This window comes from Coregonus lavaretus (genome assembly GCF_964263955.1).
Source record: "Coregonus lavaretus genome assembly, chromosome: 9".
Taxonomy (NCBI): domain Eukaryota; kingdom Metazoa; phylum Chordata; class Actinopteri; order Salmoniformes; family Salmonidae; genus Coregonus; species Coregonus lavaretus.
This window is the reverse complement of record NC_139996.1, coordinates 37,856,766-37,928,854: the sequence shown is the minus strand read 5'-3', so window position 1 is coordinate 37,928,854 and position 72,089 is coordinate 37,856,766. Positions and strand designations below refer to the sequence as shown.

At 42.7% G+C, this 72,089-nt stretch overlaps 3 protein-coding genes across 6 annotated transcripts in view; 1 reads left to right on the top strand and 2 right to left on the bottom strand.

Moving 5' to 3' along the window:
- Positions 1 to 10,622, bottom strand: part of LOC311134487 (DET1 homolog) — a 15,610-nt gene extending 4,988 nt beyond the window's left edge. Inside the window, exons 1-3 of one of the 2 annotated variants that reach the window (XM_084168178.1) lie at positions 10,336 to 10,622; positions 6,803 to 7,580; positions 6,315 to 6,668 (exon numbers count right to left, since the gene is read on the bottom strand). In XM_084168178.1, coding sequence (XP_084024304.1) covers positions 6,315 to 6,668; positions 6,803 to 7,531 — 1,083 coding nt within the window. In that variant the 5' untranslated portion in view covers positions 7,532 to 7,580; positions 10,336 to 10,622. The remainder of the gene's footprint in view (positions 1 to 6,314; positions 6,669 to 6,802; positions 7,581 to 10,335) is intronic. The other variant, XM_084168179.1, reaches the window with a different exon arrangement.
- Positions 10,623 to 34,183: 23,561 nt separating this feature from the next.
- On the top strand, positions 34,184 to 41,049 carry LOC311135502 (microtubule-associated protein 1 light chain 3 beta-like). Of its 2 annotated transcripts, XR_014613773.1 has the most exons (5): positions 34,218 to 34,445; positions 37,404 to 37,459; positions 37,950 to 38,056; positions 38,272 to 40,074; positions 40,540 to 41,049. XR_014613773.1 is itself a non-coding variant. In XM_084169499.1 (4 exons), exons 1-4 carry the CDS (start codon positions 34,406 to 34,408, stop codon positions 38,444 to 38,446), a joined length of 378 nt encoding a protein of 125 aa, XP_084025625.1. In that variant the 5' UTR covers positions 34,184 to 34,405; the 3' UTR covers positions 38,447 to 41,049. The 2 variants fall into 2 exon arrangements, 1 of the variants encoding a protein (XP_084025625.1); XM_084169499.1 differs by having other exon boundaries at positions 34,184 to 34,445; positions 38,272 to 41,049.
- A 3,008-nt stretch (positions 41,050 to 44,057) lies between these two features.
- LOC311135449 (zinc finger CCHC domain-containing protein 14-like) lies at positions 44,058 to 71,483 on the bottom strand. Of its 2 annotated transcripts, none has more exons than XM_084169410.1 (13): positions 70,029 to 71,483; positions 67,403 to 67,547; positions 57,604 to 57,674; positions 57,408 to 57,479; positions 57,118 to 57,203; positions 56,554 to 56,651; positions 55,924 to 55,960; positions 54,235 to 54,523; positions 53,675 to 53,763; positions 51,033 to 51,157; positions 47,224 to 47,379; positions 45,975 to 47,123; positions 44,058 to 45,838 (listed from the first exon to the last, which is right to left on the bottom strand). In XM_084169410.1, the coding sequence occupies exons 1-13, from the start codon at positions 70,668 to 70,670 to the stop codon at positions 45,783 to 45,785; spliced, it is 3,015 nt and encodes a 1,004-aa protein (XP_084025536.1). In that variant the 5' UTR covers positions 70,671 to 71,483; the 3' UTR covers positions 44,058 to 45,782. The 2 variants fall into 2 exon arrangements, with proteins under 2 accessions (XP_084025536.1, XP_084025537.1); XM_084169411.1 differs by having other exon boundaries at positions 51,033 to 51,154.
- Between the last annotated feature and the right edge of the window lie 606 nt (positions 71,484 to 72,089).

Sequence of the window (72,089 nt, the reverse complement as noted above, 5' to 3'; positions counted from 1 at the left end):
GTCGGGGCATTTTGGAGGCCAGGTCATCTGATGCAGCACTCCATCACTCTCCTTCTTGGTAAAATAGCCCTTACACAGCCTGGAGGTGTGTTAGGTCATTGTCCTGTTGAAAAACAAATGATAGTCCCCCTAAGCCCAAACCAGATGGGATGGCGTATCGCTGCAGAATGCTGTGCTAGCCATGATGGTTAAGTGTGCCTTGAATTCTAAATAAATCACAGACAGTGTCACCAGCAAATCACCCCTACACCATAACACCTCCTCCATGCTTTATGGTGGGAACTACAGATGCGGAGATCATCCGTTCACCCACACCACGTCTCACAAAGACACAGCGGTTTGAACCAAAAATCTCCAATTTGGTCTCCAGACTCCAGACACTCACTAACAAAGTTCTTGAAATTTTACGGATTGACTGACATTCATGTCTTAAAGTAATGATGGACTGTCATTTCTCTTTGCTTATTTGAGCTGTTCTTGCCATAATATGGACTTGGTCTTTTACCAAATAGGGCTATCTTCTGTATACCAACCCTACCTTGTCACAACACAACTGATTGGCTCAAATGCATTAAGGAAAGAAATTCCACAAATGAACAAGGCACACCTTTTAATTGAAATGCATTCCAGGTGACTACCTCATGAAGCTGGTTGAGAGAATGCCAAGAGTGTGCAATGCTGTCATCAAGGCAAAGGGTGGCTACTTTGAAGAATCTCAAATATAAAATATATTTTGATTTGTTTAACACTTTTTTGGTTTCATAGTTTTGATGTCTTCACTATTATTCTACAATGTGGAAAATAGTAAAAATTAAGAAAAACCCTGGAATGAGTAGGTGTGTCCAAACTTTTGACTGGTACTGTATATTTTCCCCACTCTACACTTGATAAGCAGTTCCCTTATTCCACAACTTGGTACTGTGCGTAAATTTACACACACTCAAGCCAACGTTCATATTGAAAAATCTCACACTTTGCGTGGAAATGATCCCACAAATAGTTTCCGCACAGATTTGTGCCTACGCATGATTGATAAATGAGGCGCCCTGGACTTCGACGGGCCGGCCCCAGGTGGTGAGGGTAGGCAACAACACCTCTGCCACGTCAACACGGGGCCGCGTCAGGGGTGTGTGCTTAGTCATCAAGTTTGCTGACGACATGACTGTGGTAGGACTGGTCACCGAAGGCGAGGAGTCAGCCTACAGGGAGGAGGTCAGAGACTTAGCAGTGTAATGCCAGGACAACAACCTCTCCCTCAACGTGAGTAAGACCAAGTAGCTGATCGTGGACTATAGGAGAAAGTATCCCCCTTCCACATTGACGGGGCTGTTGTGGAGCGGGTCAAGAGTGTCAAGCAATGTTCCCTCCATTTTTTCGGCCCTGATCAAATTTAATGTCTGCAAAACTTGAGCATTTTGAAGATTCACGTTTACTGTGAATACTGAGGCTGTACCCGCTTTAAGTTACAGTTTTATAAGTGGCCAAGTAGGGTACTGTGGCTATTTGATCATAATGTAGGCCTACCAGAGTGGTCTACCATCAAAAACAATAGAGAAAATGCATCCCAAAACATTTTAACATGGAAATACCTGTTCTATCATTGAGTAGGACTCCATTCCATGAGACTTTTGAAAAAAACATGCAGGGCTTTACATTAACCTGTAGGCCTCCTGTAGCTCAGTTGGTAGAGTATGGCGCTTGCAACGCCAGGGTTGTGGGTTCAATTCCCACGGGGGGCCAGTATGAAAAATGTATGCACTCACTAACTGTAAGTCGCTCTGGATAAGAGCGTCTGCTAAATGACTAAAATGTCAAATGTATCCACTTGTCCTTCAGACAAGGAGGTGACTGAAAATGGTGTTGTGTTGTTTGATGCAAGAAACCACTTTACAAAATAAAATTCGTTATTATTCGCATACCATTATTACAGAGAATCAGACAAATTATGCTACCCTCTGCCTATTGGCTACTTAGCTTATTCAAGCCCGTCTCAAAATACAACACTGCCCCTTTAACACGGAAAAAAAGCTCTTTACCTGACTCACTTTTCCAAGATGTCTAGAAATGTACACGTTTTGTGCTCTTGTAGGAAGCAATCACTCACCTATTGCTGACTACAAATGATCTATAACTGGGCTAATAACTCACTAACTAGCAGAGGACATTAACAAAATGTGCACATATGGCTACATGCAGCTCTCGCTTTGATCTCAAAACAAGCATATCTTCTCACGACCACAGCCGTAAAGAGAGTCCAGATCAAAGTAAATGGCACAGATCCATATATGGCAATGGTCTATTTGCATATAGACCTACTGCAGCTCTGATTGGTTATGCCGCACCGGTCTGTGTAGAGTAGTGCGTGTCAATGCAATAGAATCCTACTACGATGTGTTCTGCCTACAACAAAATCTCTTGCATAGTTTGTTTTGTTTCAGTATGTTGCATTGAAAGTGACTAATATTGCGTCGATTCGATCACAATTGCCACAGTAAAGGGAACCGCTGATAGTGTTACCTAAGAGGGAAAATTCTAGAAAGTTGTGTGAAGTTCAATCTCATTCTTCTCTCCGTGGGATGATACAGTATTTCTTCTGTGCGGCAGTCCCAGGGGAACTGCGCGGCAGTCTCAGGGCTACTGCGCGCACGCGCGTAGCTTAGATGGAACATTAGCGTCAAGTTCCTTGGCGTCCACATCACTTAGGACTTAACATGGTCCACACACACCCACACTGTCGTGAAGAGGGCACGGCAGCGCCTCTTCCCCCTAAGGAGGCTGAAAAGATTGGTCATGGGCCCTCGGATCCTCAAAAAGTTCTACAACTGCACCATTGAGAGCATATTGACTGGCTGCATCACCGCTTGGTATGGCAAATGTACCACCCTTAACCGCAAAGCGCTACAGAGGATGGTGCGGACAGCCCAGTACATCACTGGGGCCAAGCTCCCTGCCATCCAGAACCTCTATATCAAAAATTGCCAAAGACTCCAGCCACCCAAGCCATAGACTGTTCACTCTGCTGCCGTCCGGCAAACGGTACTGGAGCATCGGCTCTCGGACCAACAGGCTCCGAGACAGTTTCTACCCCCAAAACATAAGACTGCTAAATCGTCAATTAATGGTCCCCAAACTATCTGCACTGACCCTACGCACACTCACTAGACTATATATATATATATATATATATACACACACACACACACATCATACACACACACTCACTCACACACTACATTGACACTCCCACACACATTCCCTACATACGCACATACACACACATAACACAAATGCATACCGACAACACACATACACATTACACACACACTTTTACACTCATATTTTGCTGCTGCTACGCTGTTCTTTATTTTACTCTTATTATTATCTATCCTGATGCCTAGTCACTTTACCCTGCCTTCATGTACATATCTACCTCAAATACGTTGTACCTCGTACTGCACATTGATCCGGTACTGGTACTTCCTGTATATAAACAGAAGATGGCGGCCTCGCGACTGGCTCGCGACTAGCTCTTAGGAAACTTTACGTTATTTTGTTTTTTTATGTATTATTTTTTACATTATTAGCTCAGGAAATATTTTGTGTCATTACATACAGCCAGGAAGAACTACTGGATATCAGTGCGGCGGTAACTCACTAGAACTACCAGCATTACGACCAGGAATACGACTTCCCTGAAGCAGATCCTTTGTTTGCGCTCCCCAGAGCAATTGAATTGATTCCAGAGGCCGACCCAAAACGTCGCCGGTGGAGGAGAGGCACTCGAGGCAGCCTGCTGGTTCGACTTAGGAGGCGCACACACCACCCACCGCTTCAGAGTATATTACTCGCTAATGTTCAGTCTTTGGATAACAAAGTTGATGAGCTCAGAGCAAGGATTTATTTCCAGAGAGACATCAGGGCTTGTAACATACTTTGTTTCACGGAAACATGGCTCTGTCGGAATCGGTCCAGCCAGAGGGATTCTCAGTTCATCGCGCAGATAGGAATAAATATCTCTCCGGGAAGCAGAAGGGCGGAGGTGTATGTTTCATGATTAACAACTTATGGTGTAATTGTAGTAGCATACAGGAACTCAAGTCCTTTTGTTCACCCGACCTAGAATACCTCACAATCAAATGCAGACCGTATTATCTCCCAAGAGAATTTTCCTCCGTTATAGCCATGGCCGATACCACAACGGCCCTCAAAGAACTTCACTGGACCTTATGCAAACTAGAAACCACATATCCTGAGGCTGCATTTATTGTAGCTGGGGATTTTAACAATGCAAATTTGAGGACTAGGCTGCCAAAGTTCTATCAACAGATCGACTGTAGTACTCGCGCTGCTAAAACACTGGACCACTGTTATTCAAACTTCCGCGATGCTTACAAGGCCCTCCCCCGCCCTCCTTTCGGCAAATCTGACCACGACTGCATTTTGCTTCTCCCTTCCTATATGCAGAAACCCAAACAAGAAGTACCCGTGCTAAGGACTATTCAACGCTGGTCTGACCAATCGGAATCCACGCTTCAGGATTGTTTTGATCACGCGGACTGGGATATGTTCCGGGTAGCTTGCGAAAATAATTTAGACGAATACACCGATACGGTAATTGAGTATATCAGGAAGTGTATAGGAGATGTCGTACCCACTGTGACTATTAAAACCTACCCTAACCAGAAACCGTGGATAGATGGCAGCATTCGCGCGAAACTGAAAGCGCCAACCACCGCATTTAACCATGGCAAGGTGACTGGGAATATGGCCGAATACAAACAGTGTAGTTATTCACTCCGCAAGGCAATCAAACAAGCAAAACGTCAGTATAGAGACAAAGTGGAGTCGCAATTCAACGGCTCAGACACGAGACGTATGTGGCAGGGTCTACAGACAATCACGGACTACAAAAGGAAAACCAGCCACGTCGCCAAGACCAACATCTTGCTTCCGGACAAGCTAAACACCTTCTTCGCCCGCTTTGAGGATAACACAGTGCCACCGACACGGCCGTCTACCAAGGACTGTGGGCTCTCCATCTCCGTGGCAGACATGAGTAAAACATTTAAACGTGTTAACCCTCGCAAGGCTGCCGCCCAGACGGCACCCTAGCCGCGTCCTCAGAGCATGCACAGACCAGCTGGCTGGTGTGTTCATGGATATATTCAATCTCTCCCTATCCCAGTCTGCTGTCCCCATATGATTCAAGATGGCCACCATTGTTCCTGTACCCAAGAAAGCAAAGGTACCTGAACTAAACGACTATCGCCCTGTAGCACTCACCTCTGTCATAATGAAGTGCTTTGAGAGACTAGTCAAGGATCATATCACCTCTACCTTACCTGCCACCCTAGACCCACTTCAATTTGCTTACCGCCCCAATAGATCCACAGACGATGCAATCGCCATCACTCTGCCCTATCCCATCTGGACAAGAATACCTATGTAAGAATGCTGCTCATTGAGTATAGCTCAGCATTCAACACCATAGTACCCTCCAAGCTCATCATTAAGCTTGAGGCCCTGGGTCTGAACCCCGCCCTGTGCAACTGGGTCCTGTACTTCCTGACGGGCCGCCCCCAGGTGGTGAAGGTAGGAAACAACACCTCCACTTCGCTGATCCTCAACACTGGGGCCCCACAAGGGTGCATGCTCAGCCCACTCCTGTACTCCCTGTTCACCCATGACTGTGTTGCCAAGCACGCCTCCAACTCAATCATCAAGTTTGCAGACGACACAACAGTAGTAGGCTTGATTCCCAACAATGAAGAGACTGCTTACAGGGAGGAGGTGAGGGCTCTGGGAGTGTGGTGCCAGGAAAATAACCTCTCACTCAACATCAACAAAACAAAGGAGATGATCGTGGACTTCAGGAAACAGCAGAGGGTGCACTTCCCAACACCAGCAATAACATCTGCTAAACACGTGTATGTGACAAATAAAATTTGATTTGATTTATATAGCTCCATTCTTGTGTTTTTATTTTATTCTTCGTGTTACCATTTTTTAAAAACTCTTAATCGTTGGGAAGGTTGTAAGCAAGCATTTCACAGTTAAGTCTACACCAGTTGTATTCGGCGCATGTGACAAATACAATTTGATTTGATTTTGTTACTAATCCACAGTCCCCTAATGTAGGATATAGAATAACTAATTCAAACAATCGCAGACAGTGGATTTCCAGATAGTGCTTTCCACCGTTTCACCTACCATTATACAGGTGGGACAGGCCCCCCCCCCCGCATAGCTCTGTTCTCCCCTGCCTAAAATAATTTGGTTGCAAATTACCACTAGAGATCCTTAATTAGGTGTACCTGGGAGGGGTCAGTGACTCGCAGGGTGACCACATCCTCGCTGGTGTATTTAATGAAGAGGTGGTGCTCATCCAGCAGCTGCATCTTCCACATCCTCAGCTGTCTCAGCTGGTCAAAGAACTGGAAGAAGCGTCGCTTGGCGGTGGCGCTGCCGTCCTGCTCAGCCCGTCTCCACAGGTAGACTAGTAGTCTGTGCTTCAGGGAGTTGATGGTCTTCTCCTTGTAGAGGCGGGAGAAGCCTGGCTGGCCCTCAGCCTGGGCCTCAGTATACACCGCAGACAGAGTCAGGAGGTCGTCCTCGTAGCAGAACCGACCGATGGTCCGCACGTCCAGAAACAACCCCTCTGATGTCACCTACAGGATGACATTAGCACTATAAAAACATTCATTTAATTTCATAAAAACATTCAATCAGGATGGTTTAATGTTATAATCTCACTACCAGGTAAGCATAGGGTACAGATGATGTGGCAGGCTGAGATATACACCTGAAAGACATGGATTGTCTGCTGCTGAACAGAAAGAACAGCCAGTATGTTTCGGTAGAGGTAAAGTCCCTGGTTGTGCGAGAGGATGATCTTGTCACACTTGAAGGACCTGGTGTCACAAAGCCGCCCAGTGTGCAGGTCAATGATGTGCAGTGAGTAGTCCTCCAGAGGAGAGCGGGGGTTGGGAGTCACAGACTCATTGTTGCGGTACACCTCAAAGAAGTGTGGAGAGGGCTCCTCAGGCACGTAGACTGCTGAGCCCACGATCACATAGCGACAGTCATCAGTAAACAGGCTGCACTCTCGGTTCAGGTGCTCTCCATTGGAGGCCACATTAGTGACGTGCAGGAGGGAAAAGAAGCGCTCAAAGAGGCGGCCACGGATGTTGAGGGAGCGCTGGTCATTGCCGTTGGCCAGGGTTTCCCCATCCTGCCCAAGCAGCAGATCCTCAGCTGCCTGACAGCCCTGGTACTCATAGATCTCCAGGGAGGTCTGGTCAGAGGAGAAGGCTATGAAGCAGCGTCCATCTGGGGAGAACTTGCGGAGGAAGCAGGGAGGCTTCTCTACATTTACCACAGTGAAGTTGGGGAAAAGGTTCTGGTGGAAGCAGCGCACACGGTACCAGTGGGCTGCAGCCCGGCCAGAGAAGATCCGTCGCCGCTCCAGTCGATGGACCACATTCTGGTTCTGGATGCGCCTGGGTTTCAGAGTCGGGGAATCATCTTCCATAGCTTGATTGTTGCCAACTCCCACCAACTGGTAGCTACATCACAAATCTCTATGTATGGCAAATAGTAAAAGAGGTAATACAAAACGATTAAATCAATATAAAATTAATTTGAAAGTGCAACAGCTTATCAGCATTGTAATATCATACAGGTAATTTCTAACTCAAATTAGTTACATCAGGGGTGTATTCACTAGGATCCAATCGGAACCATTGGAAGCAAACAGAAGAAAAGGAAACGAAAAATGGAAGAACCTACCCCAATTTGTCCAATAGAATAGGTTTCCATTGCAAATAGTTTTGTTGTGGTGCAAAACGTTTTGCAAGTGTCCGACTAATGAATACACTAACCCTAATACTAATGAATACACCCCTGGGCTGCCCTCAGTTCGATTTAACGCTACGTTGTGTGACAGTTTGTGGTCCTTTGTAGCTCAATTGGTAGAGCATGGCGCTTGTAACGCCAGCGTAGTGGGTTCGATCCCCGGGACCACCCATACGTAAAAATTTATGCACGCATGACTGTAAGTCGCTTTGGATAAAAGCATCTGCTAAATGGCATATTATTATTTATTATTATAGTACTGAATGACACATTTCCCCAAAATGGTGCGCACCGTTCTTCAACGGCCTTTGAGGTACATTTGCTCCCATTTGGTGGGTGTGGCGAGGTGTGGCCATTTGAAATTGCTAAACTCCTGGTCGTTCAGTATAGTATTGTTTCTGTTGAATTAAACTTTGAACACCATTCTGTCATACTGAACGCACCCCAGGTGTAATGTTTTTCACTAGCTACAGATTGTATGGCAGATAATGTGATATAACCAGATTTTGGTGTCCATTACTGGCCGTTACAGGAAAGCCCCATACAAACCACCGACATAGGTTTTTCCTGTTCTTGGCGATACTTTCTTCATTCTCTAACAAAATTATAAACGCAACATGTAAAGTGTTGGTCCCATGTTTCATGAGCTGGAATAAAAGATCCCAGAAATTTCTCTCAAATGTTCTGCCTAAATGTGTTTACATCCCTGTTAGTGAGCATTTCTGCTTTGCCAAGATAATCCATCCACCTGACAGGTCTGGCATATCAAGATGCTGATTAAACAACATGATCATTACACAGGTGCACCTTGTGCTGGGGACAATAAAAGCCCACTCTAAAATGTGCAGTTTTGTCACACAACACAATGCCACACAATGCCTCAGGTTTTGAGGGAGCGTGCAAATCGCATGCTGACTGCAGGAATGTCCACCAGAACGGTTGCCAGAGAATTGAATGTTCATTTCTGTACCATAAGCCACCTCCAACATCATTTTAGAGAATTTGTCAGTACGTCCAACCGGACTAAAAACTGCAGACCACATATAACAACGCCAGCCCAGGACCTCCACATCCGGCTTCTTTACCTAAGGGATCATCTGAGACCAGCCACCCAGACAACTGATGAAACTGAGAAGTATTTCTGTCTGTAATAAAGCCCTTTTGTGGGGGAAAAACTAATTCTGATTGGCTGGGCTTGTCTCCCCAGTGGGTGGGCCTGGGAGGGCATGGGCCTGGGAGGGCATAGGCCCACCCACTGGGGAGACAAGCCCAGCCAATCAGAATGTGCCCCTGCCCAATCATGTGAAATCCATAGATTAGGGCCTAATGAATTTATTTAAATTGACTGATTTTCTTATATGAATTGTAACTCAGTAAAATCTTGAAATTGTTGCATTTATATTTTGGTTCAGAAAACTTTTAGGCCTACTGATGAAGGCATCTTCTTCCTGGGGGACTTTTGCTTGAGCTAAATGTTAACAAATGCGGTACGGTTTAGGAAACATAAGGAACGTATCTTTCATATTTGCGAGAAATAATTTTCAAAAAACAAAAGGTTAAATTACTACAAACCTTTAATACAGCGTTTGTTTACGGAAGACAGAGGTTATTTAATTATTAATGTTTTTTGTTTTTTTCGGAAGACAGAGGTAACCGCCTGTGCTAATTAGCCATCTAGCGTGCTATATTGGCACACTCCACCTACCAAGACCATTGCCAAATAAGGCGCGTCGTCGCCTGATTTTATAGTAAGCCTTGAGCTGGTACCATCCAGCACATGTATGCCGCGTTCAAAACAACTGGGAACTCGGAAAAATACGAGGTCAAAACATGAAGTCAGTGATCTTCAGGTCGGAAAGTCGATTTGGAATTCCGAGTTGGATGACGGTTCACAACGATTTTTCCCATTCGGAGTTCGTTTTTTTTCCCGAGTTCTCAGTAGTTTTGAACGCGGCAGTAGAAGGTGTGTATTTCATACCGAACCCCTCCCTTGAGATGACGTAGGCACCTTTTCGTGCCTCTACATCACGATTTCAATGGTAGAGTTGAACAGCTAGGGGTAAAAAGAGCTAGATGTACTACTAAAATATGTAACTTTTCCAAAACGAACTGTCAAAATAATGACCAGAATTGGCGTGTTTTATTATAACCAAGCCTAAAACATCTCGCTTTCGATTAAAACGCATAGTTATGAATTTAACTGACGAATAGTTGATTTGAATGGGTAATCGCGTTCTATTTCTATGCATTTAATCCTATCCGATAGGCGAAACCAAGATAGATACAGCAACTTTTTAAAAACTGGGCCCTTTTCTCCGTACAGTAACGTTACATACAAACTAACGTTAACTAGTCAGAACTAGCTCGCTTGTTGCCCATATTTTATGCCACGGCACAAGCTTCCCGAAACGTAACTAGCTAAATCATAGACAGTTACAAAGCCAGCATAATTCACTATCTAGCAACAATAACGTTACTCACCTGTTGCTTGCTGTGAATTGTCAAGTCAGTAACGTTATGCTAGCTAGCTACAAGTGCACTGCAGTCACAAAAACAATCAGATGAACAAATGCGGGAATAACGTTTGTTAGCTTACAGTCTTGGGGCAGGCAATAAAATACGATTGTGTGGCAAGCTTGGAACATTTCTTCTGAACATGTCGTGTTTTCTCAACACTGTTTCATGTTGTTAGCATTAGATCGCTAGCTAGAAAACAAGCTAAGAGAGATCAGAGAGCCGTAAGCAGCAAGAGATGCATCCTCTACTGTGGAACTGTTCATCAATCCTCACAGCGCCAAACGAAAACTCAGGTTGAAAAGAGTATCGCATCATGTAGACGCCAAACTTGACCAAAGGGGGGACTCTAAGGACGTTGCTGACCTGCACAACGACTAATCAAAATCCAAACCGTACGTTAACCTTAACCCTGACCCTAACCCTAACCTAATTTTAACAAATTTTGAAATTAAATATTGGTTTGCAGGTCAGGAGTGTCTGTATTAAAAATACGAACTGGTAGTAAGCCTGTAGCTATTTAATGAAACAACCTCACTCACATATTCCTGATTAATTCTGTTCAGGAGTTTTCCTTGCCATGTGACCTGATCCATGACCTGATCATTGTTTTTCTTGGTCTTGGTACACTCCTGTCCCTACTAGTAGGTTAAATAAACTGAAACCATTATAAAGTAGTGTATTTAGGGAAAATGGGCTTAATTATTAAATTGTCTATACAGCCCAAAAATGCATCTTGTTCTTAAGACTCCAATATTGCACAGAAAAAGCAGAAGTAAGAACAACAGAAGAAAGCCTTCATGCTTGGCCTTGAGAGCATGATAATGGCCCTATGTGCAATTATCCCTAACCCATGTGTCTCGTAGATTACAACTCGTTAATTTCCAGTAAGTGCGTGCAGTGAACACGGAAAGGTAGTGCTAAAAACAGTGGCAAGAAAAATGGAACAGTCACTTTTCGAAGTACTGCCATTTTTACAGTGTAATGCAATGAAGGCCTTATGTGGGTTTTTTTTTATAGCCAATAATAATAGCTGGTGCTCTACTACTCAGAGGGGATGTGTGTAGCCCATCAATAACTTCTTCAGGGAGAGTATCCTCTCCCACACTTTTTCTTTTAAGTTTTTGTTTATCATTCATTTCTAATATCCCATACCCCTTTCACCTCAGTTTTTAGCAGCTGTTTGCAAAGTATGCTTTGGATTGAGAAAAGGACATGGCAGAAGGGGTATTCAAACGCTCTTGGGCTACTCTGGAAGAATAGAGGGATAGAGCATACAGATGATCTTAATTTGAGCCAGTTTGCTACAGCAGGAAAATAACCCTGCAACAAAAGGAAATGTGAATTATAATGAGCATTATAATTAATGGCCATTTTTGTAGGGTTTGATACGTTTTTCGTTAGGGCAAATCAAGTCTGAAATTTCAAAGTGGAAATTACAAACTTTATAAGCCTTTTTAAAAGTAAAATACACAACAAGTTTGCATTTCCTGCTGTGCATGAAAATTCCTATCAACAAAAGAGTGATCAAATTAAGATCCTACATCTGTAGATCCATACACTTCACAGACACATGGAGGCTGTAATTCTGTGAGCGGACTGGGATAAGGACGAGAGACCTCAAGGGACCATTTCAGAGTCTTATGTTTACCAGCTAATGGAAAATAATCATATATAAAATAAATGTAGACCTGTAGAAGCATATAGTAGGCTAGTACTTTTGAAGGAAAATTACATGGATAGATAGTTAATAATTGTACATTTCTTGTGTCAATTATTCCCTCTAAATAACATATTTGTGACATTTCTCTTGAAGCTGAAATAGCAGTTTGAAAAGGTTGCTCTTAGTACAAAGAACAGGCAGTAATGCATTGTTTTACAGTTTTTGTATGTCTATGTCACTAAAGGGTTTTATTTGACATTTTGGAAAAGCTTTTAACTTTACAAGGCACACTAAATGCACCTGCATAATAGAATGCTTTCTGCTTAACTCTACCCACCTGAACTTTTCAAGTCTTTGTGAATTTCTGCTTTTCAGAGAAGTTACGGCGTCCTCATATGTTCATTGCAATGCATCAACTATCAATAGTTTAACATTCAAAGAAATGAAGTAAAAGAGAATGTTCCAAACTGCAGGATGGCTGTCACTACTGGAAGAACATTAATCATTTGGAATGGGATGGAAAGCCTGCAGAATTTGGTTATGGAACAGTTTGGTGTCAGGATAGTTGATAGTATTAATTGTTACATTCTATTATCTATTTACAGTAGTTACAGTATTTGATTATTTGGAATACAGTTATAAAATACTTATAGTTAAATGGAATTCCAAATGTAATTTGTATGTGGTCACATGTCCATGACATTTTAATATTCCTGAATTTAATTTCCTTACAATAACCTACTTACAAAAGTACTTTCAGAACCTGCAGCTTCGATTTAACATTTTATGTTTGATTGATTCTTGAATGAAACTGCATCACATGACATATTTATATTTCTGAATGTTTTTCAGAACCCCATTTCCTGGCTAAACATAGTGTTTAGCCCCTCAAGCTCCATCCCTGTTCTCGTATAATGGGGAACCCTACCGCTCAACATTCCACATTTTCAATTTTCTTCAAGTATGGCATGATTTTAAAGGCTGGTTTAGCACCGAAATCTCTCAATGCTAAATTAATAATGTATTCAAAGTAAAGAGGAATAAAAGGACCACAGCCATCTAGGATGTAGTCATGCCTTACTTGTTGGCCCATTTATATGTGTGTTTGTGAGTAGTATCATGTGTGTGCTCATATGATTCATGCTATAATTAAGCAATAAGGCCTGAGGGGGTGTGGTATATGGCCAATATACCACGGCTAAGGGCTGTTTTTAAGCATGACGCAACACGGAGTGCCTGGATACAGCCCTTAGCCGTGGTATATTGGCCATATACCACAAACCCGAGGTGCCCTATTGCTATTATAAACTGGTTACCAATGTAATTAGAAGAGTAAAAATAAATGTTTTGTCATACCCGTGGTATATGGTCTGATATACCACGACTTTCAGCCAATCAGCATTCCGTTTTTAATCTCAAACATGAAACTCTTCAGAGTGCTATTATATCCAGTTAGAAGACTTTCCTGTTTTTCTTTATAGTAATATTTCTATCATTGATTTTCCCTTTTACATCTTCCTATTGTTAAGCTTTTAAGAAGCACATAAGGACTGTGTGCAGTGAAGAAAACAACAGAACAATGACAATACTTTTCTAGGAGCACCTTTTTCTAGCAAGCCTTGGAGTTCAGGTCAGTGGGGATGGATGAGAAGTTGGGGAAATAAATGATTTAGCCATTTTTGAAAAAGCCTTAAAAGGAGGCAGTGAGAGGTTAAGCACTAGTGCCTGGCTCTGGCTGAACTACCCTCTTACCAGTCCCTCACTAACCGTTGCGCATGTCTGTGCCGCAACTTCTCAGTCGATGTAGAGGGTGGCAATTTCTGCCCTTTCTGAATACGGCTGAGAGAAGAGTGGTGGGCACTTTTCTGTTACTACTTATCTGCCAAGTTATGGCTAGAAGATGCATTAGTGCAACTGGAACTTGTCCATCTATTGCACACTCCCACTCTGACCCCAGCTAGAGTTTGATGTGACTATCCTGTTTGTTTGCACGCTTTCCCTTTTCTTTAAAAGTCCCCCTGTCTAAAGGTCTAGCAGTAGGCCCTTAGAAACCCTGCTTTGCCAGGCAAATTATCCATTTTTTGTAAGTATTAACCCGGGTAGAGGTCATTGTCTGATGAGTGCAGTTACCTGGAAAAGAGACACCTTGTGTCAGGTGTTCAGGGCTTCTTGGTGGGTCAAGGGTATGGATGAACAGATGCTCCGTCTCACTGAACACAATGAATTACTTATAGGCCGCTTAGGCAAAGAAGGAATTGCTCTGCGCAGGTTTGCATAACACTGATATGGACATCTGCTAGTGCATCTTTTGAACTTGGCTGCTCTTTAGCGATAGGTAACCGAACTCTTATCAGTTGTGCTGTAGTGCTGTACAGCTGATTAAAACCATTAGATGAAGACTAATCCCCTTTGAATAAAGACAACATCCCAACAAGCCCAAATTGACCCCCATGGCTTACTAAATCTTGTTAAATGGATATTATCCCTGCCATGTGAAGACATTTCTATATTAAAACCATATTGTCAAACATGTTGCATCCTCATAACAGTAGCCCTGAAACCACACAGCACTCTGTTCCTGGGGTATTGGTTGTTATATTTCATTATGTAAGAGGCATACACATTCCAATCAGAATGATATGACCTCTGGCAAGCGGTACCGGAGCGCCAAGTCTAGGTCCAAAAGGCTTCTCAACAGCTTCTACCCCCAAGCCATAAGACTCCAGAACAGCTAATCATTGCTATCTGGACTATTTGCTATCTAGAACCTTAAAGGGCTCTTTGGCGGCCATAGGAAAACCCTTTGAAGAACACTTTTTGGTTCCAGGTAGAACAGTTCTTGGTTCCATGTAGAACCCTTTCCACAGAGGGTTCTTCATGGAACCCAAAAGGGATCTACCTGGAACCAATGGAGAAAACAATTTTAGAACCCTTTTTTTCTTAGCGTGTACAGACACTCACAGACAAAGGTATTTCTCCAGTATCCCTATATACAGCTAACTGCCCTGAGACTTAAAGATGTAATTGTTCGGTAGCTCTGTAAAATGGCCCAGCCTTGTGAATCACACACAATAGAGCCATTGTGAGGTTTCAGTGGTCCCTCAAATACATGTCAGAGTCTTTACTTGCATTTCTAAGGAAACATTTGTCAAGATACACTAGTATAGGCACACACACTACCATGAGTAAACACCATCACATGCACACACACGTGCATGTGCACACACACACACACACACATGGAGACACACACAGAGACACAAATAAAATGAATCAAGCATTTCAAGCATTTTTCAGTCTGGGAAGAGAGCACAATAGTTCTCAGCACAATGGGGTAGCACATTTGTGTCTGAGAATACACCAAAATCATGGACAGGTACAATGGCGGATTGTGCTTGTTGCAGCTGTCATCTGCTAAGTTGGTCAAATCCACGTAAAGTAAAATCTAACATCATTTTTAAATTTCTTTGTTGAGCATAGACAGCAATATAGTCCCACTTATTATTGCAGTGAATGAGGTGGTGATGACTGGGAGAGGCTCTTTTTATGAAGGATTCTTATTCAAAAAGAGACATATCAAATGTATTGAGGGAATGGGGGGGGTTGTTGGTGGTGGTCAAAATACAAGGCATTCAAATAGCAAATGACATGTTAAACAACTAGGTTATAGCATTGTTAAAAGTGTATAGTTGTTTTTGTTTCTTTCCGGTAGCTTTTGGTATTGAATGTACAGACAGTGGCTATGTTGTATTTTCTGCTAATTGAATCACTGAGAAGAACAGCATCTGGTGTCATGGAAATCAGAATAGTAATGAGTATTGAGATTCATGGTAGAAACCGCAAATACAATAGATAATGCATACAAATCCGTGTATATCCAATTTCCATCTGTTGCAATAACAGGGGCTAGATTTTCTCTGTCTGTTCTTTAGATCTGTTTATAGTACATGTAGAAACCATTTCCTAACAGAATGTGACAGCATATGCTTATTTGGTTTCTTTAGTTTACTCTTTTCACTTGTAGGTTATTTTTTGCAGGATGTAGTTGTCAAATGTATTTGAAGCCTACCTATCATCTCATTCTGAAATATATCCTCTATAGGACTTTTGTTATGAAAGGGGGATTTTTATGTCTTTCCTCCAGACGGTGACGTCACGCTCATGAAATTGACAGGCCACCTGGGGAAGAGTCGGGATTTAAAGAGATACGTCCGTCGCATAAACTGGAGGTTGTGTTACCGCACATGGCACAAAGATGCACTGTCAATACGTTCGGTTCCAGTTCCAGTTCCAGCGGCAGCGCGGACAACATCTGCAAGGTATATCTTAGGTTTACCTCTGATCGACTCTTGTTGTTTTATGTTGGTTGAATTATAAAATAATGAATGAGTTATGGATGTAAAGAAACAAAAGTATATAAGGAGGGTAGTGTCTTCTCTTGCCTATATATCATGTTTTGCTAACAACAAGCGGGCGTCGCTTTTGATTGACAAAGACAAAATTAAGCAAAAAAATAAGCTTGGTTCTCGAGAAGGCTTTTCTTCTATCTAATGAAGTTGAGACTTGCGAGCGTGAGCTGAAATGCATAGAAAGGAGATTCAGTGCATGCCTATATGTTACTCACTGTAGGCTATCGTGGGCTAATGTGCCTCTGTTGAGTTGCTCATTTGATTATTTCAGAAATTTGACTTTTCATATTGATTCCTTTTTTCATACTCTACCACACTTTCAGATATTACGGGGGACGAGTGGTGAGACCGCAAGAGATCAAGCTGGATGGGATGGTGATCACATCAACAGGTAGAACTCAGCGAGCACAACTTGTTGAAATTATTTCTAAAGGTGGCTATAGCATAAACTGTAGTTTTATATTTTCGTATGAGAAATGGGCAATGTGAATAATAACCTATTGTAAGATTATTAGTAGACTAGCCTACGATATCCGTTTAACACTCCATAAAAATATGATTATTTATATTTTTAAAAGAAATGCAGAGAATATCTTCATTTTGTTTCTGTTTTACAATGTGAGATTGTTCTGGTTTCTCTCTGACAGTTAGAAGGAGAAAACTAAAGGCTTGGGAATAGGTTCTATTGATTATAGGAAAGCCCCCGCAAAGAAAGATAATTTCCCTGTCGTGTTTACATAATGGCTATAATTAGTTTTGAAGAGCTCTTTATTACAGTTATCCCTGACAAATCCAATATCATCCAGTTGGCTACATCTTCATATTTTTTTGTGATGGATAATCATGTCCCAGGTTGCCTTTTATTCAGGGAAGCATACAATACTTTTGTTTTAGGGTGACTGGAGAATTGGCTGGGTGAAGTGAGACAATTTCTCTTTCTATTTTCTATCTTATAGGCCTACTATAGACTAAGATACTGAATGAACATATGTTCCCGTGCAGCCTCAACCATTAAACTATAGCCACTTCAGTTTGATGGTTTGAATAATGATTAATTCTAATTCCTTAATTTTATCAGCATTTTAGTATAATGTCATGTCACAGGGAAGTTGTGAACTCGTTTTGCAGCCTTGTAATCGCAATGACCATAGCCAAGTAAGCTACGCATTGATGATCTCTGGAAGCTTACAGAAGTAAGTTATTTTTGAAAGGCCATAACAAGTAAATTACTTTATAATGGTCAACCTTGGAAATCAAGCAAATATTATGAACATTTACTCACATTTCTAGAAAATATAGGCCTATTACACAGAAAGCACGTGCTTGTCTATTTAGCTTGAAGCAACTTGTTAAAAACATGTTCGCTAACCATTTCAGCACCACCTGGGTGGACAGCTCCAATCCCGTGTAGGATGTAGAGCAGGAAACGTTCTGCTCGAGGCTAATTATCTTCAGCACTGAGGTTTAGTCCAAATACTCAGGGCCATTTTAGACGAATAGAATATATATTTTGAACAGTCTTTTTTTTTTGCCTAAGCACAATAAAATGTTTCCATTCAGTTGTTAGGCATGCATGTTTTAGGCTACTAATTAGGTTACAGTGTAGGTCGTCCTAATTGCAACTTCCTGAATTTATTAGATGAGGATGTTGTTTAAAATTACTTCATATTTAGAGATTATCCTTATATCTTACTACTCTCTACAATTTGAGCATTGCATAGCCTTATTTCAACTCTCATGGACTTCTGCACTGTGCCTATGTTGAGCACATTTGCTGGCAGGTTGTCTGTGAAGCATCATGATTACACATTTACGTGGCCAAACACTCCCATAACGGTGCCACAAATGGTGCGCTACATATGCAGTCTGTACACAGGAAATAAAATAATTTACAGCAGGTGTTCAAACAAGACAGTTTGTGCATTGATCCAATTAATGCAATTAGATGCAGCTTGGTTACGACTTAATAATGTCCAACGAGTGCATGCAGGGATAAAGGAGAAGTATGCTGTTGCTATCTCTAGGGGAAAACACCTGTCTGAATTCACTGATGTGTGAACCCCACACATGCCTTAAATAAAACCAAACCTCCACACCTATAAACACATCCAGTCATTATCTGTTTCAACAGATTGTTTGAGACTGTAGGCTTATGTCTTTACAGCAAACAAATGTATTTAATATCAAATAAATCAAATTGTATTGTACAATAGCAACCATCTTCTGTTTGCTAAAGATACCCAGGGGGGTAAGTATTTACCCAATCCCCTTCTGTTAGCACACATAGATAGCTCGCTGCCTTCTCTGTAGCACATTTTACTTATAATGGCTTCCCTTTGTGGAATGATTGGCAATCATGTCCATTGTTTTGGATTATAAATACTTTAAATGAATAAGAAATAATGTTCTCAATGAATATGTGTGGAACCAGTAGTATTGAAACCTTCAGACAGGAGCTCACCATGCAGTGGCATGTTATCTCAAAGGGGGTAGTCTGCTGTTTTTAAGGAGTACCTCCACACGAAACCTCCCCTCCACCTTCCATTTTTGCAGCTTTTGAGTTAAAATAAATAATGAATAGCACCATAGGGACATTTTAGAGTGACATCAAAACACGGCAGAATCTGTATAAAGCGGGAGCCATTTGTCGCTGTGTTTGAAGTGCAATCACAATCAGCCCGCATGGCAGTGACAGTGTTGTTCTCCCCTCAGCATCGATGCCCCATGGAGCAGCAGGGAAGACTGAGACCACTGTTTGATCTGGCCTTTTCACTGGGGTCTGAAGAATGAACGCTCTCCTCCGCACAACACAGAATGAACTGGGGGACCAGGTGCCCCCAAGCAGCATAGCGAGAGAGAGCGAGAGAGGAGAGAGAGAGAGAGAGAGAGAGAGAGAGAGAGAGAGAGAGAGAGAGAGAGAGAGAGAGAGAGAGAGAGAGAGAGAGAGAGAGAGAGAGAGAGAGAGAGAGAATAACCAGGCTGAACATGCTATTATCAGAGTGGCTACATTCACATAGGGTCTTTTCCAGAGTTCTTACAAACAGATGGCATTGAGACTGGTCAGTTTGTGTCTTAGGTAGGTTCACGTGATAATAAGATATCAAGTAATGTCAACAGTTAGGTTGAGCTACTCTGTTGATAAAGACATTACATGAATCATTCAATGCTTCAAAGCAAGCATGTTTGTCTAACACGTTTTGCATGTAAATGATTTATCCTGACACAAAGTGACATTTAAAGTGCCATGCTTACGCCCCATGTAAATGTGTGTAATGGGTTAACATTGCCTTTGTTTCTTTCTGAAGACAATTCTCAGAGACAGATCTCAAGGGTTCTGGATGACAGGGTCTGTTTTTCTCCAACAGAGTGAGTGTTCATGGAAATGTAAAATTTAATTATGGATCTGGAAGTGAGTCAGAGAAACATTTTCTTTGCAGAAAGACACAGATTGTAATATTTGAATGTTGCATACGTGTGGATTCAGCTTAGTCTCAGAAATAAGTTGTTCTTGAGGCTCCAAGATGTTAATGTGATATATTGTTAGAATTGCAATAGAATTACAAACAAGAATGTCAGTTCTGGATCTGTTACTTAATTGTATTACATTACAAAAAATGTATAATATTTTCTAAATGTGAATCGATTGAACAATTAAATTCCCGCTTATTTTTCAAGGTCTCGGTTGTGTGTGTGAAGTGACATGCCGAGCATTGCCTTCTTCTCCACTGGTGCATTGTAAGTAAATTCATCTATATATCTGTATGTGGCAATGCCTTTTTTCTATTACCTCTATTTGTGTCAGAGAGTTTCTGTGGATGATTAGCGTGTCTCTGCATGAAGCTTGTAAACCCAGCCCATTCACTGGAACTCTATTCAACCTCCGTTTAGCTTTGATTGCTTTGGTTACCGCCACTTTCAACAAGTGTTCCTAAAGATATGACAGGTGTTATCCTACAGATGCTTTCTCCTTCTCTGGTTGCCATGAATCTTTGTTCTGAGTGGTACACAGGTGCACAACCCGGTTGAGTCCTGGTGTATGAGCTACACATCAAACCAAAAGGCATGCGTAGTGCAGTCAGAGGGAGATTGGGGGATGGGGGACGAGGTAGGGGATGATGAAAGATGGGTAATCAGACAAGGGCAGAAACTCAACATCAGAGACAGACCCAGCGAGTGGCCTTAAGTCACAAAGCCCATCAGGCACACACCTCTCCCCCACAGCTTGACCACCTCTCCCCCACCACTCCCACAGTCAGAGCTCCCCCATTGCTAGACCACCTCTCCCCCACCACTCCCACAGCCAGAGCTCCCCCATTGCTAGACCACCTGTCCCCCACCGCTAGCCGCGTCTCCAGCATGCATCCACAGGAAAGCGCCATAGCATGAGGTCATTGAACTCTCCCTATGCAATCCTTTTACACATGAGTGGTGATCACAGCCATGATCACATGCTGCTGACCCGTTGGCTCTGACAGAACACAATAGTGTTCAGTGTTCTATCAGTCTATCCATTCTAGCTCTCCGCTTCCTTTGTCATTTTTAGAGTAGCAATCATTTTGTGAAACTTCCACGAAAATAGGCTACAACTGCGCTGATGATAGCAGTGCATCTAGGGAGGAGAAGCACAGAGCTGTTGTAACCTGCTCGTCCAGGTTGGCTAAATTTTCTTGATGTCATTTTAAAGCCATGATTGACGTGTCCAGTTTACATGTACTGCTTTTCTATTGTATTGAATTGTACCCATGGTGGGAATGCTGATTCGATTTCAGAGTAGTTGGCATGAGAACTTGTACATGGCATCTTACAGTGTAGAGAAAATTGGATGAATTGATTTGGCACCAGCAAGAGGTTTTGCCTGGGTGCCTGTGTTTTTCTCCTTTAGCCACTTCTTTGTTGCTGCCTTGGTTAGAAAGCAATATTGTCATTTGATATTGACTTGAAACCACCTTTGACATGAAAATACAGAGTACATATTGTGGGTAAACCCACAATGCAGTTTTCCTTTATCTGTGATTGATTGAATTGGGTCCTTAGCTTTCTACGTTGCTCATGAGGATGCCATACTCAAGGCAGGTAGAGTGCACCTGTACAGCATCTAAAAGGCAAATGGCCTGTCATCATATGAAATACGGTGCACTAGGCTTCTATAAAGACACATGCTTACTGTACTTGAGAATGTTTTTTGTCACTTTGACAGATGCAGAGGGGAGCAGAACACATTTCCCACCCCCACATCCTTTCAATTTCAGCAATGAAAAATGAAAGCCCATTTCCCACAGGGCTCCTAGGAAAGAGCATGCACAGGTAATTAAGTCGAGCTACGCTCAGCCCCTTGTCAAGGCAATTACCACAAATCATATGCTCTTACTGGCTCTAATTACAGTGGATCTGTCTGTCCGCCTTTCCTGGCAGCCTTACTCTCCTCATAGCATTTTTACAACAATAGCAATTATGCCATGTACCATTTACATGTGTAACGTCTATAGTCAAAATAGATGTTGCTTGTTGGGGCTTACCGCAAGTCAATTGTCCTACAAGAGAAGGGGGGAATACATGTATTCATTCTAAATAAATATTGAATTAATTTAAAACCAAGATGTACCATCTAGTATTTGAATATTATTTTGAATGATCTGTGTCAGCTGTTGCACTGTGACAGTATTTATTTATTTAATACTCTATTTTTCCCTGGTTGATTCCACTTGTATGCTGATGCACACAATTCAAGCGAATTAAAGTCAATTGCAGGCCATGGATTATGTGCATCACAAGCCTCTGTCTGCAGTGCCGTGCATGACAGTTAATATGATAGTCTTAACCCGTGACGAATGGCCCAGGAGATGTCCGTGCTGTGCAGTAGCCCCATCCGGCCCTGCTCACATCCCCCAATGACCATCCCAGTTAGCCCTGCTAAGACAGAATCAAAGAGGGCAGGGCTGGATAGAACGGGAGGAAGTCACCCCTGTGCCTCTAAGTAGCACACTTAACTCTGTTCAGTCAGTGCCTTGGGAGAGATGTTCAACTAATGAATTTAAGGGGTGAATGAACAGCCTTTTAAGGTGCATGCACCATGCTCTCTGAAAGGACATAGTCATTTGATGAGAAAATAATTGAATTAGAAATTGAGGGCATGGAAGGTGTGAGCTACCTTCAGGTTTATGGATAGGCTCCCAGGAGAGTTATCGAGTTACATGGATCATCATTTGTTCGCACAGTGTAGAACAGGAATATGAGTGTTTACACTTTATTTTTATTTATTTTTGCGTTACAGTACCCCCAACTTTTTTTCTAACCATGTTGCTTACTGAAATGTACTGGAAGGGTGAGTGTACAACATTCAAGCTGCATGTTAGTCTTACAAACTCTATTCCCATTACACTCTATTCCCATTACACTCTATTCCCATTACACTCTATTCCCATTACACTCTATTCCCATTACACTCTATTCCCATTACACTCTATTCCCATTACACTCTATTCCCATTACACTCTATTCCCATTACACTCTATTCCCATTACACTCTATTCCCATTACACTCTATTCCCATTACACTCTATTCCCATTACACTCTATTCATAGTTTTTTCCTCTACTCATTTTTTTCCATGACTCAGACTTTGCAGTAAATGTTTACCTGTTTATCTTCAGTTATATTAAACCTGTAGCAGGCTTGTCAAACCAGCAAGCGTTTTAATGCCAAAGGTACATCTTTATTTTGAGACTTGTCGTAATGCTCTGTCTATGTGTTTGCCACTTGGTCTCCAGAGAAAAGCCCTTTACATCCATTGCTTTTCCCTCTGCTGAGACAGAGGAACATGGTATCAGATTAGCCGAGTGAGAAGCCAATTAAATGAATGATCTGTGTTCCGCTGCCCAGCATGGTTTGCTACTGTACGTCTGCGCTCACAGTTATAGAGACAGAAAGATGTATTTGCGCAATGGAGGAAGCAAAATCTACATCTAACTGTAGCTGTAGAATCCCAATCAGATCTTTATCCCCCCAAAAATTGAATGAGCCCATGATGTAATTATTGTACGGTATTATAATAAATTTTACATTTGGGCATTTGTCCAATATTGGGAATTCTAGTCTGTTAAAATGTATTTTTTTTCACTTAATTATATTTAGGAGACTGGCAGGGGCACCATAATTGAACATTGGTCCTAATTCAACTGGCACAGGAGCAGAATGTAATGCTGTTCCACTCCCATTGGCTGGCCATAGAGCTCCATTCTGCACGCTGTGTCTCATCATTCTAATTGTAAAGAAGGAAAGGCGTCCATCCTCAACTATAGAGCATAATTGATCTAGCTTTAATAATACATTACTATTCAATACCAAGCCTATTATTTTCAGTGGAGTGGAGAACTGCATTTTCACCTCCCATTTTTCCCGGGAATCTTGAGTAAATGTATAAGTGCATGCAGAGACAGGTTCTGCCACTCAGAGTAAGAGTCGGTGGTATTCATGAGAACAGCGATGCCCATTATATCCAATATAGTTTTTAATGGGGAAAACCATAGTTAATGCGAGCTAATTACCCTTGTTCAGTGTGAGTCTGAAAGTAATACATCACCTCTCTGTTCTGTTAAGTCAGTTGCAGTGATGACCTAAAGCCACTAATGAAGCTGTCCTTCTGAGCCTAGCATTGGCCTGTCACTCTCTGTTCAATGCCCTACCCAGTACAATGCTGCCCAATTGTTCACTTCTCTTTGTGCGTGTTAAGCCAAGCAGATCCTTATATAAAATGAATGGGCAATGTAACTTTAACTTGTGACGGCTCCACCACCTCAAAGCACTTGTCAATATTGTCATTGTTACAGCAGGCAGGTGACTTTTGATAGGGTTATTGGATATAGGGTTATTGGATATAGGGTTATTGTATAGGGTTATTGTATATAGCCTCGCTATTGTTATTTTACTGCTGCTCTTTAATTGTTTGTTACTTTTATTTCTTATTTTGTTTAGGTATTCTTTCTTAAAACTGCATTGTTGGTTAAGGGCTTGTGAGCATTTCACTGTAAGGTCTACACCTGTTGTATTCGGCGCATGTGACAAATAAAAATTGATTTGATTTGATTTAAGTGAGAAATCCAAAATAAACACATGTAGAAAGTATGTTATAAAAATGGTCTATATTCGTCTTGAAAATAGTATTTCCCAATTTCAAAAACCCTATCAAAATCACCTGCCTGCTGTTACAATTACAAGATTGACATGTGTTTTGAGGTGGTTGCGCCGTCATCTTCATGTTTTTTTTGTTTTAAGAAAGAAACAAGGCATTGGCTTTACCATCTACAGTTTTAAAGACTCAATGGTGCCCATAAAAGTGAATGGAGTTATTTCAGAACAGAGTGGTATTGAGAAGTGGTCGGCAAGTGCACACTAAATAGGAACACACAGGGGTTCTCCCTTAGAAACTGGCATGAGACTGAACAGGTTTGATTTTGGTAAGATTTGATAGGGTTCTGGGCCCCATGAACCTAGGACAGAGCTGAATGTCCCAGAGCCTTCCAGTGTGAGTGAGATGCATTGAGGTCTGTAATGCCTCTCCACTGAGCAAAAAAGGCAAAGCACTCCCAGATCCACAGGGTTATTTCATCCCCTTCAAATGTCACCAGCCTTTGTTGAGCTCACTAAAAGGTCTCAGAGTGTGTGTGTGCCTGTGTCCGTGTTTGTTTGTGTGTGTGTGTGTGTGTGTGTGTGTGTGTGTGTGTGTGTGTGTGTGTGTGTGTGTGTGTGTGTGTGTGTGTGTGTGTGTGTGTGTGTGTGTGTGTGTGTGTGTGTGTGTGTGTGTGCGCGTACCAACCCGTACCCAGTACACAGTACCACTCTCCTTATGCTCTCCTATGTCCGTTTGTAATGAATCAGCATCAGAGCCTTTGTTGCTGCTATTCCAGTCTCGTCCACCCTGTACATATGCAGATAAGTAGAGGAGCCAGCCAGGGGCAGACAGACAGGAACAGACAGTGATCAACAGCTTGCTGAAGCCTCTGCTCTACTATCTCCATAATCACTCATTTCCATGGACTCATCACTTCATTAGCTGCCTGATGGAAGCCCAGGCCTGTGCATGCTTAGCTGTACTTCATCTCTCTTATGACACCTTCTGCCACATTGTTAGACATCCTGCCACTCAGATGTGACTGAATACCTGGCATTAACACGAGAACGCTAGGATCAACAGTGTTAAGTGTCCTACAAGGACAATTCTGGGAAATGATGCATTTCTTTCCTGTTTCTTTTCCATCCGCCACAAGGAGAAGTGCGGCGTTCTCTGAAAGTCTTGTATTGTAGGTACACACACACCGCCAAAATAAATAGAAATGAACACATTCATGAGATTATGCTAACGCAAAACACGCATAAAAAGGATGTGTGAAAGGTAAGACATAATCTGATTTGTAACATAACATATCATCACTCAGAATGAATCACCATCAAATTTGGCGTCAATTAAAAATGCCTCATAAAATACATACTCTGAATTCGTCCTTTATTCACAATTCCATTTTATTTTCCCCCCTTTCTCTGAGCCCAAATATACCTCCCTGTATTGGCTGAGCTTTAGGAAACCACTTTTACTTTTATTCATTTTCTCTCTTTTATTAAAACTGGGAGCTTGTCCCTTAAATCAACTGTGTCTTTCAATTTTAGGCTGGGGATATGGGTGGGAATATGAGGACAGGTGGTAGCCTTTTAAAATGAAAGGGGATGGATTTTGATGTGTGTGATATGTGCTGTGTGTGGAAAGGGCAGGTAGGCTACAGGTATTACCACATTATTAACTGCTGCAGAGGGGGATCCATGCGTACACAACAGATTTACAGTTTTTCTTTGTTTAAATGTTTTATACGTTTGTAAACAGGTTTATGTACATACAAAAATCTCTTTATAACATCAATATATACAATCCAATTATTATGGTTAGTCTAAGCATGTATACAGTCATGCATGGTATCTCAATTATTTGATCAATTGTAAAATATAAATGGAATATTGAAGAATAAATATATTGTGCAGTAGCCTGGCTTTATGATTGTCAATGGGAGAAAAAAATGTTCAGGTGAATAATGATACGTTAATAACTTGTCATTATCCTACTCTGTGCTTGCAGGAGAATGTGCACTTTGGTCCTGGACGCTGTGGAAGACTAGTGATTTTGTTGTTGTAAATTTAGCTCTCTGACAACAAGTCACAGTCTACCTCAGTGACCAGGTCCCACACACCATTGTTTAAACAGCTTTTAGTTTAGTCACTGCACAATATTACATTTTTGTCCACCCACAACGCTTATAGTTTCCTATTCATCAGAAAGCACATTTGGAGTGAGTCCTACGAACCTTCAGTTCAGAACATAGAGTGCACTCATAGTTTATTGTTGTTTGCAGGCAGCAACAAACCTTTAAATCATTGTTTATTGTTTGCGAATTACAGCAGTTGTGTTTGTGTTGCTGCCAAACAAAATGTGTGTCAACAATAAATGCTAGCAAGAACTATTGTGTCACATCATAATATATTAATCTGATGCTGAAGATGTCACTGCATTTTCCAATCCAGTCAGTGAGATCCTAACGCTGTCTAAGACGGTAAGTCCAGCCAGTGTTAACAATTCTACACTCTTCTTTCACTCATGAAAGTGTGCATAAATGTACACTAACTATATCCCTAATTTAACTGAGCACAAACTACCCTGGAATTTCTGGAAAGGAATGTGAGGTATACAATTGTACAAGGGATATAGCTAAATATACATTTTTCCATGTGCATGTTTGCAATTAAAGTATTACAAAATATGTATTGTATGCTTGTACTTTGTATTGTGTGTATTGATTTAATTTAATTTTCAGCACAATATAAATCAACATCACTATTAAGACCTCAACACTGTTCTCTTGCAATCTGTAAATAATGTATGGTGGAATAAAGCACTTTTGATATGTCATGCACAGATTCTTCTAATATAAATTAATTCAACATCTCATTCTATGGTAATCAATTCAATCAAGCAAGGTTATGAATCTACTTAGTTGAAAGGACGGAGAGTGCATTTCTGAACTATTTTCATAGTGATTGCTCCATGTAGTAAAACGGTAGATGGATGGATGATTGAATATATAGATTGGTATACTATTAAAAGCATTTTATAATAGCTTGTCTGTGGGTATACATATGCATTACAGAGATTGAACAATGAGAGTGGGTGTTACCTTCAACTCTCAGTGAACATGTAGGATGTTTCCATGGATACTGCCATAGCAACCTAAGCTGAATGACTAGCCTCAGCCTGAAGCTACCCAGCAGCACAGAATGGGCTGTATGATTTTAGAGGCCTTGAGGGTTATTGTTGATGACACTCATCATCCCCTTTATCATTCAAACACTAGATCCCTGAAGATGGTTTAAAGGTCCAATGCAGCAGTTTTTATCTCAATATCAAATCATTTCTGGGTAACAAGTACCTTACTGTGATTGTTTTAAATTAAAATGGTCAAAAATAAACAAAAATAGCTTCTTAGCAAAGAGCCATTTCTCAAGCAAGAATTTTGCTAGGACTGTCTGGGAGTGGTCTGAGTGGGGAGGGGGAAACTGAAAACTGTTATTGGCAAAGAGATTTAGAACTCTTTTTGTTATTGATTTATTAACTAATTTACTGCCTGGTGATGACAGAAATGTCATAGTTTTCACAATTTCACAGTAGTATTCCAACCAATGGAAATATATATTAAACACAGGAAAATCTCATTTTGTACTAAACTGGGCCTTTAAAAACTCATTACCTCAAAGAGCAGTGGGTTTATTAGATATTGAATGGATGGCCATTTAGATGAGCATTATTTAGGTTGTTACTGTGACCTAGAAGGAGATAGTGGCAGGCAGGCTGATCCTCATACCCAGTAACAAGCTTCAGGCTGCTTTATATAGAAACTAGCAACAGCTGGTGAGCAAGAGCAGGGTAAGGCCTATAATGATTCATTTAATTAAAGGGAGACTGATTTGAAACAGGGGTTTGCTGTTTGCAAATTAGGGTTGCAAAGCTACTGGTAATTTACCAAAGTTACCGGAATCTTCAGTAATGTTGGTAATTAACAGGTAATCTATGGTAATTTTGTACTTTATACTTGAATAACTTCTTAACATTTTTTATTCATACATAGTATTAATTTTGTCCATGAGTTTTCCATGAATTTCTAGTGGACAGACCATATGTTTCAAGAGAAAATAGTAGTAGCATGATGATATTATTTTAATAAGACTATTTTATATAAAATAATTATTGATATTTATAGTAGATTTGCATATCAGATCAGGGTGCAGTCTACAGTAATCAAAAGTAGGCCTACAACTTAAAGCTACTTTTGTAAAAGCTACTCTCACTCCCCTTCAATAGGCCTACTACACAGATCATAGTTATAAATGTGTCCTCGATCATCTTTTCAGGGTAAAAAGGGTCAAATGAAAAAAATCTGCCCCTAGTAACAGTAGGTAGTCGTTACCTCTGTCTCACTCCTTTCCTTGCAATACTCCCCAGATTAATCAACCTTACCTGGTGAAATAAAGGTAAAATGAATTAATCACAAGAAATTTTGCCCCAGGGGCTGTATTCGGTCTTCAACAAGGTCCGGAGGGTCGCACTGAAAATGTGTTATATTTCCTCACTGTCAGAATTCTCTATTAATCCATTTTGGAATTTTCCAATGCTCCCTGATTTTCCAATGCTCTAGCTTTCAGTTAGGTGAATATTAGCGAGCTGGACACAGTTAATAAACTGTTTGAATGTAGGTCCATTTTCATTTCTACACAGTTCCGATTTGGTTTTAGTCAAATTAAAGTATATTGATTTTGTCCCCATTTTTACCACCCATGGGTAGGATTGGACCGAAGGCTATGTTTGACACTCCTGGTTTAGAGGATGTAGTCATAAAACTGTCGACTGGCTCCACAAAACATCTTAATCTGCAGGATGAGTGGCAGTCAGGGGTTATCAGAGAGCGCCACCTGCAGCTCAAAAACAGAAGCTGCACTATCAACTTTGGCCCCATTTCCAAATACACTATATATACAAAAATATGTGGACACCCCTTCAAATTAGTGGATTCGGCTGTTTCAGCCAGACCTGTTGCTGAGAGGTGTATAAAGTCGAGCACACAGCCATGCAATTTCCATAGACAAACATTGGCAGTAGAATGGCCTTACTGAAGAGCTCAGTGACTTTCAACGTGGCACTGTCATAGGATGCCACCTTTCCAACAAGTCAGTTCGTCAAATGTCTGCCCTTCTAGAGCTGTCCCGGTAAAAAGTAAGTGCTGTTATTGTGAAGTGGAAATGTCTAGGAGCAACAACGGCTCAGCCGCTAGTGGTAGGCCACACAAGCTCACAGAAAATGGGACAGCCGAGTACTGAAGCGCGTAGCATGTAAAAATGGTCTGTTCTTGGTTGCAACACTCGCTACTGAGTTCCAAACAGCCTCTAGAAGGACCGTCAGCACGATAACTGTTCGTCGGGAGCTTCATGAAATGGGTTTCCATGGCCGAGCAGCCGCACACAAGCCTAAGATCACCATGCGCAATGCCAAGCGTCGGCTGGAGTGGTGTAAAGATCACCGCCACATACTTATGGTCATGTAGTGTACCTTCCAGTGCTACTATCAATAGAACCCCCATGAAATGTGTGCACAGTGCAATTTGTAAGATGTGTATATACAAGAAGTCCTGAATGTAAATGACATATCTGTAGCACAGAATAAAGCAGTAGGCTAATAACATGGTAACAGTATGGTCATAGTTACTCATCATGAAAATATTGTTCAATGAAGACACCCCTTAATTTCAGTCATTAAGCAGACGCTCTTATCCAGAGCAAGTTACATACATTTCATACTGGTCCCCCATGGGAATCGAACCCACAACCCTAGCATTGCAAGCACCATGCTCTACCAACTAAGTCACACAGGACCCTTGTTTCAGGGTAATACACCACACCAGACCTGGGTCCAAATACTATTTAACTTATTTTTTTAATTACTTTCACACATATTTCGAAGTAAGTTTGGTTATTTTTTCTATGAAAATACACCTAGTTGAATATTTGAAAATGTATTTGGAAATATACTTGGAAATATACTTGAAAAGTATTGGCATGTACTCAATACACAGAGTATTATTTTCTTCTTCTTAAAATACAAATATTTAAATTCTCCAGTCCCATGCATTTAAACCCAGGTCTGTTTGGTCCTGGGGGTATTCGGAATGTATTTGGAAACAAGTATTTGAAAATAGTTTTAAATAGTATTAATAGGAAATTATTTGAAAATACCTTCAAATAATTCAAATAGAAGTAGTTGATTCAGCCACTTTATTTGAAAATACTCAAATACACAGAAAAATAAGTATTTAAAGTACAAATACTTTTAAAAAGCATGAATTTAAACCCAGGTCTGCACCACACATGTAATAGAGGGGTAACAATCAGTGGCGATTTTAGCATGTAAATCTTGGTGGATGCATGCCAGCAAACCCACTACACAACACAACACATCACTAAACAATACATTAGTTGCACTATAACAGTGACAAACGGTGCCCACACACTGTTAGGGCCCACATAAAGCTGTCCCAACAACAGAGTCCCAACAGCAGTCCCAACACCTTACCACTGCTACACCTGGCTATCAGCGGAGCCTTGTCAGGCAGCAAAACAGTTCATTCAGCCTCATTTACTGCCTTTAAAAAAAACATAGCTGACATAGCTGACTTGCTTAAACAAATGTGGTTTCTACTGACAATTGAGATGTACAAACTATGGCATAAGGGGACGACGAGAGGATAAGAGGCAATCTGTAATTTCGATTAAAACATTAATGAGCGAGCTAGGACGGACGTAGTCAATATAACTATTTGTTCAGCGCTTTTGAAATGTACAGCGACAGAATTCAGAACATGGGCCGTTCTTACAATATTCTCCCTGTACACCAAGTCAGAACCGTAGGATAAATAAAGGGGGCATATAAGCAGACAATGAAAGCTCTTACAATATTTGATGATTACATTTCTCTAAAACAGGCTATAGGCTACATGTGCACCACCAAGTCAGAACAGTAGGCGAAATTAGAAGGGGAAACGGGACCAAATTATTAGGGTGAGGCACATGGGCTACTAACAGCTTACTACACAACATACACTTAGTATTACTTTCTTAGCTACAGTATACATATATCCCTGGTATATTACCTCATTTATGCAGCAGCATACAAGACATTTTTGGATTCACCTTGTTGTGCTGTGCTCACTTGAACCGGAAAGTGGCACGGAGGTCCTTCGTGGGCAAATTCTGTCATCAAACTTTATCATCAAAGTCTGGCATTCTCTGGATTAATGGTGCTTTCAAGACAACTGGGAATTCTGAAAAAAAACAAGGTTGAATCATGATGACGTCACTGATCTTCAGGTCGGAGCTCTGGAAAGAGGCCCAAGTTCCCGACTTGCGATTCTGAGTTGGATGACCCTTCAAAACGTATTTTCCCAGTCGGAGCTCGTTTTATTCCGAGGTCCCAGTTGTCTTGAACTCACTGAAATCAGATTTCCCAGTTCTGAGTTTCCAGTTGTTTTGAGCGCGGCAGAAGTCATGCTGGATTGACACCATGGCCAATGTTGAATGTTTATCCTTTTAAGCTCTGAAAAGAGACCCTTAATCCCAGACTTCGGACCACACACCCACTTCACTGAATAGCAGGCTAGTGATTGCTTTGCAAGGCTTGCAGTTAGCCACTGATTCCTTCCAAACCACTCATTGTTGAATTTGCAATTTCCAACTTGTTGTGTAATGTTTATGACCTTGAGCCTTCTTGGATGGGCACTTCTAATGTAACTATATGGCAGCACCCAAGGGGCTTGAATTTTCAAGCTCTACCCTTAGATTTGGCGTTGACGTAGTGTCCCCATGAGTGACAGAACACTGAGCCAATCATGGCGCAACTAGAGAACATTACCAACCTCTACCCTCTCACTCATTAACTTACTCACTTATAAAAAATAAAAAAATGTTTTACATTGTTTGCAAACTGATATGTGACACGTATTAATGCCAAAATAACATGCAAAACAGGCATATTATTTTTAGCTAGAAAGGTGGGGCTCAAAACAGGTGGGGCTCTGCCCAACCTGCCCTGAATGAGGGGTTGCCACTGGTAACAATACAAGAACAATGGTAAACGGCACAGGAAGAAGGGTTTGAGGTTGCGGGCTGGAAAAGCGGATCCTTGTTATTCATTTTATTTCTGTATTTTCTGATATCATAGACCTTTATGCCACTAATACCATTCAGGCTGTGGTATTGGTCCTCTACTATTAAACCTGCTGTATCCAGCTTATTCACTCCCCCTCCTGGATATAAAGGAATAGACTGCTGTAAGAAAATGGCAGAAGGGGTGGTGGTCCCTGAGCAAATTCATACTTCAGGGAGAATGGTGGAGAATCTGAATGTAGTCCATGTCCAGAAAGAATCCCTACCTCCTACCTCCTAGGTCCTAGGGCCCCTAAAACGTTTTTGCCATATTGTTTATATCTATCCAGTTCCCTCAAGTACAGTACCTAAGGTGTGCAGGGGCTGGTAATCTCACACAACATATAATAATAGTATGACGTGAAAATGAATAGGAAGCGGTGTTTCACCGCGTGGCACCGTATGCTAGTGTACATGAAGGGTGAGACTGAGACAACCGGCTTGTCTATCTGTGTGGCACATTTTTACGTAGTGACTCACTCACTGCAGAAGTTTATTTACTTTGATTATTTACTACATCCATAACTGTGCTGTCTAAATAAAATACGTTTTCAGTCTGTTGAAAAAATGGTATTTAAATGTTTAATATATTACAAACATATTACATATTACAATAAGACATTATAGGCCCCCTATATGTTTATAACAAGTAATAAATCATTAGTTTATCAAACATGTTTGTTTAAAATAAAGTAGGCCTGGTCTAATAATGTCAGTAGGCCAAATTTGAGTGAAATTGTTCGTTAGCTAGGTTGTCTGAATACTCACCCCAGGCCTGACCAGGATAATCTCTCTCAATTCAATTCAATGGGCTTTATTGGCATGGGAAATATATGTTTACATTGCCAAAGCAAGTGAAACGGATAGACAAAAGTGAAATAAACAATAAAAAGTTAACAGTAAATATTACACTCACAAAAGTTCCAAAAGAATAAAGACATTTCAAATGTCATATTATCTATATATACAGTGTTGTAGCGATGTGCAAATAGTTAAAATACAAAAGGGAAAATAAATAAATATGGGTTGTATTTACAATGGTGTTTGTTCTTCACTGGTTGCCCTTTTCTTGTGGCAACAGATCACACATCTTGCTGCTGTGATGGCACACTGTGGTACGGTTTGACTCTATAGATATGGGAGTTTATCAAAATTGGATTTATTTTCGAATTATTTGTGGGTCTGTGTAATCTAAGGGAAATATGTGTCTCTAATATGGTCATGGTCAAATGTCATTAATTTGGCAGGATGTTAGGAAGTGCAGCCTAGTTTCCACCTAATTTTGTTGGCGATACATTTCAATAAAAAATGTTATATTTCAATTTAAGGGCTTTATTGGTATGGAAAACATATGTTAACATTGCCAAAGCATGTGAAGTAGATAATAAACAAAAGTTAAATAAACAATACAAAAATTACAGTAAACATTACACTTCCTCTCTCTCTCTCTCGCTCTCTCAGTGACGTCAAGTATCAGCTGACTGTTTTGTTTCGCTATAGACTCCGCAGCAATCAGCAAGGAAGGCATAGCACAACATCAGAGGACTCAAGTAACTTCTTATTATTACAAAAAGCTGGGCTTTGATCTGCCAAAAATTTATATGAACTACGTTGAAATATATTTTCAATTCATACAGGGATCTTTTGCCTCGTTTACAAAACGGTTTGACCTGCGTGAAATATGCCTTCAGAGAAGACATTCAAACAAAGGAGGACATTTGGTATGTAGCCTATTAGTAAAGCAGGTTTTATCATTGAAGTTGTCTAATTGTATAGATTATTTCGATTATTATCAAATTTAGTGGCTTCTTATTTCAGTGTCAGCTTTTATTTGGAGAACAGATGGTTTCCCAATTTCCCCTAGTAGGCCAGGCCTAGTGTCTGAATAGTTAATCAGATCAGACGGATTGCAAATATGGTGTTGTTGTGTTTAGTTTGTATGCTGTAGCATATAATGTATGTCTCTGTAAAGTGTGAGCGAGTGGCAGCAAAACGTTAAATGGATTATCTTATGCTCAGCTTGTTTGTGACAGAGATGTTAAAAAACAACAAGTAGCCTATATTACTCTTCTCGAAAAGCAGTAAAGTGCGCTGCATGATTGGGGGATGGGACGTATTGCGTAGGTTAAAGGAAGGCCTAGAGGAAAGGGACAAAAACAAATGTCTGTAACCTCTGAGACTTTATCATGTAGGCCTAGACCTAGATAACAATCCAAATATTAATTGTCGTGTTAACTTCGGTTTCTGCCAATAGGCCTTTGTGTCGATACATTTTTGCGTCTGCGATAAGGCCCCTTGTTTACTTGTAGACTTCGCGAAAGTCAGCTCTTTGGCGATAAAAGCCATGTAGCCAAAATATCGGTTAGTTACCATTTCCTGCATTGGCTACGAAGGTTTCCTATTTCTTTGAATTTGGCCAATTTGTCGTCACTGTAAATGACTGCTGCCTCAGTGCCTGTACAAATGCCAGGCGCTGCATAAGGCCTAGGCTATATAAAGTATCTGATGTCATAGAACACTTCTTCAAAACAATTCAGACCAAACGTCAGTCTTCAACGTTTCCATGTGGCCGTGTCCTAACAGAACATTTGCGCAATATCACCACGTGAGAATGAGAGCACTGACTGAACACGTGCAGTGTTTATGAAGAACATAAACATCTTACCAGTTACAATGTTGCTGTAAAATGCAACTATTTTACACTGCAGTAGTTACCACAGGGGATGATGTAGTTATTACATTGGTTATTATTATATTATTGTAGTTATACATAACGTACATCTATGGATTGGAAAGTGAAATCTAAAAAGTTAAGTTACGTTCACATAGTGTGTAGAGTTGACCAGCTATGCCAAAATATGTGGCTATGAAGTCATGAGTAGGCTAGATCTATGCTTATAGAGGCTACAGACGTGAAATGTGTCCACTTTCGTAATAACTTTTTTTAACAGGGTTTGTGAAAATAGAGATGGATGTAAACAAGCTTTTTATTTTCCTTCTGTTATATTTCATTCCAAATGTTGAGCAACAAATTGGTACACTGGCTGGTAGCCCAGAGGTAGCCAGAGCTTCCTTGTTTCTCTAACTGCTCTGGCATTTAACCTGTTAAACTGCAAGTATTTATAATAATTGAAAAGTTACTTATCATTTGAAAGCTACAGACCTTGTCGTTTTGGAAATTGAACTCAAATCTTACTGCTGACAATGTCATAAGGTCTGACATTTAATCTGACATAAAATCCCCTTGGAACAGTAATTTGTGACATATTTTATTTCAGACCTAGACATTCAAATCTCTTATTCCCCCTCCCCGAATGTAAAACAAATCAAAAACAGTATATTGCAGGGGTTATTGGCCTGCTGTATCTCAGGCTCTGTAGTAGTCACATTGTTTCTGACACCTTTATCAGAATCCCACAGTTCTTTCCAACAATACTAAGCAGTTCTAACAGTGGGGTGGCAGGTAGCCTGGCGGTAAAGAGCGTTGGGCCAGTAACTGAAAGGCCAGTAAGCTGCCATTCTGCCATTGAGCAAGGCAGTTAACCCCCAACAACAACTGCTCTCCAGGCTCCTATGACGTGGATGTCGATTTAAGGCAGCCCCCCGCAGCTCTCTGATTCAGAGGGGTTAGGTTAAATGTGGAAGACACATTTTGGTTGTGCAACTGACTAGGTATCCCCCCTTTCCTAAGCATGTGTTTGTAGGACTTATCGTTTTGAAACAGAAATGTACTTTATGAGGGTAGTAAACAATATTAAGCGTTGTTTAGAAAATGCCACCAGAGGGCGTCAGAGTTTAAGAGGTTAACTCATTACAGAGGTAAATGTGGAACAAAAGCCTTTACTCATCTGAAATAACAATTTGTCTGAACTATCACTTTAAGTCTGTTGGATTTACTTAAGAGCAAAGTGAACAATCAGTACTGTAAGCATCTGTTTCTCTAGTGTATTTCTGGATAGAAACATTTACATTTTAGTCATTTAGCAGACACTCTTATCCAGAGCGACTTACAGTTAGTGAGTGCATACATTATTTTTATTTATTTTCATACTGGCCCCCCATGGGAATTGAAGCCACAACCCTGGCGTTGCAAACGCCATGCTCTACCAACTGAGCAACATCCCTGCCGGCCATTCCCTCCCCTACCCTGGACGACGCTGGGCCAATTGTGCGCCGCCCCATGGGTCTCCCGGTCGCGGCCGGCTACGACAGAGCCTGGATTCGAACCAGGATCTCTAGTGGCACAGCTAGCACTCGGGAGAAAGGCAACAATATGAACATTTTGAACATTTTACTCCATTTTAGTGGAGTAATTGGGATCAGGCAGTTCATCCTTCCAGGCATTTGTGTTATTGTTGTTTCTTCTGTCAGTCTGTCAGAACTAACCCAGACCAGGGTTTGAGTGTAAACAAAGGGGCCCAAGGCGTTATCTGGTGCCATGGAAACAGTAGTTTTGGCCTTGTTGCAAATGGTCACGGAGGTGCAAAGTTCAGCTGGGCTGGATTAGTGCCGATAATGTTCACTTACTGTTTCGTTTAGGGTCTGAGTTGATTCAGCACCTGGTGGTTTGCTGCACTGATTGTATTGTCTAGAAACATAGGAGGTTTGAGATAACATGCTACCATATATTTTCCCATTGATTTGTCATCTCACCTGTTCTCTCTTCCTTGTGTCCACAGAGCAGAGAGTAGATGATGTGAGACTGATTCGAGAGCAGCACCCCAACAAGATCCCGGTTAGTATCACATCTATTGCCACAACAATTCTAAAGTATACATGAACAAAAAATATTCCTCAATACAGACCCACCCTTGCTTCCCTCCACACACTGAAGGTATCCTCCCTAGCGGTTATTCTCATGAATAATAGGTAGAAGGGTGTGGAACTGTCTCTGTGTTAGCCATGTGTCAGGACCCAAGCAGACCACATAGTAGATTGAATATCGCTCTAACCTTCCATCTGCTGCCTCTCTCCCCTCCTCCACCCAGATGTACACACACACACACACAAAGACACTGAGAGCCTAACAGAGCCTCATTTACAGTACATGACTGCTTCCTGAGCCTTTCCTTTGTCTCTCCAGTGGTCACAAAGTGCTGAGTAATGCCCCTCCCCCTCTGACTAATACTAGCTGTGTCTTGGTATTGCCCCCCCCCCCCCCCCCCCTCTCTCTGACTAACACTAGCTGTGTCTTGGTATAAGACATTTCCTCTGCTTCTTTTCAGGTCATCATCGAGAGATACAAGGGAGAAAAACAGCTGCCCATCCTGGATAAAACCAAGTTCCTGGTTCCTGACCATGTCAACATGAGTGAACTGATCAAAATCATCAGGTACTCCTTCAGGATGTTACATTATCGTCTATTAACTTCTCTGTATTTACTGACATCAATTTATCAGTCATTTAATCACTAAAGCAAATTTACTTAGTTGATCTTATAAATAATAATACAAATGTGAGGATCTGATACACTATCTACTCTCTGTCTATCTGTGTAAGTGAGGATATTATGTGCTAAACTCTCTGTCTGTATGCTTGCCCCACTAGGAGGCGCCTCCAGCTGAACTCCAACCAGGCCTTCTTCCTGCTGGTGAACGGCCACAGCATGGTCTCCGTGTCGGCAGCCATCGCTGAGGTGTACGATCGCGAGAAGGACGACGATGGCTTCCTCTACATGGTGTACGCCTCGCAGGAGACCTTCGGAACCGTGGCCCCCCAGTAACAGCCTCCCACCAGTGCTCGGACAATGATACCACCCCCTCCCTCCCTGATCCTTCGTTCCTAAATACAGATCGATCCCCCCTGCCTTCCCTCGAACCCTTGCTTACAACCTTAGCCAAGACAATAGGAACCAGACAGACCTCTTCTCCCATGCCCTTACGGGCCCCTTATAGATATTAAAAGCTATGTCCTGCACCTTCTCATACTCTGCCCCCTACCCATTACTCAAAACCTCTCCCCGTACATCCATTACTCAAAATCTCCCCGTACATCCATTACTCAAAATCTCTCCCCGTACATCCATTACTCAAAACCTCTCCCCGTACATCCATTACTCAAAATCTCCCCGTACATCCATTACTCAAAACCTCTCCCCGTACATCCATTACTCAAAATCTCCCCGTACATCCATTACTCAAAACCTTTCCTTGTACATCCATTACTCAAAACCACTCCCCGTACATCCATTACTCAGAACCTCTCCCCATACATCCAGCCATGTGTTTAAGAAAAGAGATTCAATAGTTATGTTTGGTGTATAGAATGGATGAGTATAGCAGAGATGATTGCCAGCTCAGGTTGAGTTCGCTCCCACAAGACTCAAACAATTTACATTTTAGTCATTTGGCAGATGCTCTTATCCAGAGCGACTTACAGTTAGTGAGTGCATACATTTTCATACTGGCCCCACGTGGGAAACGAACCCACAACCCTGGCGTTGCAAGCGCCATGCTCTACCAACTGAGCTACAGCTTAAATCCCTGCTTGAGTCCATCATGGTTGAGTTCAGGTATACAGAAATCTCCAAATTTTATTTTCCACTTGTTGGGTTTGCTAAACTTGAATGAGCTCAGTCTTTTGGAAGAAGCTTCAATCACAACAACAGCTGCTAAGGAATTTGCTAACAGTTTAGTTAAACCGTTAAATCCATTTTGACTGACATGGGACATATTACTTCCACAAGAACATGTTTCATCATGTGTTAAAAGTCTCCTATAATTGGTGACTCAGGCCAATAATCTTAATCCTCTTTAGACTTTCCTTTAGCAACTTGGTTGAATATTCTAGGCCAAATATAGGCTTCATTATATTTACACAAGTTTTTAAGGATAACATGTTCATGTTTGTTCAGTTTAGCAGTTCACCTCCCCCTCTGTTGCTCAGTTGAGCTACTTGATAAGGGTTGTGGGTTCAGAGATGATTTTACTTTGCTCCTAAAAATAAGGTCCTTTTTCTAATGATTTTTTATTTTCCCGCGCTTTGTTGTAAACATCTCCACATAGAAGAGATGTGAGGGACTCCTGGTTAATTTTTATAAAAATGCTACCGAAAACCTGCTATGATGATTGTAATAAGAAATTTGCCTCCGTGTACAGCATGATGATCGAATTGCACGTGTGTGAAAGGGTCACTGATGTGGGATAATGCTGATGTCAGAAGTAAGGTGTGGGGTTGGTGGTTGTTTTGGACTGGGCGGGCATCACGGCCGGGTCTGTCCACCAACCAACTGTCCATCCCTCCCCCTCCTAGACCTGCCCTAGGGCTCCGAACAGTACTCGTCCCTGGGTGGTATCACGGCCGGGTCTGTCCATCCCTCCCCCTCCTAGACCTGCCCTAGGGCTCCGAACAGTACTCGTCCCTGGGCGGGCATCACGGCCGGGTCTGTCCATCCCTCCCCCTCCTAGACCTGCCCTAGGGCTCCGAACAGTACTCGTCCCTGGGTGGTATCACGGCCGGGTCTGTCCATCCCTTCCCCTCCTAGACCTGCCCTAGGGCTCCGAACAGTACTCGTCCCTGGGTGGTATCACGGCCGGGTCTGTCCATCCCTCCCCCTCCTAGACCTGCCCTAGGGCTCCGAACAGTACTCGTCCCTGGGCGGGCATCACGGCCGGGTCTGTCCATCCCTCCCCCTCCTAGACCTGCCCTAGGGCTCCGAACAGTACTCGTCCCTGGGTGGTATCACGGCCGGGTCTGTCCATCCCTCCCCCTCCTAGACCTGCCCTAGGGCTCCGAACAGTACTCGTCCCTGGGTGGTATCACGGCCGGGTCTGTCCATCCCTCCCCCTCCTAGACCTGCCCTAGGGCTCCGAACAGTACTCGTCCCTGGGTGGTATCACGGCCGGGTCTGTCCATCCCTCCCCCTCCTAGACCTGCCCTAGGGCTCCGAACAGTACTCGTCCCTGGGTGGTATCACGCTTTTAGAATATTCAATTTGTTTAATAGAGGGTTATTTACGCCTTTATAATGTGTACTGACTGTTGTGCTTTTCCCTCTCGCTGTCCTCTCAACTGCTTAAATGTTAGATACCTTTTTATCTCAGCATTTTTGGCAGTTAATCTTTCTTTCTTTTGTTTTTATTTAATGTGATGTTACTTCCTTGTACAAATGTCCATATGCTATACGTGTGTGTGTGTAATGAATAAGAATAATTCTATGATCAGTTTGATTGAGGGTTTAATAACAGAGGAATTGTGCAGTTTTATCAGCCCAATGTTCCTCTGCATGCTCCACTGTTTGCCGCTCTCATTCTTCATATTCACAGCAATATTACACAACCTTTTATTGTATTTGTTGGTATTTTATGAATAAAACAAACCAAAACTATGTAAAGGTGGTGTGTATTCCCCATCTAGAACTCCTATCCTGATGTTAGAATTAGATAAAATACTGATCACAGAGAAACACAAATGTTGCCATGAAATCAGAAAACATTTTAATGTATTTTACAATGTTTTTGATGCAGTATATAAAACAAACAATTCTTAACACACTACACCATACAATACAAAAATCGTACATAAAAATGAACAAGTGATTTGCCCTTCAAGCTCAAATCTGCTTCAAAATAAAACCAAATGTTTTAAAACACCTTTTAAAAGCACAAAATGTTTACTTGAGAGCAAGCAACATATATAGCTATTGACTAAGAAGATAGCTATGTTACATTCAAATAATACCAGCTAATAATATTTGTCTTTGGGACAGGGGGGTGTCATGTATGTTTGACAACAATCTCATTGGTACCAAGTAAGGCGAAACAGTTCCAGAATAAAAAATATGGTATCATTTTATTATGGCCATACATTTTCTTTAGTAAATGATTGTACCATGCAGGGTTACTAAGGCATCCAGGAAGCACAGCTTAGTGCACAAACATGATTTCCAATGGTCAATCATTTCACTCTTTTTCATTTGAATTATATAATGAAGACGGTTGGTGGTTTACACAACATGTTTGCAGCATGAACCAGGGTGTATTCATTAGGCACAATGTTACAGAACAATGTAAAAACAAATGCACCACCAGAGAATCATGTCTGCTCTGTGACCGTGGTGCATGCTAGTTCTGTATGTGGTGTAGTGTTACAGTAATGTGCCCACTGTAAGCTATTACTCCCTTGAGAAATTGACAGTATGGATGTGGTAAAAAGATTTGACCACCAAACTTTGACACTTTTTATACTAAATACAACATTCCCTAGCATGCAATACTGTACAGATAGTCAGATACAATTCTTTAATCTTCAGTCCTCAGACCAGATATCACATCCATCTGAATAGAACTACTGTAAATCTGTTTCCTTTTTCAACCAAAGGGATCCTGATTTTGTCAAAGTCTTAAAGAGCAACTGCCCCTAAAAAACACCTTCTCATTTAGAAAACAGCCTGTGGCATCGATATGAGTCAGAAACATTTATTATACTGTCAAAATTGACTATGAAATAGGATAATTTTGGTCATAAAGTCAGTCTCGTCCAAAACAGAGTTTTGTAAGTCTTGTGGTCGTGACTGCATCACAACGTAAATGAAGGTTGGGTTTGCTTCAATCCTGCCCACGTGCCCACAGCTGACAGCACACAAGTAATCATCAATCCAGAGTGGAGCTGCACGCGACCCAATCGTAATGCCTGTGGTAAATTTGGGTTGACTTTGGATATCCCTATGGGGCTAGTTATGGAGCATCTGTAAATTACACAATACAGTGAGGGAAAAAAGTATTTGATCCCCTGCTGATTTTGTACGTTTGCCCACTGACAAAGACATGATCAGTCTATAATTTTAATGGTAGGTTTATTTGAACAGTGAGAGACAGAATAACAACAACAAAAATCCAGAAAAACGCATGTCAAAAATGTTATAAATTGATTTGCATTTTAATGAGGGAAATAAGTATTTGACCCCTCTGCAAAAAAGTACTTAGTACTTGGTGGCAAAACCCTTGTTGGCAATCACAGAGGTCAGACGTTTCTTGTAGTTGGCCACCAGGTTTGCACACATCTCAGGAGGGATTTTATTCAACTCCTCTTTGCAGATCTTCTCCAAGTCATTAAGGTTTCGAGGCTGACGTTTGGCAACTCGAACGTTCAGCTCCCTCCACAGATTTTCTATGGGATTAAGGTCTGGAGACTGGCTAGGCCACTGCAGGACCGTAATGTGCTTCTTCTTGAGCCACTCCTTTGTTGCCTTGGCCGTGTGTTTTGGGTCATTGTCATGCTGGAATACCCATCCACGACCCATTTTCAATGCCCTGGCTGAGGGAAGGAGGTTCTCACCCAAGATTTGACAGTACATGGCCCCGTCCATCATCCCTTTGATGCGGTGAAGTTGTCCTGTCCCCTTAGCAGAAAAACACCCCCAAAGCATAATGTTTCCACCTCCATGTTTGACGGTGGGGATGGTGTTCTTGGGGTCATAGGCAGCATTCCTCCTCCTCCAAGCACGGCGAGTTGAGTTGATGCCAAAGAGCTCCATTATGGTCTCATCTGACCACAACAATTTCACCCAGTTCTCTTCTGAATCATTCAGATGTTCATTGGCAAACTTCAGACGGCCCTGTATATGTGCTTTCTTGAGCAGGGGGACCTTGCGGGCGCTGCAGGATTTCAGTCCTTCACGGCGTAGTGTGTTACCAATTGTTTTCTTGGTGACTATGGTCCCAGCTGCCTTGAGATCATTGACAAGATCCTCCCGTGTAGTTCTGGGCTGATTCCTCACCGTTCTCATGATCATTGCAACTCCACGAGGTGAGATCTTGCATGGAGCCCCAGGCCGAAGGAGATTGACAGTACTTTTGTGTTTCTTCCATTTGCGAATAATCACACCAACTGTTGTCACCTTCTCACCAAGCTGCTTGGCGATGGTTTTGTAGCCCATTCCAGCCTTGTGTAGGTCTACAATCTTGTCCCTGACTTCCTTGGAGAGCTCTTTGGTCTTGGCCATGGTGGAGAGTTTGGAATCTGATTGATTGATTGCTTCTGTGGACAGGTGTCTTTTATACAGGTAACAAGCTGAGATTAGGAGCACTCCCTTTAAGAGTGTGCTCCTAATCTCAGCTCATTATCTGTATAAAAGACACCTGGGAGCCAGAAATCTTCCATGCGTTTTTCTGGATTTTTTTGTTGTTATTCTGTATCTCACTGTTCAAATAAACCTACCATTAAAATTATAGACTGCCCAATGACAAAGAAATGATCAAACGTACAAAATCAGCAGGGGATCAAATACTTTTTTCCCCTCACTGTATACATGGGACAATATGTAAAAATTCCAATATCTCCAAATTTCAATGACTTAAAACGTCAAACCAACTATAAATTGTAGAAATTCATATACAAATATTGAAAGCATTTAATGAGAACTAAAAGTTGTGCAACATGAAAATATTGTTTCATTTACATTGTGTCATTTATTGACGGTCCCTAACTAGCCCAGGAAATAGGCTATCCAAAGTCAAACAAACTTTGCCGAGGTCGCAGCTGAAGCTAATTGGCGAAATAATTTGGCTAATTCTTCTCACCTGCGAACACACACAAAAGACACCCACATCAAACCACACCCCAAAACCAACTCAGTTTAAATTCAGTCATGGCCCCTAGCATTTCTTAATGAACCAAATCTAAAATGAGGCCAAAATAGGAAGTGCAGTTGCTCTTCAATGACCAATTTGAAGCAATCGGTGCTAGTGTTTATTGGTACCTACATGTACAAATTACCTCGACTAACCTGTACTCCCACACATTGATTCGGTACCGGTACCCCCTGTATATTGTTATTGTATTACTTTTTATTATTTTTTACTTGAGTTTATTTGGAAAATATTTTCTTAACTCTTTCTTGAACTGCATTGTTGGTTAAGGGCTTGTAAGTAAGCATTTCACGGTAAGGTTGTATTCGGCGCATATGACAAATAAAGTTTGATTTGATTTGGTATATAAAGATCATTTTCAACGAAATGTCCCTTATGACTGAATTGTGTCCTCCAGACCTGGCCAGGAACACTCCAGTGCAACACAAAAAAACAATAACTTGTCCATCCTTGAGGACTACTGTCCTCATGTCACACTCACATCCAATGGACTGGGACCAGCCGGTCTCATAAAAGTGCTTTCACATGCCACACCATGGTGGCAACTCAAGGACACATTCACTGACATTCAATATCAAATCTTTCTCAAAAAGGATCCTCTTACATATCACCACCTCATCACATAAAATCCAACTATTATAAAACATGACAAAATCTAATTTACATAACATTATACATACAATTAAAACATACACACATTTCAGGCAGTGGTTATACAATTAGACTGCTCCAACTTCTAAACTTCTAAATGATTAAACAACACAAATATCAATGACATCTTAAAATCTAAACTAAGAATGCTTGCATCATTCTTTCACCATTAATACCTGCACTGTATAGGGCCAGTGAATAATGTGTAGAATAAAGCACTTGTTTCTCTTCCTCTGTGTTTCTCACAGACCTGCTCTGTCAGTCAGTCAATGTGCATTATTTGGCAGTCATCTTATACTGTAAGTCTTTACATTCACACTTCAACATCCTCTCAGATACATCCAACTGTCATCACCAGAGCGACTTAAAAGGACATCTTTGCATATTACATGAGTTGTTATGAAAGGTGTAGATCTGTGGAGTTTGACCAGAGAACTGAGTGAGGCTGAGGTGTGTACCAAGTAGTGTGAGGAGTATTGTATAATATTTTCAACTTTGGGTTTTGTACAGCTAAATCATTTCCCATTCGAAAATACTGTATACCCTCGGCCTCAGGGTTTAGACCTGACCATCTCTTGTATTTGGTATGATCAAAATCATATGTTACAGATGGACTGGGGTTAATAGCACCTTCCAAACCGACTCTATGCTTTGACTTCCATCAGTTGAGTTAAGTGGCCTCTGCCTACCATTCATTCACCAATCATCAAAGAGTGTTCAAAGATTCAAAGAGTCACCTAAATGAAAGGGACTCCTCCATCAGGAGGAGCATAAGGTGCTGATGTGCACAGAGGTCACAGGTCACAGGAGTTTCTTGTTCTTAGTCCCCAGAGTCCTGGCTGTCTGATTTGGGAGCATACTTCAGCCGGAACGTGCCTGCAAAAAAACAAAATACCAATGGAGCTAAACATATCAAATTCCCCAAGAGGTTTCTGCAGATATTAAACATATGTATTTTCAATCATGGAATTACAATATCTATTTTAGTAGCTGTAAGGTTTCTATGTTATACCTTGTTGAGCAGCGTCCATGGGTGGCTGCTTGCATTCCGGTGCCCGATGGCCTGTGACCCCACAGTTGTAGCAGGACAGGCTCCCTGGCTTCTTGTGCCCTCCGTTCCCCACCACCCCATGAGGCTGGTGCAGGTTGGCACCGGCCCCCAGGAAGCCCTGCATGGGGGGCAGTACCAGCCCCTGGGTGTCATGGCTGTGAGACATGCTGTTGTTGTAGAGGGGCGGTGCCACCAGGGGGTAGGGGAAGGGGGTGGCAGTACTGCTCCCAGCCAGCAGGGGACTGAGGTGAAGCATGGGCCCCAGGGTGAACACTGACGTCCCTGAGAAGGGGTGCTGGAAGTACCCTGCGTAGCTGGCCGGGAGAGCCCCGTAGGAGCCACAGTTCCCACTGCAGCCACAAGAGCTGCAGACGCAGACAGAGGAGCTGGGGGTGGAGCCAGAGGTGACAGCGTAGCTGCTGGTCTCTGTGGATGTGGGACTGGAGCTGGGTTGGACAGCAGCACTACTGTTCACACAGTAGGTGTTGCCTGGCACCGCTGCCATGGGAACACTGCTCGTAGTTCCCATGCGAACGCCACTCACAGACGGAAATGCTAACTTGGCGGCGGGAGAGGAGGAAGAGGCAGAAGAGGAGGGGTAGGGGTAGTGTCCAGCACGCCATAGGGAGGGGGACACCTGCAGGTGTAGAGGGGGGTGTGAGACGTGGTGCAGGGTGTTGGAGGTTGTGGTGAGGGCGGAGCTGGTCTCCACCATCAAGACTGGAGGGGGGCGCAGCACGGTGACCCCAGAGGGCCCCCGTGGCCCGGCAGAGTCCTGATTGAGGGGAGGGGACCCCATACTGTCCACACTCAGGCCAGGGAACACGCTCTCCAGTCGCACCCCAACAGCTACACCTGAACCCAGGGGTTTGGCCCGCTCGTCAGGGCAGAGGGGAGGTAGCCGGGGATTACGGGGGGAACCCAGGATGCATCCTGATGACTGTAGGTTTAGGGAGGGAGGAGGGAGGCTCATGTGGGAGGGGCAGGGAGTAGGATCATTCTGCACGGGAAGAACCTGAGCAGTGGGCCGACTAGGCCCTGTTGTAACGGTGGGGTTTAGGAGAACATAAGTCCTGTCCTTCTCTCCTAGGTCTAGTCCTGACTCCATACCTGGATAGGGACAGGATGACATAGAACAAAATGTTATCAGTGATATACCCACTTATTAAAGACCATTTCAGTTAGCATAACTGCTGAGGGAGGTACTCACGTCTGTGTGGCTCCTTGGCCCTGTCAAAGGCCCCTTCCCGGGACAGAGACAGAGAGTGAGGGGTCATGGGGCTGGAGGGGGCGCTGGAATACCCTGAAGAGGAGCTGCTGTCCCGGGCAAGAGGGTGCACGCCAGTCTCTACCTCCACACACAGCTCTAAACAAAGAAACTGTGATCAATTAAGCTGAAGGTGTATATACAGTTGAAGTCGGAAGTTTACATACACTTTAGCCAAATACATTTAAACTCAGTTTTTCACAATTCCTGACATTTAATCCTAGTAAAAATTCCCTGTCTTAGGTCAGTTAGGATCACCACTTTATTTTAAGAATGTGAAATGTTAGAATAGTAGTAGAAAGAATGATTTATTTAAGCTTTTATTTCTTTCATCACATTCCCAGTGGGTCAGAAGTTTACATACGCTCAATTAGTATTTGGTAGCATTGCCTTTAAATTGTTTAACTTGGGTCAAACGTTTCGGGTAGCCTTCCACAAGCTTCCACACAATATGTTGGGTGAATTTTGGCCCATTCCTTCTGACTGAGTCAGGTTTGTAGGCCTCCTTGCTCGCACACGCTTTTTCAGTTCTGCCCACACATTTTTCTATAGAATTGAGGTCAAGGCTTTGTGATGGCCACTCCAATTACTTGACTTTGTTGTCCTTAAGCCATTTTGCCACAACTTTGGAAGTATGCTTGGGGTCATTGTCCATTTGGAAGACCCATTTGCGACCAAGCTTTAACTTCCTGACTGATGTCTTGAGATGTTGCTTCAATATATCCACATAATTTTCCTTCCTCATGATGCCATCTATTTTGTGAAGCGCACCAGTCCCTCCTGCAGCAAAGCACCCCCACAGCATGATGCTGCCATCCCTGTGCTTCACGGTTGGGATGGTGTTCTTCGGCTTGCAAGCATTCCCCTTTTTCCTCCAAACATAACGATGGTCATTATGGCCAAGCAGTTCTATTTTTGTTTCATCAGACCAGAGGACATTTCTCCAAAAAGTACGATCTTCATCCCCATGTGCAGTTGCAAACCGGAGTCTGGCTTTTTTATGGCGGTTTTGGAGCAGTGGCTTCTTCCTTGCTGAGCGGCCTTTCAGGTTATGTCGATATAGGAGTCGTTTTACTGTGGATATAGATACTTTTGTACCTGGTTCCTCCAGCATCTTCACAAGGTCCTTTGCTGTTGTTCTGGGATTGATTTGCACTTTTCGCACCAAAGTACGTTCATCTATAGGAGACAGAACGCGTCTCCTTCCTGAGCGGTATGACGGCTGCGTGGTCCCATGGTGTTTATACTTGCGTACTGTTGTTTGTACAGATGAACGTGGTACCTTCAGGCTTTTGGAAATTGCTCCCAAGGATGAACCAGACTTGTGGAGGTCTACCATTTTTTTCTGAGGTCTTGGCTGATTTCTTTTGATTTTTCCCATGATGTCAAGCAAAGAGGCACTGAGTTTGAAGGTAGGCCTTGAAATACATCCAAAGGTACACCTCCAATTGACTCAAATGATGTCAATTAGCCTATCAGAAGCTTCTAAAGCCATGACATCATTTTCTGGAATTTTCCAAGCTGTTTAAAGGCACAGTCAACTTAGTGTATGTAAACCTCTGACCCACTGGAATTGTGATACAGTGAATTATAAGTGAAATCATCTGTCTGTAAACAATTGTTTGAAAATTACTTGTGTCATGCACAAAGTAGATGTCCTAACCAACTTGCCAAAACTATAGTTTGTTACCAAGAAATTTGTGGAGTGGTTGAAAAACGAGTTTTAATGACTCCAACCTACAGTGGGGGAAAAAAAGTATTTAGTCAGCCACCAATTGTGCAACTTCTCCCACTTACAAAGATGAGAGAGGCCTGTAATTTTCATCATAGGTACACGTCAACTATGACAGACAAATTGAGGGAAAAAAAATCCAGAATATCACATTGTAGGATTTTTAATGAATTTATTTGCAAATTATGGTGGAAAATAAGTATTTGGTCACCTACAAACAAGCAAGATTTCTGGCTCTCACAGACCTGTAACTTCTTCTTTAAGAGGCTCCTCTGTCCTCCACTCGTTACCTGTATTAATGGCACCTGTTTGAACTTGTTATCAGTATAAAAGACACCTGTCCACAACCTCAAACAGTCACACTCCAAACTCCACTATGGCCAAGACCAAAGAGCTGTCAAAGGACACCAGAAACAAAATTGTAGACCTGCACCAGGCTGGGAAGACTGAATCTGCAATAGGTAAGCAGCTTGGTTTGAAGAAATCAACTGTGGGAGCAATTATTAGGAAATGGAAGACATACAAGACCACTGATAATCTCCCTCGATCTGGGGCTCCACGCAAGATCTCACCCCGTGGGGTCAAAATGATCACAAGAACGGTGAGCAAAAATCCCAGAACCACACGGGGGGACCTAGTGAATGACCTGCAGAGAGCTGGGACCAAAGTAACAAAGCCTACCATCAGTAACACACTACGCCGCCAGGGACTCAAATCCTGCAGTGCCAGACGTGTCCCCCTGCTTAAGCCAGTACATGTCCAGGCCCGTCTGAAGTTTGCTAGAGTGCATTTGGATGATCCAGAAGAGGATTGGGAGAATGTCATATGGTCAGATGAAACCAAAATAGAACTTTTTGGTAAAAACTCAACTCGTCGTGTTTGGAGGACAAAGAATGCTGAGTTGCATCCAAAGAACACCATACCTACTGTGAAGCATGGGGGTGGAAACATCATGCTTTGGGGCTGTTTTTCTGCAAAGGGACCAGGACGACTGATCCGTGTAAAGGAAAGAATGAATGGGGCCATGTATCGTGAGATTTTGAGTGAAAACCTCCTTCCATCAGCAAGGGCATTGAAGATGAAACGTGGCTGGGTCTTTCAGCATGACAATGATCCCAAACACACCGCCCGGGCAACGAAGGAGTGGCTTCGTAAGAAGCATTTCAAGGTCCTGGAGTGGCCTAGCCAGTCTCCAGATCTCAACCCCATAGAAAATCTTTGGAGGGAGTTGAAAGTCTGTGTTGCCCAGCGACAGCCCCAAAACATCACTGCTCTAGAGGAGATCTGCATAGAGGAATGGGCCAAAATACCAGCAACAGTGTGTGAAAACCTTGTGAAGACTTACAGAAAACGTTTGACCTGTGTCATTGCCAACAAAGGGTATATAACAAAGTATTGAGAAACTTTTGTTATTGACCAAATACTTATTTTCCACCATAATTTGCAAATAAATTCATTAAAAATCCTACAATGTGATGTTCTGGATTTTTTTTTCTAATTTTGTCTGTCATAGTTGACGTGTACCTATGATGAAAATTACAGGCCTCTCTCATCTTTTTAAGTGGGAGAACTTGCACAATTGGTGGCTGACTAAATACTTTTTTTCCCCACTGTAAGTGTATGTAAACTTCCGACTTCAACTGTAGTAGGTTACCTGCAGTATGTTGTAAGGGTAATGTTGAGAAGGTGTACATCAGAGGAGGCTGGTGGGAGAAGATATAGGAGGTCGGGCTCATTGTAATGGCTGGAATGGAATAATTGGAACGGTATCAAACACAAACATATGGAAACCACACGTTTGACTCCGTTCCGTTTATCCCATTACAGCCATTAAAATGGGCCGATCCTCCTAAATATCCCCCCACCAGCCTCCTCTGGTGTACATGTTGAGGGATTGCCTATGTTAATTAATGTGTAGTCTACATGCTAACAGAGTACAGATCATTTCTGTGTAACCTGTATTCCAAATGTCAAGTTTACTTGTATTGAAAGTATAACCTCTGTCAGATGAGTTGCATACCTGTGTTGCTACTGGAGTGGACGTGTGCCACTGGGACTATGTGGCTGGATGGAGTAACCCTGGCAATGCCACTGCAGGACACAGGGAACTGGGACAACATATACCTCTTCTCCATCTTCTCCCTACTGACAGGAACACAGTCAGTCATCACAGAAACATCTTTGTCATCTCTACATAGCAGACAGCCACAGTATAATCTGGTGACAATAGCACTATTGAAATCCTAGAGGGTGCTCTAGTCTAGCCGTCAAGATTACAAAAGCACAGCATCAACATCCTCTGTTTCACCTACACACCAGCAACAAGTTGTGTGAGGAATAGTCATTTGAGATGAACACCAGTGCCATGAATGGTACAGAGAATTGCTAGATTTTTTTTTAAACAACTTTTGAGTCAGTACTCTTACAAATACAGTACACGGAGGAGGACATATGACACATGCACGATTTTGACAACTCACCATGTTATATTGCTAGGGAAAAAAAGTGTTAATTTAGCTATTTCGCCAGGTGGAGTAAAAACCCGACTTGACAGTGTAATGAGTGATCCCGAATAAGCTCCCATTAAGCTCACTGATAATCAGACAGATCTATGGAAAAGCACCTGAGGAACTTTCCACTTCCTGTCACCAATGCACATGGTCGTACCTGGCTAAACCTGGCTAATGGAAACATGCTGATATTAGCTGTGGAAACAGGCAAAGTGATAGTGTTCTCTCTCAGTACCATTCCTACGCTACAACAGGTGACTGGGTTTTCCATGCGGTTTATTCTTTCCATCTTCCCTTAAGGTACAACTTATCTGGACTAACCAATCTACCCCACCGGAATGCTAGTTAACCATTGACAACCAAATTACCATTATTCATCTTTATACCATGTCATCCCTTACAAAAAAAGATTGCAATTAGAGTGCAGTAAAACTGCAGTATGCTGCAAATACTGCGTCCAAAATAACAGTTTATTTTAATGCAGTAATGTTGCAGTGTACCTGCAGTTACAGTGCAGTATAACTGCAGTTCAACTGCAGTCCACTGCAGTTATTCTGCAATTACTGCGTCCAAAATACCACAGTCGACTGCAGTTAGGGTTTGTTGTAAGGGTTTGTTGTATACTAATTTCTGGCTTGAAGGGTATTCTAGAGCTTGCATTATTTCCCTATAACGCACTGTATATTTGCACGGTACAATTCAATGGCTATAGTTCATTTTTACATGTTTTGTTTGAGCTGCTTTTGAAAGCAAAAGTCAAATTGAAAACAGTATTAGTATTGTTGAATTAGATTTTCATAATAGTAAGCTAGGACTGATGGTTTGGTTAGCTAAACTAGCAAGTCTGTTTGTTTGGTTACCACAGCAACTACTGTTGCTATCTAGTAAACTTGCTAGCTACTTCAGTGAATGTTGAACACATTTCTACCGGCAAATGAACACATTTCGAGTTGCAAATGTGTTAAATTATAGCCATGGTGTAAAAGGGATAATCAACATGGGGCTCTATGCGTTCTCTGGAAAATAATGCAACTCTGTGGAATGTCAGTTCCACTCCGCTAGCGCGTCTTGGAACACACCTTCCACTTTCCAAAGAACTCATAGCCCTATATCGCATTGTTGAATACTCGTTTCTGATTGCCTTGAAGGGCATTCTAGAGCATTCATTATTTCCCTATAACGCACGGTATATTTGCATGGTAGAATTCAATGGCTATAGTTCATTCTTACATGTTCTATGTTTGAGCTGCTTTTGAAAGCAAAAGTCGAATTGAAAACATTATTGGCATTGTTGAATTAGATTTTCATAATAGCAAGCTAGGACTGATGGTTTGGTTAGCTAAACTAGCAAGCCTGTTTGTTTGGTTACTAAGGCAACTACTGTCTATCTAGTAAACTTGCTAGCTACTTCAGTGGATGTTGAAGACAATTCTAGAGGCAAATGAACACATATCTAGCGGGGAATGTATTAAATTATAGCCATGGTATAAAAGGGATAATCAACTCATGGCTCTCTGGAAAATAATGCAACTCTGTGGAAGGTTATCCACTCCGCTAGCGCAACTCCGTGGAAGTTAGTTCCACTCCACTAGGGTGTGTCGTTCATTATTTTCCATAGAACGCATAGCCTCTTGTTGATTATTCCTTACATATTCCCTCGCACAAAAACATAATTGATCAATCTCCTGTGTTAATGTTTAATAAAATAAACAATCAACAGACGCACCTTTTACAAATGCTACACCAACTATGAAGTATGACTATCTAAATAATAAAATGATGAAACATTAGTTGTAAATAGAGTATCTATCTATCTATCTATCTATCATTTTAGTCATTTAGCAGACGCTCTTATCCAGAGCAACTTACAGTTAGTGAGTGCATACATTTTTTCATACTGGTCCCCCGTGGGAATCTAACCCACAACCCTGGCGTTGCAAGCGCCATGCTCTACCAACTGAGCTACACGGGATCTATCTATCTATCTATCTATCTATCCATCCATCCTTCTACCCATCCATCCATCCATCTCATAACCCTCTGAACTACATGTGTCTACACATGAGTATGTTGGAATGGGCATGTCACTGCTTTTATGGGGCTGGGGGACAGAGGGCTTGATGAGGGGTCTGGGTTCAGGGTTCAGACTTACTTCTGCAGTTCCAGCTGCGTCTTCAGCTTCTTCTTGGCTCCCTGGGTGAGGTCATACTTGTTCAGATCCTCCTCTGTGAGTCCAAGGAACTGTGGGAAAGGAGAGACATTTTAAGAGCACAGCTAGGGACTACTAGGGAGAAGAATGTGACTGATAGGGGAAGACAGCAACTGTTGTTTGATCTATTCTAATGTCTACTGTTGGGGCTTTGTAATAACAGACATCTAGCCTCTGACATGTAGCCTTATTCTGACATTTTATAATTTATATTGCACTTGTCCAGCCTACTTGCTTGTAAATATCCTTTGCTGTTTTGATGTTGTTTTTTAATATGTGATTTTGTCTGTATTGTGATTGCTGCAAAATTAATCCCTCTTTGAGGACATTAACGTTTTCTGAATCTGAGCTTTCCCTGCATACACCCCATTTCCAAGCCAAAACAAAGCCACTTTTAGTTATATCCTCATCTCTACAGCTCCATAGGTGTCTTAAATGCCACTCATCCACTGTAACCTAAACCCACCAATGAGAGACTCATTCCTTCCTCAGAGCTCACCCACCTCCTCCATGGTCAGCTGCTTGAACACTGGGTAGTACTTGTGCAGGCGTAGTTTCCTCAGCCAGTCCAGGATGCCGTTCTGTTCTGGGCTGCTCTGCAGTGGAGGACCAGGGTTCTGGAGGTAGCCGGGAGGGGGCGCGTTGTCCCCCCCTGCTACCCCCACCCCACCGGGGGGAAGGATGGGCACAGTGCCCTGGGGGGGCAGAGGGGGCAGCTGGGTTGGAGAGCAAGGCTGAATGGAGTTGTGAACGCTCATGACTGTCTGGATACTGGCTACACCACATACAGCCCTGAGAGGAGGAGAGGAGGGCGGGGGGGGGGGGGTGAAAGAGGAGTGGAAACATGGAAGGAAAATAGGGAAAAGATAAATATATTGCAAACGATGGAAATAATGTAATTCAGATATTAAGATCATTATACAGTTTGCAGATTTGGATTGGCAGCAACAGCCTATATCAGACTTAGTGAAAGAGTACACAACATGACCAAAAGTATGTGGACACATGCTCGTCGAACATCTCATTCCAAAATCATGGGCATTAATATGGAGTTGGTCCCCCCTTTGCTGCTATAACAGCCTCCACGCAATGAGAAGGCTTTCCACTAGATGTTGGAACATTGCTGCAGGGATTTGCTTCCATTCAGCCACAAGAGCATTAGTGAGGTTGGGCACAGATGTTGGGCAATTAGGCCTGGCTCGCAGTCGGCGTTCCAATTCATCCCAAAGGTGTTCGATAGGGTTGAGGTCAGGCCTCTGTGCAGGCCAGTCAAGTTCTTCCACACCGATCTGGACAAACCATTTCTGTATGGACCTCGCTTTGTGCACGGAGGTATTATCATGCTGAAACAGGAAAGGACCTTCCCCAAACTGTTGCCACAAAGTTGGATGCACAGAATCGTCTAGAATGTAATCGTATGCAGTAGCATTAAGATTTCCCTTCGCTGGAACTAAGGGGCCTAGCCCGAATCATGAAAAACAGCCCCAGACCATTATTCCTCCTTCACCAAACTTTACAGTTGGCACTATGCATTGGGGCAGGTGGCGTTCTCCTGGCATCCGCCAAACCCAGATTCGTCCGTCGGACTGCCAGATGGTGAAGCATGATTAATCACTCCAGAGAACGCGTTTCCACTGCTCCAGAGTCTAAGGACGTTGATCTTAGGCTTGTGTGCGGCTGCTCAGCCATGGAAACCCACTTCATGAAGCTCCCAACTAACAGTTCTTGTGCTGACGTTGCTTCCAGAGGAAGTTCGGAACTCGGTAGTGAGTGCTGCAACCGAGGACAGACGATTTTGACGCGCTATGCGTTTCAGCACTCGGCGGTCCCGTTCTGTGAGCTTGTGTGGCCTACCACTTCGCAGCTGAACCGTTGTTGGTCCTAGACGTTTCCACTTCACAATAACAGCACTTACAGTTGACCGGGGCAGCTCTAGCAGGGCAGAAATTTGACAAACTGACTTGTTGGAAAGGTGGCATCCTTTGACGGTGCCACGTTGAAAGTCACTGAGCTCTTCAGTAAGGCCATTCTACTGCCAATGTTTGTCTATGGAGATTGCATGGCTGTGTGCTCGATTTTATACACCTGTCAGCAACGGGTGTGGCTGAAATAGCCAAATCCACTCATTTGAAGGGGTGTCTCCATACTTTTGTATATATAGTGTATGTTGAGTGTTAAAGACGGGAGCCCACCTGTTGGCTCCTCTGTATTGAAGCAAGCACCCAATACCTGTAGCACAAGAAAGAAACATAGATCAGTCAGTCACATATTCAACAACCTCTAAATAAGCATACTCTATGAATGGCTATATACTGTACGCAAAACACATTTTTGAATCTCGTCTATTGACTTCTTGACCTCTTTACAAGTTAGGAACGAAATATCAGCTGAGGGTCGCCAGTTTGTCCAGTTTAATTTGAGAGCAGTGTGATATTTCAGCATGTCACTGGGGCCTGTGGTACCACATTACAGTGGAGTAAGATAGATTTTTATTCCACTGCATCCCATGGGTCTCATAATATCAGCCAAGGGGCGAAAGTCTAGCTGCTCCAGACACAGTCAGACAGACATTCAGGTCTCTCCTACTGCCACTGCCCTGCCTGGGGGGACGGAATTATAAATAACTCTAGGATGAGGTCACCATTCACCAGGCCTACCAACACAAACATGCTAGTCCAAATTCCCACACAAATCTAAAATAGAAACCCCCCCCCCCCAACACCCCTCAAACCCCAGAGATGAAGTGCCCCTACTCTCCGCCAACCAGAGAGGGGGACATATACATCCCATGAACACTAGTAGGGTTAGGACAGGAGTCTTACCTGCAGTGGGGGGGAAGGAGGGGGCGGTGGTGGCAGTGCTGAAGAAGAGTTTAACTTGGTAGTGTTTGAGAATGTGGGCTGGAAGCATTGTCAGGCACCTGTAGAGGCAGAGGGTTAAAGGGCAAACATATGAGATAATGTTACATTCAATGCTTGATATGATTAATTCCCTCCTTATCTCTTGTCTTTGACAGTAACACCAAGAACTAGGTCAAAAACAACATTAAAACAACATGGGTTGTTTTCTCAATTACAGTAACTACTTGGTTGTTACTCATTATCATACATATACAGCATGAAAATAATATATATTACATTTTAGTCATTTAGCAGACGCTCTTATCCAGAGCGACTTACAGTTAGTGAGTGCATACATTTTCCATACGGGCCCCCCGTGGGAATCAAACCCACAACCCTGGCGTTGCAAGCGCCATGCTCTACCAACTGAGCTACAGGAGGCCTATATATATCAAAACACATACAGTATTAACTATGCACCACTGTTATCAAGTGAACATATTCAGGTGGGCTACCTTGGTCAGTGACAATGCTGATGGACCTTACCTGGGGTCCAGCTCAGGGGCCTGATCAAGGCCATGGGACTGAAGCAGGAACTTCTCTAGACCTTCATCAGGGAAAAGCTGGGAGACCTGGGAGAAACACAAAATAGATATTGATCTTCACATCACTATCCATCAGACGGCAGATGGGTACAATGGAAATAAAGACAGGTTTTTTCACCACTTCAAATACTGTAAATCCTAACCTGAAAAAAGGTTGCTGCTAGTTAGCAGAACAGCCAATAAGAGACACTAGCGTTCTGTCCCCTCTCTGTGCTTCAGCCACTTTCTTACCTGGGAGAGAAAGTTCAGCACCTCCTGGTGATTCCTGCTCACAGTGGAAACAGAGGAGTCTGACCATGTGACCTGTGGGATAAGGAGAGTGTGAGTAGACAGGGCAACAGCATACAATAACTAACATACAGTACATACTGGAACTTGTGTGTTCCTGCGTGAGTGGGGCTGTGTGTGCGTGCGTGCGCATACCCACCTCTAGCATATATTCACTTGGTTTCTCCCCCTTGTGAGTCACTCCACTCAGCTCTATCCTCTCTATGTTCACTGAAAAAAATAGAAATCATTGTTTGGATTATCTGACATTATCGTTTAGCAAACAAAGAACACCAAGTACGTCATTGCTTGGTGTCTCATATTTTTCTACCATGCTAGATTATGGGAAAAGCATGCTAGATGAAAATGTAGTTCTTAATGCTCCTATTAGATTTACTGTCGTGACTGTTCTTTTGGCACCAAATGTATGTAACTAAATGAAATATCTGAATTCATAGAGAAAATCCCAGGGAATGATATCACCTGGTGTTTATTTAAACACAAACACTTTAAACTGGAGAACAGAGGAGGACAGCGAGACTAGAGGCAAAATACAGATAGAGAAACAAGGTAGAGAGAAAGAGAGCCATGGAGAGAAACAGCGACAGGAGGATGATCTAGATTTATGTCTGGACTAGTGGCACATTTTAGGGATCCTGCCAGTGACATTTTGAAACATTTGGCTGAACTCCGTATCGGAGATTCAGAGAACACACACACACACACAAACCCTCTGAAATCACATACACAACACTCATAAACCCACATACAGTAGAGCACACACATACACACAGGCCTGTTTGTTAAATATACCTTGCAGACTCAGCACTTCCTCCGGTGTGTATTAGCAATGGGAGAGGCACTAGCTAGCTGAATGAAGCTCTGTACTGAAAGTGCCCTATCTGAGGGGATCAGAAATGTGGAAATATTGTGAAAAACCTCCCGCCACTGTTCTTACCCAGTGGTTTAGCTCTCAGTCTCAGGCCAGGAGTGTGAACTAATCTGAAGTGTTCTGAGTAGCAGAAAGCTTATAGGCCTCACCATAAGGCTAAACTGCTTTACTAAAGGCTAAAACTTCATTACTTTCACTGTGTGTGTGTGTGTGTGCGCGCGCGTGCGGTGCGTGCGTGCGTGGTGCCTGAGTGCGTGCATGCGCATGCATGTGTGAGTGTAAGTGAAAGAGAGTAGGAACAGTGTGTGTAAAAGAGTCAGGTGAGTGAGTAAGTGGGGAAAGTGAATGTGATGTGAGTGAGAGACAGAAGAGGAACTATGTCATGCTGTCTGGCCAGAATTCTCTCCTCCTGTGTGAGCTCCCACTCCTGCAGTCATGGCTAGAAGGGATCCAGCTTTTACTGAGTTACAGTTCATATAAGGAAATCAGTCAATTGAAATACATTTATTAGGCCCTAATCTATGGATGTAACATGACTGGGAAAACAGATATGCATCTGTTGGTCACAGACACCTTAAAAAAAAAAGGTAGGAGCATGGATCAGAAAACCAGTCAGTATCTGGAGTGACCACCATTTGCCTCATGCAGCGTGACACATCTCCTTTGCATAGAGTTGATCAGGCTGTTGATTGTGGCCTGTGGAATGTTGTCCCACTCCTCTTCAATGGCTGTGTGAAGTTGCTGGATATTGGCAGGAACTGGAACACGCGGTCATACACATCGATCCAGAGCATCCCAAACATTCTCAATGGGTGACACATCTGATGAGTATGGAGCCCATGGAAGAACTGGGACATTTACAGCTTCCAGGAATTGTGTACAGATCCTTGCGACATGGGGCCATGCATTATCATGCTGAAACATGAGGTGATGGCAGCGAATTAATGGCACGACAATGGGCCTCAGGATGTCGTCACGGTATCTCTGTGCATTGAAATTGCCATTGATAAAATGCAATTGTGTTCGTTGTCAGTAGCTTATGCCTGCCCTACCATAACCCCATCCCCACCATGGGGCACTCTGTTCACAACGTTGACATCAGCAAACCGCTCGCCCGGTACAGTTGAAACCGGATTCAACCGTGAAGAGCACACTTCTCCAGCATGCCAGTGGCCATCGAAGGCGAGCATTTGCCCACTGAAGTCGGTTACGACGCCGAACTGCAGTCATGTCAAGACCCTGGTGAGGACGCCAAGCATGCAGGTTTCTGACAGCTTGTGCAGAAATTCTTCGGTTGTGCAAACCTAGTTTCATCAGCTGTCTGGGTGGCTGGTCTCAGACCATCCAACAGGACAACGACCCTAAGTACATAGCCAAGACAACGCAGGAGTGGCTTCGGGACAAGTCACTGAATGTACTTGAGTGGGCCAGCCACTGGAGAGAGCTGAAAATAGCTGTGCAGTGACGCTCCCCGTCCAACCTGACAGAGCATGCGAGGATCTGCAGAGAAAAATGGGAGGAACTCCCCAAGTACAGTTGTGCCAAGCTTGTAGCGTCATACCCAAGAAGACTCGAGGCTGTAAAGGTGCTTCAACAAAGTACTGAGTAAAGGGTGTGAATACTTATGTAAATGTGATATTTCCGTTAAATATACGTTTGCAATATTTTTGAAAAGCCTATTTTTGCTTTGTCATTATGGGGTATTGTGTGTAGATTGATTAGGAGAAAAAAACAATTTAATCAATTTTAGAATAAGGCTGTAACATAACAAAATGTGGAAAAAGTCAAGGGTTCTGAATTCTTTACGAATGCACTGTAGAAAAGTATGTGGACACGCCTTCAAATTAGTGGATTCGGCTATTTCAGCCACACCGTTGCTGACAGGTGTATAAAATCAAGCACACAGCCATGCAATCTCCATAGACAAACATTGGCCCATACTGAAGAGCTCAGTGACTTTCAACGTGGTACCGTCATAGGATGCCACCTTTCCAACAAGTCAGTTCGTCACATTTCTGCCCTGCTAGAGCTGCCCCAATCAACTGTGAAGAGGAAACGTCTAGGAGCAACAACAGCTCAGCCGCAAAGTGGTAGGCCACACAAGCTCACAGAACGTGACCACCGAGTGCTGAAGCGCGTAGCGTGTAAAAATTGTCTGTCCTCGGTTGAAACACTCACTAACGAGTTCCAAACTGCCTCTGGAAGCAATGTCAGCACAATAACTGTTTGTCGGGAGCTTCATGAAACGGGTTTCTATGGCCGAACAGCCGCACACACACCTAAGATCACCATGCGCAATGCCAAGCATAGGCTGGAGTGGTGTAAACCTCACCGCCATTGGACTCTGGAGCAGTGGAAATGCATTCTCTGGAGTGATGAATCAGGCTTCACCCTCTGGCAGTCCGACGAACAAATCTGGGTTTGGTGGATGCCAGGAGAATGCTACCTGCCCAAATGCAAGTGCCAACTGTAAAGTTTAGTGGAGGAAGAATAATGGTCTGGGGCTGTTTTTCATGGTTCGGGCTAAGCCGTTTTGTTCCAGTGAAGGGAAATCTTAACGTTACAGCATACAATGACATTCCAGACGATTCTGTGCTTCCAACTTTGTGGCAACAGTTTGGGGAAGGCCCTTTCCTGTTTCAGTATGACAATGCCCCCGTGCACAAAGCGAGGTCCATACAGAAATGGTTTGTCGAGATCGGTGTGGACTGCACAGAGCCTGCACAGAGGTGTGGACTTCACTGGCCTGCACAGAGCCCTGACTTCAACCCCATCGAACACCTTTGGGATGAATTGGAAGGCAGACTGCGAGCCAGGCCTAATCGCTCAACATCAGTGCCCGACCTCACTAATGCTTGTGGCTGAATGGAAGCAAGTCCCTGCAGCAATGTTCCAACATCTAGTGGAAAGCACTCCCAGAGGAGTGGAGGCTGTTATAGCAGCAAAGGGGGGACCAACTCCATATTAATGGCCATGATTTTGGAATGAGATGTTTGACGAGCAGGTGTCCACATACCTTTGGTCATGTAGTGCATCTTGATTACATAAGTATTCAACCCTCTGAGTCAAAACATGTTAGAATAACCTTTGGCAGCGATTACAGCTGAGTCTTTCTGGGTAATTCTAAGAGCTTTCCACACCTGGATTGTGCGACATTTTCCCATTATTATTTTAAACATTTCTTCAATAGGTTGATGATGATTGCTAGTCAATCATTTTCAGATCTTGCCATAGACTTTTAAACAAATTCAAACTGTAACTCGGTCACTCAGGAACATCCACTGTCTTCTTGGTAAGCAACTCCTATGTAGATTTGGCCTTGTGTTTCAGGCTATTCTCCTGCTGAAAGGTGTACTCATCTCCCAGTGTCTGGTGGAAAGCAGACTGAAATAGGTTTGCCTCTAGGATTTTGCCTGTGCTTAGCTCCATTCCGTTTCTTTTTTATCCTGTAAAAATCCTTAACGATTACTAGCATACCCATAACAAGATGCAGCTACCACTATGCTTGAAAATATGGAGAGTGGTACTCAATAGTGTGTTGTATTGGATTTGCCCAAAACATAACACTTCGTATTCAGGACAAAAAGTTAATTGCTTTGACACATTTTTTGCAGTATTACTTCAGTGCCTTGTTGCAAACAGGATGCATGTTTTGGAATATTTATATTATTTGGATTTCATATAATGTACATACACAAAATAGTTCAAATTGGTGAAGTGAAATGAAAAAAATAACTTGTTTCAAAAAATTCTACAAAATAAATAACGGAAAAATGGTGCATGTATATGTATTCACCCCCTTTGCTATGAAGCCCCTAAATAAGATCTGGTGCAACCAATTACCTTCAGAAGTCACATCATTAGTTAAATAAAGTCCACCTGTGTGCAATCTAAGTGTCACATGATCTCAGTATATATACAGTCGTGGTCAAAAGTTGAGAATGACACAAGTATTGGTCTTCACAAAGTTTGCTGCTTCAGTCTTTTTAGATATTTTTGTCAGATGTTACTATGGTATACTGAAGTATAATTACAAGCATTCCATTAGTGTCAAAGGTTTTTATTGACAATTACATTAAGTTTCTGCAAAGAGTCAATATTTGCAGTGTTGACCCTTCTTTTTCAAGACCTCTGCAATCCGCCCTGGCATGCTGTCAATTAACTTCTGGGCCACATCCTGACTGATGGCAGCCCATTCTTGCATAATCAATGCTTGGAGTTTGTCAGAATTTGTGGGTTTTTGTTTGTCCACCCGCCTCTTGAGGATTGACCACAAGTTGTCTCTCGAGTGGCGCAGTGGTCTAAGGCACTGCATCGCAGTGCTAGCTGTGCCACTAGAGATCCTGGTTCGAATCCAGGCTCTGTCGTAGCCGGCCGCGACCGGGAGACCCATGGGGCGGCGCACAATTGGCCCAGTGTCGTCCAGGGTAAGGGAGGGAATGGCCGGCAGGGATGTAGCTCAGTTGGTAGAGCATGGCATTTGCAACGCCAGGGTTGTGGGTTCGATTCCAGTATGAAAATAAATAAATAAATAAAATAAACATGTATGCACTCACTAACTGTAAGTCGCTCTGGATAAGAGTGTCTGCTAAATGACGTAAATGTAAATGTAAGTTCTCAATGACAGAGTGATCTCATGACAGAGTGATCTCCAGCCTTGTCCTTGTCAACACTCTCACATGTGTTAACGAGAGAATCACTGACATGATGTCAGCTGGTCCTTTTGTGGCAGGGCTGAAATGCAGTGGAAATCTTTTTTTGGGGATTAAGTTCATTTTCATGGCAAAGAGGGACTTTGCAATTAATTGCAATTCATCTGATCACTCTTCATAACATTCTGGAGTATATGCAAATTGCCATCATAAAAACTGAGGCAGCAGACTTTGTGAAAATTAATATTTGTGTCATTCTCAAAACTTTTGACCACGACTGTACACCTGTTCTGAAAGGCCCCAGAGTCTGCAACACCACTAAGCAAGGGGCACAACCAAGCAAGCAGCACCATGAAGACCAAGGAGTTCTCCAAACAGGTCAGGGACAAAGTTGTGGAGAAGTACAGATCAGGGTTGGGTTCCCCAAAAAAATTCTGAAACTTTGAACATCCCACGGAGCACCATTAAATCCATTATTAAAACATTGAAAGAATATGGCACCACAACAAACCTGCCAAGAGAGGGCCGCCCTCCAAAACTCATGGACCAGGCAAGGAGGGCATTAATCAGAGGCAACAAAGAGACCAAAGATAACCCTGAAGGAGCTGCAAAGCTCCACAGCGGAGATTGGAGTATCAGTCCATAGGACCACTTTAAGCCGTACACTCCGCAGAGCTGGGCTTCACGGAAGAGTGGCCAGAAAAAAGCCATTGCTTAAAGAAAAAAATAAGCAAACACGATTGGTGTTCGCCAAAAGGCATGTAGGAGACTCCCGAACATATGGAAGTAGGTACTCTGGTCAGATGAGACTAAAATTGAGCTTTTTGGCCATCAAGGAAAACGCTATGTCTGGTGCAAACCCAACACCTCTCATCACCCCGAGAACACCATCCCCCATGCTGTGGGGATGTTTTTCCATCGACAGGGACTGGGAAACTGGTCAGAATTGAAGGATGGCGCTAAATACAGGGAAATTCTTGAGGGAAACCTGTTTCAGTCTTCCAGAGATTTGAGACTGGGACGGAGGTTCACCTTCCAGCAGGACAATGACCCTAAGCATACTGCTAAAGCAACACTCGGGTGGTTTAAGAGGAAACATTTAAATGTCTTGGAATGGCCTAGTCAAAGCCCGGACCTCAATCCAATTGAGAATCTGTGGTATGACTTAAAGATTGCTGTACACCAGCGGAACCCATCCAACTTGAAGGAGCTGGAGCAGTTTTGCCTTGAAGAATGGGCAAAAATCCCAGTGGCTAGATGTGCCAACCTTATAGAGACATTCCCCTGTAGCTCAGTTGGTAGAGCATGGTGCTTGCAACGCCAGGGTTGTGGGTTCGTTTCCCACGGGGGGCCAGTATGAAAACGTATGCACTCACTAACTGTAAGTCACTCTGGATAAGAGTGTCTGCTAAATGACTGAAATGTTAAAATGTAATACCCCAAGAGACTTGCAGCTGTAATTGCTGCAAAAGGTGGCTCTGCAAAGTATTGACTTTAGGGGGGGGGGGGGGGGGGGGGGTGAATAGTTATGCACGCTCAAGTTCTGTCTTATTTCTTGTTTGTTTCACAAAAAAATAGAGTTTCATTACATGTGAAACTGCAAATATGATTTTTTACATGTGTCTTGTTTTTTACATGTGATGATGCAATTCCATATGTGAATGTGAGATTTTTGCACGTTTAATTTTCTTACGTTTTAGTTTGATTTATTTTGTTTTATTTATTTGCACCAAAGAAAACAAGTGAAGTGTGCAGGTGTGGTTGGAAGCCCAAGGGCTTATATGAAAACCATGTGATTGTTTTTTCACATTTAAAACTGCACATTCCACGTGAGGTGAAAACATGTTTTTCTTCTCACATGCAAAAAGGTGGTGTTAAAATGTGAACTCAAAATGTCATACATTTGAAAATATGGTTTCATATTAAATTTAAGCTCAACATGTGAAAACAGCTATTTCACATGTGAAAATGTTTTTTTGTTGTTGTAAGTGCAGCCACCCAACCCACTGCCCAGCCACCCAGCCCCCTGCCCAGCCACCCAGCCCACTGCCCAGCCACCCAGCCCCCTGCCCAGCCCCCTGCCCAGCCACCCAGCCCCCAAGCCCCCCTGCCCACAGTGCCCATCCACCCCACTGCCCAGCCAACTGCCCACAGTGCCCATCCACTGCCCAGCCACCCAGCCCACATCCACCCAGCTCACTGCCCAGCCACCCAGCCCACAGTGCCCATCCACCCAGCCCACAGTGCCCATCCACCCAGCCCACTGCCCAGCCTACTGCCCAGCCACCCAGCCCACAGTGCCCAGGTACCCAGCCCACTGCCCTCTACCACCTTGCCTCTCCCTCAGCACCCTGCCCTGCCCTGTGCCCAGCAGGCAGCAGCTGCTGGAGGCTCCACATGCCTGGTGCCAGACTCGTTAATCCAGGGCATTCTGCCATTCTAACAGATCTGGTTACATATTGCACCCTGTGAAAATACACCGGCACACAAAGACACACAAAAGTAGGTATTAAATCAACAGTTTTTCTCTTTTGTGCATTATCAGCACCTTTCGTGTTGTGTGTGTATTATGATAATGACACCAAAACCAAGATTGCATTACCAAAATAATAGTCACTCACTATCTGCATGTTTGAATAACAAGTGCACTCTGGCTGCTGTCTGTGTGTGTTTGTGTGTGTGTGTGTGTGTGTGTGTGTGTGTGTGTGTGTGTGCGCGCATGTGTGCGTGTGTGTGTGTGCTTGGAGGTATGCTTGCCCTGCTTTGTGCTGCTGATGACAGGCATGCAGCCCTGGCCATGAGGTAGTGTAGCTAACTCAGCATTGGGTTACCAGAAAACGAAGAGGCCAATCCTACTGAGTAACCGAGAGACCTGCTCCTTTCAAAGCAATATAAGACCCCAGCTTAACATGCTCCTCTAACTATCAACTCTTTACCCCTCTAACACCGTTCAAAAAACTATCAACCCCTTAATATTTGCACTACCTTCAGATAAAAGACAATCCTGCACACTGACACATAGTGTGTGTGTGTCTGTGCGCATGCTTGTGTTCAAAATATTAAATTGTTACAGTAGAATCCATTGACCTGTCACGTCTACCTACAAGATAGTGCACAGTGAATCAAAGAAGAAGAATCAAATCTCGAAGAAGAATCTGGAATTTAGAACTTCTACTGTACTACCATCTACTGCCTATTTTGAAAACTTTGGAGAAAATCTGTAATAATTTCCTATTTGCCCCCCCACTCCGTCCCACCTCCAGACAAAACCTTCCAAAACTGGAGAAGAAAACGTGGCTCGTGAATTACATAACATGTGACCACTCTTGGATTCAACATCTGTTATGCTCAAGAGTAGTCTCAGTAATCTCAAGAGTTCCAGTGTGTTCTGCTTTAGTGTACTTGACATTGACACAACAATATAGAGTAGTAGTGTGGAATGCAGATATATTGCAGACAGTCAGGTACCCAGGCCAGGAGAAGCCATCGTCATTATGCAAAGAGCAGGGAGTTGAAGAAAGACAAAAATACATGCGGACAACTAAGAAACAATATTTATAGCTGTAGTGTCTGGGACCTTAAAATGATCCAATGCAACAGTATCATCCAAATCCAAACAAGCATGGCCCTTTGTGAGTTTGTTTCTTCGTGGGTGTGCATGCGTACAAGTGTCTATTCCGGTCTGTTCATAGCCTAACAGCAAATATTTAAAGATATTGTACTAAGGAGAAGTAGAGAACAGTCTGCTACACTCTCATTGAATAGCATATACAGTATTCCCCCTCATAACAAATACCTTAATACTAAAGTGACACTCTACTAGAGTAAAGGTTTTAAACATCATTCCACATAGCAGTGGAAGTGTTTAGTAGTGTGTGAGAGGTATGTACAGTGTAAAGGACTGACTGAAAAATGAGAAATGTGAAACAGAGGTTGATGGGAGATTCCTGCAGCAGCTTCTCCCTCCAGACCAGAGCAATGTAGTAGTGTGTAAAACATAACACTGATGCCCTTCACCGCACCATGGTGCACCCTCAGGTTGAGAACTAAATATATGACCATCCTTCTCCCTCTCCTTCTGATAGGGGGAGGGCCGTAGGGCAAGCATGCCTCCACATTCCTCAAGGAGCCTGGTTTGTCGGTTTCGGTGTTTCAGCGTGTGGTTTCTTGTTCTGGGTGCATGTGTGAGTGTCTGGCACAAACTGAACTGCTTATTCTAAAGACACGTACTGAATGACTGACAACGTAATACCTTTGAACTCAAGAATCCCATACTACAGTGTGTGACGTTGTTGGAGAGAACCTTGACCCTTACTGTCACTGGGATGTCCTGTCCTGTCTCGTACGCAGACAGGGTAGATAAGTGTGACAGATTTCTGTGTATAAGTATGTCAGAGCAAAGTTCTGTGTCTCACCTTTGCTCGATTTCCCAACATGCACCTTGACTGGCAGCTCCTTGCATGAGAGAGATGGCATGTGGGGCATGGGTTCTGGAACAATCCCCTCGTCCCCTCGCCCTGCACCGTCCCCTCGCCCTGCCCCGTCCTCTCGGAGCGGTGTCTGTGAAACAGGGGTCAAAGGTCAGGTTAAGTAATCAGAGGTTAATATCATGGTCAGAAGCAGTTAGAAGGTTACGGATCTGTAATCTTTCAGCACCTTGACTGCCTTTCAGACTGTCCTACACATTGACTGTCACACATTCAGCTTCCTCATCTATCATGACTCAAAGAGGTAAGAAACAGGATCACACATACATTTTTCAAAATCACTGAATTCATTTGAAAATGACCTCCGATGCCCTCATAGGGGTCATTTTCTCAGGACCTTTTCTTCATCTCTTTTTAACTAAAGAACATAGAAAATCACTGTTTTCACATAGACAATGGTATGGTGCTGGAGATACTGAATATGAGGTTAAAAAGTGATTAAGTGCCCCTTTAAGTGATGGAAAGCTGTCATTAGTAAAAGGTTCCCACAAATATGACAGCTGGTCTTTCACAAAATTGTTTAGCTCTTTCGCAGTAGCCTATATTGTCTTAAGAGTTATACGTTATGACCATTGACAGTGGGCATTGACACACTAAGCAGCACACTTGCTCTGTGATTAGGTACCTTGTCAAGAAGACAGCTAGGTGACAGTAATAGCCACTGTTACTCTGAACACTTGTCTGTACAACTAACCACTTTCCTGGAAAGGTGAGCCATTTGAAAAAGGACTGTTGTTAGGTGGTCTACTCTTATATTATTTCAGGACAATTTATCCTGCTTGTCTTTACTTTTATATGCACAGTAATCTTATTGCTTCAGTAATTATTTACATGTACCGGTAAAATTTAATTTCTAGAGTTGTGCAGTCCAAATTGATTGGTCACGGGAATGGCTTGATTCCAACCAAATGTGTATACAGTTGTGTCTTTCTTTCCTTTTTGAAGCCCTTTCAGTGGTGAGGCTGATGTGTTTAACAGCAGAGGTCATGCAGCACACATGCTCATCCAAGCAGCAACAGAAACACACACAGACAAGCTCTGAAACCAATTAAGTGTGCTTTACAATGTGCTACTGCCACATCCACATCGACTCCTGCCAAATCTTCTACTTTTCTCGGGGAAAATGGGAAATCCTGCTGCTAGGAGAAATGCTAGCTGCCTGAGCTGGGTTTAGAACTGAAATGGGCATGGCAGTGGCAAAGGTCCTGGCAGATAACATACTGAAACACCGCTAAGGAGTTCCTCCTGCCTTTTTTCCTGAAGGCTTAAACCCAAAATAAAGCAGTAAATGATGTGTGACATTTTTAATTTACTTTTTCTCATCACTCATTACCATAAGTTTAGAATTTACTGTATGATTAATATGTGAGTGTGGTTTATGTTTCATGTCTGATCGGGTTAGGGTGATCGTAAAGGCTTCTTCTTTGAACAGTCAGAGAGAGCAGCAATCAGAGCTTCCTGGTGATTCACTGGAGGGTTAAGTCTCTCTCACACAGGATTGATTTCAGCATTGAGAAATGTGCTGGCCTGCACTTAACAGAGGCCAAGACCAAAACAACACTAAATACAACCAACCGCTTTCCTTTGAGCAGGCAGGGTACTTTCCCCTCAGACACAAGTTTGAACAGCCCTGTGTGTGTGTGCTGTGTGTCTCAGATTCAACACAATGACAAACAGGCCTTCGTAGAGATCCTCTCTTTGCCTAAGAATAGAAAAAAGTCAACCTGTGTGCCAATGTGTTCAAATCCAACTGATGGTTTACGGTACATTTTTCATTTGTAACATTATATCCGGCCTTTTAAGTGTTCTTTACTCTCTTTCTCTGTCAAACACACACGTCAGTGCATACACACATACACGCACACACACACACACACACAAGGGTAATGACATTTTCAGATGTATCTAGAGGTCGTTTTTTGTAAATAATAATATTCCTGATGTTCAACAAAAGCCCCTTAAACTGTCGTAACATCATTCATAATGTTTTGCAATACATCTTAAAAGCAAAGAAAGCTGTATATTTAGTTAACAAGGAAGACGTGGTTTCCCATTCCCACATTGCTGTGTTGACATCTGGTTCTCCAGAGAAATAAAAGTCATGCTGAATCTACAGACAGACATGCCCCTGGGGGACCAGTGAAAAACATGTTTGTTTAGTTTTTTTTTTTTTTTTTTTTCTTTATTTAACCAGGTAAGCCAGTTGAGAACAAGTTCTCATTTACAACTGCGACCTGGCCAAGATAAAGCAAAGCAGTGCGAAAAAACAACAACACAGAGTTACATATGGGGTAAAACAAAACATAAAGTCAAAAATACAACAGAAAATATATATACAGTGTGTGCGAATAGTCAATTAGGTAAGGCAATAAATAAGCCATAGTGCAAAATAGTGTTGGGAGTTGTTGAATGCACTAGCATTCACCAACTCTTTTGCTTATTAGGTATCCTAGAACTTTGTGTTTTGGATATTTGCTCAAACTTGGCAGTGGCACAAGACCATTCAGATATCTAGCCATCAAGTAAGTGACAACAGGGACAATATATGACCTACCTTATGACAACATGGACACCCGGCCTGACAGGAGTTGAGGGTGGGCGCAGTGATGTAGGTAGGGATGCTAGTGGCGGGAGACAGGGTGGCCAGCGAGCCAGTCCCGCTGCAGCCTCCAGTGCCGGCCTGCTGCTCTCCACAGGTGACCTGCAGGATCTCTTGGATCTGGGTCAGCTCCTGTCTTAGCACCTGTTTCTGGTGAAAGCTGAAAGCCGGGTGATTGGATGCCATGGTGAAGAGGAGAAGGAACTGCTCCCCCGTTCGTCCATCGTTGAGCTGCAAGCCATAGTTGTTGATGATGCTGTCGATGTGCGTGAGCGTTCGGAAGAGAACACCCGCCGCCTCTCGGTTGTCGGAGCTGAGAAGTGCGAGGGAGATGAGCAGCTTGCTCCTCACGACGTCGTCCGTGATGTTGGTAAGATTCGAGAGGTCAGCAGGGTTGTTGGCTTTGATCTCGGCGTCCCTGAGGGAGTGATAGTCTTTGCGGGCTAAGTCTTCCAAGCAAGACCCGAGGAAGCGTAGTTCGATTGGAACACAGAGGTCCAAAAGCCCACAAAGGAACTCAGCTCTCTGGGCCGAATTCAATATCGAGAACCAGTGGTAGACCCCTTCCCTTTGAACGGAACATCGATTTTCAACCATTTTAATAGCGACTCACAAATTTAAACATGGATTATTTTGTTGATAGTAATTAGGCCTAAAAATAATAAGATGGCAAGACTAAAATGAGTCAGCCAAAACTCCATCTAGGCCTACTACAATAAACTTGAAACAAAGAGTGCAGCAATTCCGGTGCCGGAACAGTTACTTTGTGAACGTTCACCTGGCGCTGGTTATTATTTTGACAATAATCGTATTCAATGTATCCAGGACCACTTGAGTTTTCGGAAACATAAGTTAGGCCTATCGCACGCCCAATTTATTTGTTTACAGGCCAGTCGCAACATTGTTGAAATATGTATTCAAAACGTTATTCACGTGAAAGTCTATAAACAAAAGCATGAGTCTGGGTTTACTATATTGCAAGGCTCAGCGTAGTGACAACTCCCCAGTCATCCAGGCTTTCTCCGCCAGCCCTCCGAGGTCCCCACGTCAATGGATTATGGAACAGAGCATGCACATTCCTCCATAAAGTAGATTGAAATGAAAAATACCATATAAGTATTACACACAGAGATACTTTACTTCCAGTGTCATTGGCGCCACTCTCTGATTTCCCCCTGTAAGACAATACTTTTCGATGGGAATCCGCATTGCATTCGTTGAACTTCTGAGAGCGTCCGCCAACAAACAAGACCATAAACTGCAGCCAACAACCTTAGTGTTAAAGTTTAAACGCAAACTATTTAGTTAAATCCTATTGGTCGTAAGCATAACCAGTGGCGCATCCAGATTTGTTCCAGACAAATAAAGGTTATGATGATCATTTCGGTAAACAGTCCGTAACTTTTTCGAAATGCAATTCAAGTAATACGCACCCTCCCTTTCATTCGGTCATAACCCTGAAATCAAGAAAAACAGCTGTGTGATACATTATCCCAACCTCTGCCAGATAAGCCCATTAACTGAAAATTCTCCACTTCGATTGGGTGTACATCTTGTCAGTAACCCCAGCTGCTGGTGTGATTGGTCAGAAAAGTATCTGCACTACACATCTTTTTCATATGCGCTCAAACATACACCTCTCCGATTTGGTCAACGCGGTACTGTACTTTTTAAATAGCGAGTCACCCTCTAAAGTGTATGAGTTGAGGAAGTGTATCGTTTTAAAGACAGACGCATATGGCATCTTTTGTCATCAAATGTTTTTTCAAACTAATATTAGTGTAAGACGAGCAGCAGAATAGAGAGAGCAGAACAGTTATGAAGTCATTTCCATAACGTCACTCTGGCTGTGTGCATTGTTTGGTCCATGGCCTTTATTTTACAGAAGATCTGAACTGTAGCTTTTTCTGACTATGGCCTAAAAAAAAGTACTGACATCTTTAGAAATATACTACATGACCAAATGTATGTGGACACTTGCTCGTAGAACACCTCATTCCAAAATAATGGCCATTA

Excerpts from the sequence above, each read along its gene's own strand:
- LOC311135502 (XM_084169499.1), top strand. The coding sequence starts at position 34,406 with ATGCCTTCAGAGAAGACATTCAAACAAAGGAGGACATTTG. Across the intron at positions 37,460-37,949 it reads AGCACCCCAACAAGATCCCG|GTCATCATCGAGAGATACAA; the intron begins GTTAGTATCACA and ends GCTTCTTTTCAG. Across the intron at positions 38,057-38,271 it reads GAACTGATCAAAATCATCAG|GAGGCGCCTCCAGCTGAACT; the intron begins GTACTCCTTCAG and ends TTGCCCCACTAG.
- LOC311135449 (XM_084169410.1), bottom strand. The coding sequence starts at position 70,670 with ATGGTTGAAAATCGATGTTCCGTTCAAAGGGAAGGGGTCTACCACTGG. Across the intron at positions 55,961-56,553 it reads CTCCTTCCCCCCCACTGCAG|GTATTGGGTGCTTGCTTCAA; the intron begins GTAAGACTCCTG and ends CTTGTGCTACAG. Across the intron at positions 47,124-47,223 it reads GGCCAAGGAGCCACACAGAC|GTATGGAGTCAGGACTAGAC; the intron begins GTGAGTACCTCC and ends GTCCCTATCCAG.